The sequence below is a fragment of the Gymnoscopelus microlampas genome, assembly GCF_963454915.1.
Source record: "Gymnoscopelus microlampas genome assembly, chromosome: 7".
In the NCBI taxonomy this organism is placed as follows: Eukaryota; Metazoa; Chordata; class Actinopteri; order Myctophiformes; family Myctophidae; genus Gymnoscopelus; species Gymnoscopelus microlampas.
In genome coordinates this window covers 17060907-17132995 of record NC_139944.1, presented here as the reverse complement: position 1 = coordinate 17132995, position 72089 = coordinate 17060907, and the positions used below count along the sequence as shown (strand labels likewise).

Below are 72089 nucleotides of genomic sequence, written 5' to 3'. Positions count from 1 at the left end.
TCCGAATAGAAGTGTATTCATTCCGAATACAACTGTCCATATAACAGCAGCCATTGTAACAGCAGCCATTGACTCCAATGTATCCCATCGAAGTGCATTTGGCCACCCAGTACAACGAATCTGTTGGCTGGAATCGCAGGAAGGAGAAAATGACGTTGGCGACCTTTCCTTAAATTTAGTTTCCTTGCTCTGCTGTATTGCCTAATGGCCGCTGGTCAGCGCTGTCACGCGTGCTGGTGATGACGAGCCAGGGGGCGGTGCTGACGTGCGACGTGCATTTTGACATGATGCATACCCGCCCCTTTACAACCAACCCCCAGTCTCACATCCGAACCAATGCTTATAAAGACCGTCGCGTTTCACCAACAACAGCCGAATTTATACCCGAGATATAAAATTAGTAAATTGAAAATTCCTAAAACACGGGCGTTGCTTTTTCTAACTCTGTTTGCACCACATCCGTCCAGTTTGGCTTCTTTTTTAGCTACTATTCCAGCAAGAAGGGAAGGAGACATAAAGTCACATTCAGGTCATTCATTCACAACAATGGCAGCACACGATTTTAATTTCTTGCTGGCGACCGATTCCTACAAGGTGAGTGAGTGGAGCGACCCGCATGCACTGTCTCTACGCCTCTTTGACATTTACATCCGTTAATGTACCATGTTTCTGAATGGCGAGAAAGAGAGAAAGAGAGAGAAAGAGAGGATCTGTTTACACAAATAGGGTCGTTGTATCGTTGTTTACTTCAGACTTGGAACAATTCCTCTACGTTGTGATGGACAGAAGGCATAGTTGTGCGAGAAATTGCATTATGCCAAGTATATTGTCTCTTATTTCTTGTCGAATAGGTGAATGTGCAGTCAGAAATCACTAGCCTTGGATCAAGACTATCATAGATGTATTTGTTTTCATTGATTTTGACATTTGCAGCTCTATACGAAAGTTAAAGTCAGACTCGATAACATACATCTATGATAGTCTTTATCCAAGGCTAAGGAAGGACTGTATTTCAGTTTCATATTCAGTTAACACGCAGACACAGTGTCGCATTTGGTGAGTCAGGCAGAGCAAGAAAGCCCCCACAAAAGTCTGCAAATTGCTGCATGTTTGTTGTTCTTCTCCAGCCAGGCAACATTATTTGAAGTGAATTTTCAATTCAGTCAACTTCAGTTGCCTTTGTTAATGTCAGCTGACCATACTGTAGTGTACAGTAGCCCACACACGGCACACAGTATACAAATATGACATTTTGCCCTCTCTTGTTTGGGGTCAAAGTAGCCTTGGATGAAGACTATCATAGATGCATTTAATCGAGTCTTGACTTTTACTTTCGTATCTATGCAAATGTCACAAGCGATAAAAAATACATCTTGATCCAAGTCTAGGGTCAAAGCATCGTACAGTAGCATATATCGTAACATGTCTGTATGTTACGTCAAGCTTATTTGGAATGTAGCATAAGCATTTGCATCATACTTGGTTGAGTCCACTTCCATGAGCAGAGGGGTGACATTTTGCCCGCACATGTTCAAGTCTTCCCTCACCTTGACTGGCTTTTTACATTGCAACATAGCAGATAAAGTTACTTGTTAAATTGATCACACTGCTTCGTGCAGTATAAATGTCAAACCATTTAGTTTGATATTTTGTATCATCTTGTTTAGTGTGAGTTTCTATGTTTCTGTAGCAAGCCTATAGCTAACGTAGGTCAGTTTTAGTTTCACTTCATGCCAAACAGAAACTGTAGCCTGAACTGTTTCTGAAGTCATTTGTGAGCCTCAGCCTACCCCAGTGATTGTGGACACGGGCTTATAGTGGGTAGATGGCAGCTCAGTGACTTTAAATGTCAGATGTCACAGTTAGATGCCACACATCTGGTAAAATGCCAAAGGTCTTCTTGATGATGACCGGCCTGGCTGTTATATTGGCACCAGGACTAGCTAACCCCTGAAAAAGGGGGGGGGGGGTAAAGGCTGTCATCATAATGACATAATGTATATAGTAGGCCTATGGTGTAAGGATTTGCATGCGCCAAACTGAACAAACACCGATGGGGTTATCATCTTTAGTGTGTGTGTGTGTGTGTGTGTGTGTGTGTGTGTGTGTGTGTGTGTGTGTGGCACTGGCACCCCACCTTGATTTTGAGAGATAATAGCGTTTGGATGTGCTATGGGAATCTCAAGATGCACAAGACATATAGTGAGATTCTTAGTAGGGTTGCAACTATCGGTTATTTTCTTAGTAATTATTATTCTATTTACTTTTTCGAATAATCGAGAATCACAATCTGGGGGAAGTGGGTAATTAAATACATTTTAATCAGCCCGAAAAACTTGAATAGATTGTTTTTATTAACAAATTGAATAGTCTGATTAACTATTGAAAGTAATCGGATATCGGACAAAATGCTCCTGGATTTGCCATTCAAGTCCTGCACCTGCACAAAACGATCAAGAAGACCTCAGCTCAGTTTCCCCTCATCTTTGTCTTTTTCTTTTCTTTTTTCTCAGTTGGGCTGGTGTCAGGCGCCTCACAAGCGGAGCCGAGTCTCTTCGTCGTCCCGTCATGCCCAGCAGTGGTGGCGCAGTCGGCGCTCTGTGGTGTGTGCCCTCCGTGGCCGCGAGTTCCGGCCTCAGCAGCAGCACGAGTTGTGCCTCCAGCAGAGTCTGCGGGGCTTCGCTGCGGGCAGACTCCCCGGCATCCTCAAGGAGAGGGAGTTCTCGCTGGGGAGGCTCAACAAAGTGTTTGCCTCACAGTGGCTCAACCACCGGCATGTGGTCTGTGGGACCAAATGCAATACGGTGAGGAGTAGGACTGGGCATTTAATCAGAAACTTATCGAAACCGACATTTTGGAACCAATAGTCGACTAAATTTTGCTCATTTAGGTTAATTGATTAATCGAGAAGCATTGTTTATTTATTTTATTTTATTTGGGGGGGGGGGGGGTATATATTTGTTTATTTCTTATATCAATGAATCAAAATTGAAAAAAATCTAAAATCATAATCCACTAAATGGATTAGTCTGATTAACCACTTAAGCCCTTAATTTTTTTTGAAAATAGCCGATCTACAATCTCACAACGTATCATGATGTGACACACTGTGACCTGGCTATTTTCAAGCAGATTTCTTTTTACATTTTTGAAATTTATTGAACATCATCTAACACAATGTCTTCCCTTCCCATGTCTACAGCTTTTCTTTGCAGATGTCCTGACGGGGGATATAACATGCATTCCCATGCTGAAGGACCGAGAGTCCCGCGGTGGAGCCTCTGGACATGTGGGCGCGACGGCAGGAGGTCATTTCCTCACCACAGGGGGCACTCGCTCCAGGCTGGACCAGCAGGGCTGTGGGATCCATGCCATTGAGCTCAACCCCTCCAGAACACTACTGGCCACGGGAGGAGACAACCCCAACAGTCTGGCTGTCTACAGGCTGCCCACACTGGACCCTGTGTGTGTAGGGGATGTAAGTTTAAATCTGTTGAGATGGACCTTTAGCTTTTTGTCCTTTTTCCAGAGGTTTCAATACCAGCTCATAAATGTTAATCTGTTGTGTTGACTTTTATATAGCTCTCTGGATTGGCAATTATATATTTAAGTTAGCTGCATTTCTCTGCACAGCAATTTTAAGCGGTTAAATTCAGGTCAACAAAAAAGATCTCGAATTCCAGTTGGAGTTGTTTAGTTACCGGCAAAGATGTTTTTGTCGGAGGAGATCGCGTTTTGAATGCAAGGAATAATTTCACTTCTACAAAACTAGTATCATTCAGAGGGGAACGTAATTGTAGCTAGCCCAGTGAAAGCAATGCTGAGTGGAGCGTAATTGGCTTTTGCTGTCCCAGGCTCACCAGAGAATAATATGCTGACATAGGTTGGTCTGTGGGATTCTAAGTTTATATTTTAGAAAGTGAGGTCACACAAAACTGGGGAGAATTGTGATTGTATCCGTGCGTGTGTGTGTGTATAATATAACTTGACACAGGCCAAGCAGTAATGATGGCATCGACACTGATACTAAACTGCAGTTAATTTCTGGGTCAGTGGGAGAGTTAAAGCGTGAAAGTTGAGGGAAGGTGGAAAATGTAGCTTATTGTCTCATTAGTAATGGATTAGGGGAGTATTCCTGTGTCGTCTAATTGTGGCATATGAGTGTAATAATCTTGCTTTCACCATAGATACGAACTCCTCTCCTTTTGGTGAAACTTAAAATTTTTAGATGAAAATTGGTCACTGACAATATTCGTGTAAATCTTAGGATTTCAGGCGTGAGGTGGTCGTTTGAGTTTTATCGGTTTAGATGCAGAATTGGTTCATTTTAACTGAATTTTACTTTTTTACTAATTTGCATCCCTGTTTCACATTGTCTCTTCTTTCAGGAAGGCCACAATGACTGGATCTTCTCTATTGCGTGGATCAGTGACAGTATGGCTGTGTCAGGTAAGTAACTTGAAATAGATTGACCCTCTGGCATCAAGACGGATTTAGTCTAAAGATACTTTGTTGTGATAGAGTCTGTGATGGAATGGAATTTTTATTACTGGGGTGAAAAAACATGTATCCTGGCGGGTTTCAGCACTACTAGATAGACCACAGGAATAATAAATGATCATAACAATACTGCATTTCATTTCTAAATTTCCCACTAACCTCTGTAGCCAAGTTCTTTGTCTTCCATGTTGTTATCTTGACTTTATAAGTGCAGTTATTTCCATTCAGCAGCAAGGGGAAACAAAATCCATGATGGCAGAGAGGGTCGCTTGTAAAGCTTTGAATGCGATCATGTTAAACGTTTTGCTCACGCAGCAGATTTGTTTTTCTTCTCACAAATGCAGCATATTGCCTTATCCAAATTTCACCCACTGCCTCACGTCGCCTGTCACAAAGCCAGAATGTGCTTGAATAGACGAGGTATCATTTGGCTTAGAAACTAGTTCAACTAGCATCAACTGTATAGGCATTTTACCACAAAGAAGTAGCACTTGCAATCTCCCAAGTGTTTATGCTTCTGTCTTTTTTGGCTTTCTTGTGTGTGTGATATATTCAATTTAAATATTATCTGCAGATATCAAGTACTCAGCTGAGAAATAATTAATGTTCGGACACACACAAAAGAAGCGCCTTGAGCGCCCCAGTAGTTCGCCTGGTAGAGTATATACCATATCTAAGTCCTTACTGCAGCCGGGCTGGGTTTGAATCCAAACCAAGGCCCTTTGCTGCATGTCATTCCCCTCTTGAAATGATAATAAAAAGAAAACCCCCCTTAGCCACAGACTGGCATCCCTCCTCCTCACGTGAAGATAAAGTACGTTATAACAGCAGTTGGAATGATTTTCTAGATTATAATCTGGTGTCTTGTGTGTGTGATCTAGGGTCCAGGGATGGCTCCATGGGCCTGTGGGAGGTGACGGATGAGGTACTGAGCAAGGCTGAGCAGAGTCAGAGTGAGGAGGGAGTTCCCTGCTACTCCCATATCTCGCACCGTGCCCTCAAGGACATCCCCAAGGAGTACACCAACCCATACAACTGTAAGGTCCGTGCTCTGGCCTTCAACAACAACCACAAGGTGAGGCTTCATGCCTGATTTATACTTGGTTGCACATCGTGTCGCGCAAACGAAAATGGCAAATGTACAAGCTCACAATGCGTTGCAGCGTGACGCTTTGTGCGCTTGTAGATGAGGCGGCATCTTCTAATTTACGTTTCCTGTCACATGATGGACTAGCGGTATGCATTGTGATCCACATGACAGTCCAAGTTTCTTTTGCCATTTTCAGCATCCTCTGGTGGACAGACTGACATTCAATACATTCGTAATACGTTTCTGTAAATGGCTCAACCAATACTGTCCTCAGTCATTCTTAACAACTAGTGGAATTAATAGAAACCTCCCATATTTTGTTCCTTGTCAGGAGCTTGGTGCGGTTTCTTTGGATGGCTATTTCCATCTCTGGAAGGCTGAGCTGAACCTGTGCAAGGTATGTCAGCACAGCATTTCAACATTCGACCCATGTGTAAAAGTGTTATCTCATTATTCATATGCACTAATCTATGCACTAACTCTTTACATTGTTTCGTCCATAGCTGCTGTCCACCAAGCTGCCTCACTGCAAAGAGAATGTGTGTCTGGCTTATGGACAGGACTGGTCGGTTTATGCAGTGGGCTCACAAGCCCACGTCTCCTTCCTCGATCCACGGCAGCCCACCCAAAATATTAAGTCAGTCAACTCCAGAGAGAGGGGCAGCGGTGAGTATTCTACAGGTATACACTAGAACGTTCATCTGATACTGTATTTTAAATCACAACTGGCTTAGACAGATAGACTTTGATTTCCAAGAGAAATTCAGTTGTCATCAATCATAGTCTGTAATTGTTCATGATCAATCTCACATTTAATCACATTGAAATTCCTGTAAATATTGTTTTCTCAAAATGCAGCCTGAACTACAATGGCTACAAGAGACCTGGGCATGCAGCATGTGTGCACGTTCATAGATTATAGTCTGGCCCTAGTGAATATGTTGGCACTTAATCACCAGCATTTTTTCCTCTAAATGTAAAAGTACATTTTTGTCTACTTCTGTGATATTTAAATTGATATAAAACGTTTTTTCGTCCCCATAAGGGCTTTCTAAAAGGGTTTTAAATTGAACGCCTTCAGCATTACATTTTTCTCATCCATCGAGATACCATTTCCTTGACTGTGACTTGGTCAGTTTGTTTACACAACCATGCAGAAAGCCCCAAAAAGTATACCGGCCGGTTGGAGAGCGCAAAAGAGAGAAAACGCAAGTAATTGCATAAAAATAATATCAAAATAATGATCCATTTCACCGTACAACATGCAGGTCCACGAGCCCACATTGAGCTTGTTGACAAAACAAGTCATATCCTGGAGATCCCGGTCCCTTTGAAAATGGTGGATAGTGACAATATATAGTGTTGCATGTTTTTATTGTTTGTTGGGTGGCAGGCTGAACCAGACTTGCCCTTGTCTGGTTAATTTTGTTGGCCCCCCCAGGGCGCTCCGTGACCCGGACACACTGCTGCTTAGATTAAAACAGCGTTGTTTCATCTCACAAAAAATGGGAAATAAGTACAAAGATTGGTTCAGAGCTCATAGTCTACACTACAGGTTAAGTAAATAAAGCACTTCTTCTCATGAAGGTCTAAATTTGTTCTGAGTACAAATAAGCTGTTGTAAAGTAAAGTTTAGCAGCATCAATTTGGGCTGAAGTCTGGCATGGCCAGTACTTATTTGGGTGTGTCTGCTCACCTGCCACATACTCCGCCCGCCACAACTTCAACTAGTAGACTAGCAGGGTACCCAGACGTGCTATGATGTCAGTACCAGTTGTCAAGAGTACATGGAGGCCAGTCTACTGTGTGTAGCATGTAGCTGTGACTTACCAACTTGAGTTTGGGGAGCTTATCGCCAAATTTGGGCCTATCTGTCCAGATATACAGACAATGTAAACTTTTCTTAGATACAGTACAAGAGGAAATCGTTTCCCTGAGTAGATCATGACCACCATGTTTTTCCTGTCTTGCATTGCCGGGTAAATTTCTGAGGCCGAAAATATTTTAAGTACCCATTTTGATGTGAATGTCTGTGATCAGAAACTTTTATGTAACAACAACTCCTTCATAGCTGTTCAAGCTGAAGCTCAAGGTCCAGCATGGGTTGAAAGATGCGAACAGCATCTCGGGTTAAACGGCGAGATGCTGGAATCTATTGTTCATTTTGGACTATACCTAGTGTCCATGAATAAATTATCACAATTTGTCTTCCCACTGTGGCACTCTGTAGCTCTGTGGAGAAGGAAAAGGAGTAGATCACATTAACTATTGGGTCGACTCTTAACAATTTGCTGGCAGACAATTTCATCTTGGCATATTTTGAAAATGTTGGGCCAAGGTCTATACCTTTACCTCTGTTTTTCTGTGTGTCCAGGGATCCGCTCTGTCAGCTTCTATGAACACATAGTGACAGTGGGGACAGGCCAAGGCTCCCTACTCTTCTATGACATCCGAGCCCATAGATTCCTGGAGAACCCTTTAAGTCCATCCGGCGGGTACAGGCAACGTCCAGGAGAGGGCATCCTCAAGCTCACTACAGGCAAGGGCTGGCTGGTATGTAGAACTTCTTCCTTGGTATCACATGAGAACATTTATGAGAAAACGGCACTGGCGGTACAAATAACTCACAAGAATAGTATAAAAACTCCTAGTCAATAATTATCTGCTTTCATTACAATGTGTGCGAATTATCAAAGCCTGATATAAATGTAGGTTGTATTCAGGAAAGCAGAGGTAATGTGCAAACATGGTGTGATCGATTCATTTTACCCTGGTATTTTTCTTTTGCTCTTTCAATCCCTTTCCCCCTTCCCTCCAATCCACTCCCCTGCCTTTCAGAATCACGATGAGACGTGGAGGAGTTACTTCTCAGACATCCACTCCTTCCCCAACGCGGTGTACACTCACTGTTATGATGACTCCGGTACCAAGCTGTTCGTAGCCGGCGGGCCGCTCTGCTCCGGCCTGCATGGCAACTACGCAGGACTCTGGAGCTAGCCTTGTCTCACTGCCACTGCTTCTTTTTTTCTCACTTGGCTTCGACTTCATCGTTTGTGTATTTTGACTGTCGTTTCATCTCTCCTGCGTCAATTCCCCAGTCGTGGACTCAGGAGCATGATATCGCACCCACCCCGCCACCCCACCTGATCACAGATATCAGCATTGTTTCTCTTGTCCTTGTACACATTAAGCCCTTTGTTTCCCTCACCGCCGCTGTTCGTTTCCTCTGTATAGTTGTATAGATAATTAACCAGTGCAGCTAAGAAGCTGCACGATCTGCCACTGAGAAACTACAAAGACAGTTTCTAGAACACAGAAAAATAAAGTTAATACTTTTTTGGGGGTTCAACAATTATGCTGAGCTTGCAGGGACTGAACTATGGTTGTTGTTTTTCCTTTGTGTGTGAGGGTTTTCCTGCAGATTTCATGATGACTGACATTGTGTCTTTGTTATAAACATATGTAAACCTCACCTGACAGTTCCCCTTTAATTTCTCTCACCGTAATGGACGGCAAAACGAGAAAGGGAAAACGAGAGAGGAGGAGGATTGAACAGACAGTTGATTTGTTTTGAAGGACTCAATGGGAGTGCAGTAAGACCCCTCCTGTAAGACTCATGATCATTGGCTGTAATGTGCTATGCTGGTCATGAAGAGCGACTGCAGAGAACTTCTCCAATCAGAAGCAAGGCGAGGAGGAAGGCCTACCCAATCAAAAGGCGACCGTGTGTTCTTTTTTTTCTCACTGAAACCATGTAAAAGAGTAACTACTTAGGTTTGCTGAATGCAATGTAGGTATTCTGATGCGAATAATCCTGACAAATGTATATTTTATTTTCTTGATTCTGATTGTGTGATTTGATTAACTTACCCCATGTTGGATATTATTCATATTAGATTTATTATTTATTTTCCCCTCTTATTGTGGCCCTCAACTTCACTAATGGATGCATTGCCTCCATGTCCTTTGATGTCTTTGTTCTTGACTCTGACTCATAGGACTTGTTTATTTCTGTTTATTCCAAGCTTGGGTCTTGGCTCAAGTCCTTGACATTTGTGATTGTTAAGCATTGCCAGAGAAGTTCTGTTTTCATGTAATATATCAAGGATAAGAACTAACATTGTGGCCTTTGGGTAATGGGTTGAATACCCAAAGTCTTCCTCAATTCATTGACCCCTTCTTCTACGTAATTAAATCCGAGTCACCTTGCCCGCTAAATCTTCTGCAATTTTCAGACGGATACAAGGGAGGTGAACTTTTGGGCTCCACCTTGGAGCTGGTTTCCATTGCAAGTACTGGTGTTTGTTCTTAACAATTTCCTCCCATTTGTATCAAGGGTGTTGAGTGGTAGAGCCAGTGTCCTGGGGGTTGGCAGAGGTGTGATAGACCTGAGTTGTTGTTTTGCCTTCCTCAAGTCTTTCTGTGAAAGGCTGCCACAGGCTAACATAGTTTTGCTTTTCTACATGGAACTTTTATCCACTGTTTTAACAACAATGCTAGATCGAAAAGAAAAGCCCATTAACAACCACCAATTTGAACAAATTACCATCAATTTTAGGGTGTATTTTATATATAAATGTGTATGTATATGTATGTGTAATAATGCATAGGGACAGATGCATACATTTTTATGTATATGTTTGAGGAAGTGTGTGGACTGACCTTGTGTTCGGTAGTGCCCTCTTTTTTATACACGCCTCATGAATGTTTTTACAAAATTACTGAGTATGAGGATATTGTATAATACCAACATCCGACAACAAACCTATTAAAAAAAAGAAGGTAAAAAAAAGAAATGTTAATAATGATAAAATAAAGTATATTGATGTAACATTTCTCCATTGTTTTTGTGCACATCGTTAAACCCCACTTGAAAGATGATTAGCCTAATTTAAGTCTATTGTACGCTATGTCGCGCGATGGTGTCGCACGCCGAGAATAGCAGATCTAATAGCTCACTGATCTAACATGCATACAACGAGCTTGGATTGGCTATTCTCGGCGTGAGACCTCAGCGCTGAGCGCGCACTAAATAAGTAGAACCTGGACGCCGTACTAGTACGGCAGCGTCGCTTGCCAACACGAACAGATCTGCAAGGCAAGCTGTTAGTTACAACAGCTTGTAGACGGTCTACTTCTACGCCATTACATCTCTGAGGCAAATGTACTTTTACTTCATGCAATTATTTGAGAACTTAAGTTACTAGTTACTAGCAGATATAACATAGGCCTACATTAACCTCTTCAGACCTATTTTATATGCTTTTTTATGTTCCACATAGCGTCGAAATCGACTGATGAACAAAGGACTTCTGTTAGTCTGACCTATTATTATTGAATTTTGGAACATAAGACAAGACACAAGAAAGGAATGTCCAGCTGAATATATATTATTCAGTTAACAGAGCACACTGCACACCTGTCCAATATTAAATACTTGCATATATAATAGCTGATAAATGAGAAAGGAGAAAATGAGGACAGAATTATTACAGACAAGTGCTCTGAGTTCACTTGTCATATTAGTGCAGTGTCATTTTGTTCCACAGGATGGCAGTCTAACCACAACGGAAGCCACATGGACCACTATCAGCATAGACACATTACAGGAGACCAGTGGTTCTTAAAGTGCGTTCCAGGAGGTCCCCCAGCTAAACGACGAATAGAAAGCAACCAAATGGACCTTTACGGGTCTGTAACGTTACGTTGAGAGTTATGGGGTCCTCTAGGCTAGTAAGGCTACTAACCATTTCATCCATTGAAAACGCGCATGTCGTGTAGGGGATGATTATAGTATACCTCCGAAAAAAAACACCACTGGCCCTAATGCATATCAAACTGGGGGGTCCTTGAAATTAACAAGTCAGAGTACTACTGTCTTATGTTATGCCCCGTTTAGACGACAACGGTCCCTCGAGAAAACGACAAATACATATTAATTTGACATGAAGATGTTTAAGAACCACTGGTTTAAACAACAATTAGGAAACAAGCCCAAATAAGCAGCTACACTTTAGAAACAAGCCCCCCAAAAAACGCAACATGCCTGACTGACCTGATGCAAGGCTTTGGCTCAGATTCTCATGTTTTATTTGGCCTGTTTCCTTGGACTGTGTCTGAGATTGTGAAACGTTGTTCAGGAAACTGAGGAAGGTGGGGGCAGTGTAGTGTAGCAGCAGCCAACCTGTTGTTGCCACTTCTGGTCAGCCTGTCTTATGTGCTATTTAAAATAAAAATAAAGAAATGAAAAGAAATGTTTAACGTTTTTGAAACATTTTAACACAAATCTTCTATAATGGGGGTACCTGGCACAACGTATTTTCAGATTGGTTTGTTGATTCAATACTTTAACAGTTGCAAAAGTACAGTGGTGCGATTACACAAAAGGTGCTATTGAAAACGATAACTCAAAAAGCCCTGAGGGCTTATTTACATTGTGGCCAGTCCAGCAGATGGGGGTCAGAGCCTCCGAGGCCAAATAAATATGAATTTGGGTCCTTGACATGAAAAGAGAACCACTGGGTTAGACGACAAATAAGCAGCTACACACACACTGGCACAGTCACACACACACACACACACACACACACACACACACACACACACACACACACACACACACACACACACACACACACACACACACACACACACACACACACACACTGTGCAGGGCTGCCAACATTGGACTGACAGAATCCAGGAGATTTTGGGGTGTGTGGTTTGGGATAATTGGTCAAGTATTTAGTCAACATTTTGCACAGTCCAATGCTCTAGAATGTGTTTTTGGAGGATAATATTAGAAATCACTGAAGTTCAAACCCCCTAGAGCAGTGATAGGCAACAGGCAGCCCCGTGGGCCAGAACTGGCCTTCTGGCCCCGACAAATTGTTTTGTAAATAATTTACAATAGCTGACTGGCAGTCCAGGTAGGGTATGGACAGCAATAGCTTTGAATAGATGAAATCAGGTATGAACAACAAATAGTTCTATTTCCATTCTTTGAATGTTATGTTTTCACTCACTGTCAACTTCCCTCTTGGGACGTTTGGATGAAAAACCCCTCTCACGTGCCTTTCCATTCTAAGAGACCTTGAACCATGAAAGAGCTCTTGTTTGAAAAGGAGTACTCTATGTCTCTAGTTAAAATGTTCACTAAATATCCTTGAAACATTCAAGGATGCACATTCAAGGCTGCACAAAAAGGATTACATAAGCACGTCTGTGTGCACCTGTAACATTTGATTCCACATGCTTTTCTATCAATTGTTATACCACATCTTTATGTAGTAACTTTTATAACAATACAGTTAACCCATTTGCCAACCCCTGCCCTAGAGTTTCTCTGGTACAATGTTACCATCATTTGATATTCAATTAACTGTAGCCGCCCTCACCTCATTACTTAAAAGTGAATATCTCTGTATGATTGCATACACTGACCACACAGCCCAAGTGGGGGGTTTGGGGGTCCTCCCCCCCATGTAATTTCCTGTGTTCTGGTGAATTTTGGGCGTTTGATACCAAATCCAGGAGAAATGACAATCCAGGAGTTCAGAAAGAGACTCCTGCAGAATCCAGGAGGGTTGGCAGCCCTGAGCCATGCACGCACGCACGCACGCACGCACGCACGCACGCACACACACACACACACACACACACACACACACACACACACACACACACACACACACACACACACACACACACAGACTTGGCAACACTGGCTGGAGCAAAGGTCTCCAACAGTGGGAGCTCCGTTCCGCTATCAGATTGAAGACTTCCGGTTCTTGAGCTATCAGATATAAGGTTCCGGTTGCCTTCAAAATAAGATTATAATAATTAATGTATTTTAAAAGACACATTTATTTAAAAATACATTTATGATGTATGTCTTTTTAAATGGAATACTAGAGCACTTCTAAGTGCCAGGTTGTTTCAGATTTAAATTGGCTATTGATCCCCATTAAATGTGCACTTACCACAGTTTCTGATCCTGTTTTGCACTTTAACTGGATATTGTGTTAATTTGTGTGTGTTAGATATATGTATCGTTTTTGTATTGTTTGTCCATTGTTGTAATAATGCTTCCTCTACACCAGGTCACTCTTGGGAAATTACTATTATTATAATATTGCTTATTTGCATAAAAAAATACATTTATGATGTATGTCTTTTTAAATGGAATACTAGAGCACTTCTAAGTGCCAGGTTGTTTCAGATTTAAATTGGCTATTGATCCCCATTAAATGTGCACTTACCACAGTTTCTGATCCTGTTTTGCACTTTAACTGGATATTGTGTTAATTTGTGTGTGTTAGATATATGTATCGTTTTTGTATTGTTTGTCCATTGTTGTAATAAAGCTTCCTCTACACCAGGTCACTCTTGGGAAATTACTATTATTATAATATTGCTTATTTGCATAAGCAAATAAACAATAATAAAAGCAACAACAATTATGCTACAAATAATAATAGGGGAGGCAGCCTAGAGATCATTTCTACCAAGTTCCATGAAAATCTGCCACTCTGTTCTGGAGTTATTTTCTTTTCAACAGACTCACACACAGGAGTAGAGTTATATATGTGCTTGTCATAGTTAGAAACAATTGCTGGCTTGCTCACTAAGAGTCAAATAAAGTCAAATGATGGTGATAGGTATTACTATAGCTAATTTAATAGACTGTGTTAAATATGAATGCATGTTTATCCAATGTATTTAGGAGCAAGTGAATTCATGTCTACTGGTGACTAGTATTTAGGTCCAAGATTTGTCTTGCACCCCACATGGGTTTCATTTCCAAGTGGGTCCTGATCTGATCTGATTTAAATGGGAGAACTGCAGTATATTTGACACAAACCCAGTTTGATCAAAATAGTGTATAACGTTTTGTAAGTGACAATAACAGAATCAATTTTTGTTTTAACATTCACAATTAAAAATATATATAAATAATGAATGGAAATACACTTTAAAGTGCATACTTTTAGTGGCATGTCTATTGCATCATGTGTACCAGTTTAATATCAATCAGGCAATGGATGTGGAGCCATTTCAAAATGTGCGACATTTTCAAAGAGAACTCTGGAACTAATCTGAACAAGAATCAAGAGGGATTTATGTGTCACTTACTCAATACAGGTGCAAGCAGTGAAATGTTTCAGTTTCTACAAAGACTGTGCTAACACAACCAAAAAAAATATGTTTTCATAAGTAGGCTAACACTACTGATGTAATGATGTAGAAATAAGAAGTAGAAATAATAGATAACAGAAATTAAATTAAAGTACAGATGGAATGAGCAGGTATGATAAACCTCTTAAGACACGTATGATAATCTGTAGTAGCAGTGCCAAATGTGCAAAAACAGAAGGCATACAGATATACTACGTTAAAATCACATGTCTATGCACATTGTGCAAGTACGTGTCAATTGGTCACCTGGTAGTACCAGGTGACACTTTGCCAACTTGGACTGTGCGTGACTGCGTGTGGGACTGGGACTGTTTTAAAATAGTGAAAAAAATATCCGATCTACAAACTCACAATGCAATTTTCAATTTAGGCATTTAGCAGACACTCGAAATCCAGAGCGATTTACACTAAACAAGGACAACACTAGGTAATATTTCAAATGCATAGAAATAGTAATCTATTCGTCTGTCCGCTTCTTTTTACTCTAGAGCAGTGGTTGTCAACCAGTGGTCCGGGGACCACCAGTGGTCCTTGAGGGGGTACCAGGGGGTCTCCAGCAAAATGTGTTAACATAGTGTCACAATCATTTTATCCACTTAGCTTTGACTATTCAAAAATAGCAGATATACAAGCTCATAAAGATCTGCTATTTTTGAAAAATCTTGAAAATGTGTGCAGAGCCTTGAATATATATATGTATTTAAAGCGAACATTTTTAACTCATATCTGTACTTCCCTGGCACAACATTTTCCGATGGGGGTCCGCGGCCAAATGTATATCAATTTAGGGGTCCTTGGCATGAAAAAGGTTGAAAACCACTGCTCTAGACTCTAAAGCAGTGGTTTTCAACCTTTTTCATGCCAAGGACTAGAGTCTAGAGGGTACACTTATTCTGAAGAGATCGTCCACCGGAAGTCATATATTTGATACGCTATAGTTAGAGTGTGGCGTTGTAGAGGGGGTCTCCCCGAACGCGTGAGTATGTCAGAAGTGTTGGCACACGTGTCCGTCTCCGGTCCAGTGTCCAATTGGTATAGGCTATGCACTGTAAACGGCACTTTTCTGACCTCTGACATCACTGGACGGTCCGCCACACTTTTTTTTACACCTGTGCCGCTTAGCGGAGAGTGTGGCGTTGTAGAGGGGGTCTCCCCGAACGCGTGAGTATGTCACAAGTGTTGGCACACGTGTCCGTCTCCGGTCCAGTGTCCAATTGGTATAGGCTATGCACTGTAAACGGCACTTTTCTGACCTCTGACCTCACTGGACGGTCCGCCACACTTTTTTTTACACCTGTGCCGCTTAGCGGAGAGTGTGGCGTTGTAGAGGGGGTCTCCCCGAATGCGTGAGTATGTCACAAGTGTTGGCACACGTGTCCGTCTCCGGTCCAGTGTCCAATTGGTATAGGCTATGCACTGTAAACGGCACTTTTCTGACCTCTGACCTCACTGGACGGTCCGCCACACTTTTTTTTACACCTGTGCCGCTTAGCGGAGAGTGTGGCGTTGTAGAGGGGGTCTCCCTGAACGCGTGAGTATGTCACAAGTGTTGGCACACGTGTCCGTCTCCGGTCCAGTGTCCAATTGGTATAGGCTATGCACTCCTTTGAACAGCATTTATCCATTTATCCATTTAGAACGTTTTTGTTACACAGAAACATAATATGTGTTGTATAGCTTCATTTAAATGCTTAATTTATAGTTTTAATGTGTAAATAAACAGTTTTTCAATGGTTTTCAATGGTTTCTTTTTACTCTAGAGGGTACTCTTATTCTGAAGAGATCGTCAACCGGACGTCTTATTTCTGCTCCGTTATTTCTGCTCACGGAACACAGCTGCTATAGTTGATGACGGAACACAGCTGCTATAGTTGACGGACTACGTCTGATAGCGGAGCACAGCTTGTTGGATGGAGCGTGGGTCCAGTAGGTTATTGTACTCGATAAAATGTTCAGTAAATTCAGGTCCCATCTGGTAAGCCTCAAATATAAAGTGTCCAAATGCACTGAAGATGAACTGTTTGGGCTCTTTAAAGGACAGATGGTTTCCAAAAGCTTTCCATCGTTGTCAGAGGAGGGACAGGTCTACCGTGGACGCAGGCTGCTGGAAGCAATGCTGGAGCCTGAAATAAAGTTACACAGAACAGGTATGTGACGTTCAGAATCACAATCAACTTTATTGTCACAAGGTTTACAGATGTAAAACAGTGGGTGAAATTTGTTTTTTGTGCAAGTGCTATCGTTTTGTTATTTCCATGAAAAGAGAGAGGGGAGATGAAAAACTGCAGTCACGGGGGGGCAAGGGGAGAGAGATCAACAAAACAACAATTTATCTGCATAATTACATTAGGGCTGTCAAAGTTAACTCGATTAATCGCAATTAACTCACCGTTATGTTAATCACGATTAATTATTGTAATCACAATTAATCGTATATTTATTTATTTTAGCCATTTGGCCAACCCCTATAGTTTAGGACACAGCTCTCTCTCTGTCTGTGAGCATGCTCCCTATGTTGTACTGTGTTGTGGATTTCCATGGTCATTGTTGTTAGAGTAGGTACTAATGTTGTTAACTTACCCCACAACACAACTCATTAGGCATTACATTTATTTATTCAGCTACTTTGAATAGGGAGCTATAAATGCTACTAGTAGATTGGAATGTAACAGGGAGGCTACAATATCCTGTGCTCAATTTATGTTTGTTTTATTTAGTAGAATCCTGTCATTTAGTGTTAAAGATAGGGTAAGTGATATATATATTTATTTATTTTTGTTAAAAAGGTTAAAGTACTATATTATTATAGTAATCATTGCTACAGAGCGTTTGTTCGGTCACAGGGGTCTCTCCAGCTCTTTAGTAAACAGAACATAGTACATTTTCAGGTAGGTGACAAAATTTAAGCCAATCAGGAGAGAGCACTGAAAATGCATTTTCTGTTTAATAAAGAGCTGGAGAGACATGGGAGACTCCTTTTACTGAACAAACACTCTATAACAATTAGTACTATCCGAATAGAGCTATTTAAACAAACTTATTTAAACAAAAGTAAATCACTTGGATTTGAAATTAGAAAGTGTGTATAATCCCATTGCAACTTCAAACTCCATTTTAGCCATGTTAAACTCATTTAAAAAACGCGTTCTTTTTTCATTTATTTTTTATTTTAAGTATTTGTTTTCCATTACATTTACAATGTAGCCTATATAAAATAATAAAAGTATATAAGTGAAAGTGGATAAGTCTGTACCAATGAAAGAGCTGATGACTGCTTTGGATCCATTTGAATACAGGTTGCACCATTTAACTGGTTAAAATGGTGCATTCAACAGACTTGAGGCCTACTGTATCAATCTGAAGAAAGAAGTAGTGAGAGATGCTTTTAAAATTACAACATTATTACTTGTTAACACAACGCATGTTATTTCTAATCATTTTGTGGTTTCTTTATCTCCCCTCATTCTCCATCCCAGATGTCTTTCCTTCCCAACTACCAGTGAAGAAACATATTTCTGACCAGTGTGGGAGAAAGTTCAGCGGAAATGGTCTTCTCAAACGTCACCAGAGAATTCATACAGGAGAAAAGCCCTACCCCTGTGACCAGTGCGTGAAAACCTTCAGGTACAGCAGTCATCTCAAACAGCACAAGAGAATTCATACAGGAGAAAAGCCCTACCCCTGTGACCAGTGTGGGAGCAGGTTCAGCCATAAAAGTACTCTCAAAGAGCACCAGAGAATTCATACAGGAGAAAAGCCCTACCACTGTGAGCAGTGTGGGAGCACGTTCAGCCGAAAAGGTCATCTCAAAGAGCACCAGAGAATTCATACAGGAGAAAAGCCCTACCACTGTGAGCAGTGTGGGAGCACGTTCAGCCAGAGAAATGGTCTCAGAGATCACCAGAGAATTCACACAGGAGAAAAGCCCTACCCCTGTGACCAGTGTGGGAGCACGTTCAGCCAAAAAGGTCATCTCAAACAGCACATTCAGATAATTCATATAGGAGAAAAGCCCTACCACTGTGACCAGTGTGGGAGCACGTTCAGCCGAAAAGGTACTCTCAAGGAGCACCAGAGAATTCATACAGGAGAAAAGCCCTACCACTGTGAGCAGTGTGGGAGCACGTTCAGCCATAAAAGTACTCTCAAACAGCACATTCAGATAATTCATACAGGAGAAAAGCCCTACCACTGTGACCACTGTGAGAAATGGTTCAGCACTGTCACTGGCCTCAGATCTCACGAGAAGATTCATTCAGAAAACTACTACTGCTGTGGCCAGTGTGAGAAATGGTTCAGCAGACATCACAGTTCCTTAAAGAAGCACATTCAAGCTATTCACACTTGAATGAAGGGTTCTAAGAAGGGTTTTAACCCATATGATACTTTTAAAGAAATGAACCACTAGAGACTTCACATTGGAGGGAAGCTCTTCTATTGTGAATTGTTTGGTAACAGTTTTCAATGGAGACAAATGTTAGTCTCTCCATGTGCTCTGAGCTAGACCGGTTGGCTGATATATCGGCTGTTATTTGACTTTTTTGACAACATCAGTGTCAGCAATTATTCAGCCAATGTGTTGCAATTTAATCACTTTCCACCTATCATCCCTAATTTAGGCTTGTCGTTATAGGCAAAAATGATCAAACGTTTTCAAAATTGTTCAAAAATAGCAGAGCTACAAGCTCACAAGTCACAACAACCCGTTGCAATGCGAAACATGAACTTTTCAATCTGTTTTTGTTTTTTTTGGTTAAATAAAATAAAGTTCAGTTTAATGTGTTTATTTTGCATCTACCAATAAGCAACTTATGTTCATTTAATTATTATTTTTCTCATATGTCATATTATGTCACGTAGAAACATTGATTATTATTTTTTATCTTTTTTGTGATAATAAAATGTTGCACTTTCTGACGAAATATCCATCCAGTGGTGTGGGACTCTCGTCTCCAAAACCAGGATCGGCATCAGACACAAACATCTGACATCACCCAGAACTTGTGCCTGTTTCCCCCCGAAAATCTACAAGCTCACTTCATCAACGTGTTTTTATGACTACCAGGGATGGTGTTATACAGGGGACTTCAATGTTTTTCATGCCAAGGACCCCTTAACTGAGAGAGAGATGAGACAGGGACCCCTCACTACATTGTATACAATTGTGTGTGTTTTTAACCCTTTTCATAGATTTCAGAGATGGCTTCATAGACTATCCAGTCGCTCTGGAATAAGAGCGTCTGCTAAATGCCTAAACTGTAAACTGTAAACTATCAGCATTGTTTTTATTTTGTTTATTTCAGACATTTAACCACTTAAACCCTCAATACTTAGTAAACTTGACCTTTGGCTCTGTGCTTGGTTTGCTCCTTGTAGAATCTACAGTAGCCTACACCAAACCTCCCTAAAAATATCTGATCTACAAGCTCACAAGGCGTCGTGAGCTTGTAGATCTACTATTTTCGGCTATTGTTCCACAGAATCTCGATGCTAGCGTTCAAGTGTTTGAAGAACAGAAGAGTAGCTGTTGTTTGTTTTTTTTGTTACTTTTCGGTCAATTTATTAATTTGATTATTAAGTAGCCTTGTAATAAGCGGGATAAATGACCGGTGACGCGTCAATTCTCCCTTGCATAAGGGTCAGAATTGTTTCCAAGTTGAAAAATGTTCAAACATTTTCCAAAATTTGAGAGAATAGCAGATCTACAAGTTCACAATGCTGATGCACCGCTTTTAGATTCACTATAGACCAATTATTTGTTTACTAACATTGAGACTGGACGCACAGGTGATTATTTCACGCAATCAATTCTCGACCTGTTGTTTCGGGGTGCGCTGGTTTCAGCACACCCCAACCCCCTCTTGTGTGTTGGCTAGTGAGGCGCGTCCTAGCGAGACCTGATAGAATGGGTTTCATTAAGAGCATACTGGTTGCACGCATACTGGTTCTTATCAGTGTGACGTCGTCTGTTAAGGGGTCTATTTATAACGTTATTAAATATGTCAGTATTATTACTGACATACTCTCCTTCAAAACCGCTCTAAAAGAGTAGGCCTACCTACAGGTGGGCCAATTCGAAACTGCCCCTCCCCAACTGTTTACTGTATATATATATTTTTTGTTTTGAAACTGTATATCTGTTTGTCAATAAATGTCTCTATGAATTGAGTACAAAGGACCCCAATGGAAACAAGCTTTCTTGGGTTTTAAATCCTCAAAATGACCTTGTATTGAACTGTACTTTCCTGTGCTTTTTTTTTTGCAAACTGCTAATAAAGTATTCAATCAATCAAACATGTATATTTTAAGTTATTTGTCATTGTTGTTGACAAAGCCAATCAAAAATGTAATTTGTATGTTCCAAAACACAATTTAAATTGTTAATCGCAGTTATTTGTGTGACAATTAATCCTCAACTAAAATGTCATGATCATGACAGCCCTGGGATCCACATAATAAACGATAAGAAAGTTGACTGTGGATTTTTCATCAATCAAGCGAACATATTCGCTTATTATAAACGACTTTGGGCTTGCTTTTCTGTAAATTTGCTTGTAAATATTGGTAGTTGCGGGTTGCGTATTTTTGGCCTTGTTTCTTGCTTATTTGGGCTTATTCCTAATGTTGTTTAAAAACGAGTGGTTCTCAAATATTTTCAAGTCATGGACCCCCAAATGAATTAATGTCTGCAGACCCCCTGACAATATTTTATGCCAGGGACCCCCATTCAAGATTTGTGTTGTTAAAATGTTTCAAAAAAATATTCCACATTTTCCAAATTGTCTTCAATATTGTTGGGGGTTTTGTTGAAAATAGCAGATCTACAAGCTCACAACATGACACGTTGTGAGCTTGTAGGTCGGCTATTTTCATATAGCCAATGTATAACGTTTAAGGGCGAAGGGCTCGCTTCTTTTGGGCTTGTTTCTCTCCTGGTGGCAACGCTGGTCAGTCACACAACAGCTTGCAGATCTGCTCCTCTGTCGGCAAGCGACGCCGCGCCGTAACGTCACACATCATCAACCCGCGGTGGTGGACGGTGGGTGTCACGCCAGGTCACGTGACCAAGCCTGTCTACACTCCGCTCAGTGCTGCTGCTGGCCCGACTGAAGCGTGTTAGCAGGTAATAACGATCAGAGGGGGGATGAGAAAAAGACAACAAATGTCGTTTGTGTTCGTCAAACTTGTGCTTATTTTATGTTAAGTTTAATGGAGATCGTCGACGTGGTGGTGGGATTAAACCGTGATCGTTGTTTTTTTGCGCCTATATACACAACAAGGACATAGACTAGAGAGGGTCTTTTTTTTCCTGTAGCGGGGTGTTGTGGGCTGGTTTGTTCCCCCGACATAAGTCATGTCGGTCGGGATGAGGAGGAGGCTGGCTGTTGTTGAGGCCATTTTCACCACAAAATTGATTACCAAAAATATATATATAATCTTTGAGCTGGATGGTGTTTTGTCATCTGTTTGCACCGGGTGGGTGACATCATAACCAAGATTATTTTTTGTCTTTTAAAAATAATAAATAGCAGACCTACAAGCTCACAACGCGTCGCATCGCGACGCGTTGTGAACTTGTAGGTCGGCTATTTTCAAATAGCCGTAGCCCGGTCGCTTCTTTTTGGCTTGTTTTCATCGATCGAGCGGGTTGCTTATATCTCTCGCAGAACCTGGCAACACTGGTGAAAACTGATATTATTTGTTACTCGCAAAAAAAAAAGAGTTAGAGCCACTTATCCAGCTCTGTTGACTATCGTCAAGATTGAGTTAGCATAGTTTAGCTTCCTCCTCCTCCAGATTCACCCACCATTGTGTGTGTGTCCGTGTTACAGCGGAGCGTTAGCATGCATGGCTAGCAGGCTTATATGTTGACGCTTACCGTAAATAATGCCGTCGACATGTACAGCAAGCCTCAGTATATAAGCCTGCTAGCCATGCATGCTAACGCTCCGCTGTCAACACGGACACATTGTCGGCATTGTGTTGTGTGCGTGCGTGTCGCCATGTAGTACAGCGGAGCGTTAGCAACATGCTAAGCTAACACGGGCTATTGTGTGGTCGCCGTGTAACCTAACTCTATCCGTGTGACAACATTAGCCTGCTAGCATGCTGGAGCGTTAGCGGCATGCTAATGTTGACGCTAATGCTATAGACGGAGAGGAGGACGGTGTTGCCAGGCCTGCTTAATACAAGAGACTTTGGGCTTATGTCTATGTAAATATCGTTGGTTGCGGCTTTTTTTGGTCTTGTTTCTAAAGTGTAGTTGCTTATTTGGGCTTGTTTCCTAATGTTGTTTAAACCAATGGTTTTCAAATATGTTCAAATCAAGGACCCTCAAATTAATCAAAGTATGTCTGCAGACCCCATCTGAAAACATTTATTTGTGTTAAAATGTTTTCAAAATATTCCACTTTTTTGGAAAATCGCAGATCTACAAGCTCACTGTTGTGAGCTTGTAGATCAGCTATTTTCAAATAGCCAATGTATATAGGTTTAAAGTGTGACATAGTCGCTTCTTTTGGGCTTGTCTTTCATATACCTGATTGCTTGTTTCTCTCGCAAAACCTGGCAACACTGGAGGAGGACAAAGAGCTCCCACACAGACACATACACAGTCCAAACAACAACAGCAGCAGCACGGGGATTCCATTTGTTTATGGCTGTATAATGCCGAACTGTTGTCGAACAGTCGCATTGCCACACTTGTTAAAGAAAGGCATAAACACATTATTAAAGCCCAGCGTTTAGTTGGGGTTCAAAACAAACTGTTGGGGCTGTTGTTTATAATCATTAACACACCGCTTTATAACGGTTTATAAAATGACCCGGACAACCAGAGAGCGAACTGATTTGAGTTAAGACACGCGCTGCTTTAGGTAGTTTCCCCTCTTATTATGCTAAACTGATGAATAATAATCTTATTAAATGTATTAAAGCCACCCGTTTGACTCCTTGTGGTTTTGTGACAGAGACGGGAGTCCATGCAATGTATTTATTTTTTCAAACACAAAATTATATGGACTAAATATTGTCCACGTTATTAGTATTTTCACCCAAAGCGATTTTGCTTGCTGTGTTGTTGTTTTTTGCTTTAGCTTTGTTCACTCCATCAGCCAATGGCAGCAGTGTATTAACAAACGTCATTCATCCACTACTGGGAGCTGCATTGCTATTGTTCTGAGGCATTAAACCAGTGGGTCAGTGGGGATATCTGCCCTTAATAACAATAGCTTTATTCTAGTAATGGCTCCCATCAGCACACTGTGCACATTCCATTTGTAATACAGGACAATGCATAGATGCCTTTGTACACGGTATGATATTCAGTGTTCATTTAACCACTTAAACCCCATATGGGTAACCGGAGTCCCTCAGGGCTCAATACTAGTGTCATTTCTGTTATTGTGGGGGACGCTTTTGCTGAAAATAGCCGTTCGACAATCTCAGAAGCTTGTCGATCTGCTATTTTCAGCGAAAGCTTTCCTCACAATACGGATGCTGGTGTTTAAGTGGTTATAGTACAAAATCAAAAAATGTAAACAAATTGGTACTACGTTTTTATAGTCACAAGAATTACAAATGGATGGATGCATTAAAACATAGGCTTTTATGTTAGAGGCAGATCTAATAGCTGCTGCTGTTTGACAGTCTGTGAAGTGTTTATAACATTAAATACTGAACAGTTTGAATATTTGCATAGTACAGGCTACGCTAACTCATTACATTTGTGTATTTAATGTCCATGTTCATACTCTGCATAACTTAGAATTTTGTAACGTTTCACACCAGACTAAATTTAACTATAGTATTAGTATAGTATTGGTACTATTTAACGCTATAGATTTGCTTTATTTCACCATCACACTGTGTGGTGTGCTCTGAGAGGCCCATAGAGTGTAAGAGGACACTGGGTCACTCTCCCCTTTCTTGACCTAGATTTTCCTCAAAGCAGTTACATCACCAGCCCTATAGTGTGTGTATGTATGTATGTATGTATGTATGTACTATGGATGTGTGTGTGTGTGTGTGAGTGGATGAATGAGAGAGGCTCCATAAGGAGGAGTGTAATTTGTTTGCGTATTTCAGCCTAACTGTTTAAGGAGAGATGCGTCAAGTCTGTTACACACACTGGCGTGTATGTCAGGGGAGGTAAAGTGCCAGAACTCCAGATAGCGAGAAGGAATTGAGTTGGCGAGAACACTAAAAGAATTGAGTATGTTGATGGTCATTATGTATGTGGAGATTGAGAATTGAGTATGTTCATGGTTATAATTTATCCATGTGGAGAAGTTATTTGTTTCTCTTAACTCTTCCTCCTGTCATTTCTTGTTTGTCTTTTTCAGATTTTTCTATTTTGTACATACAGAGTTTTGTATATACTGTATATGATGAGCTCACTGGGCGGCGAAAAGGCCCGGGGCTCTCGGGAAAAGACGCTGCCCACTGCCACACACACCTCGCAACCACAGAAACAGATACAGGTGAGACTGAGAACACAAGGAATACACACAAACAGAAAAGGGGTGGTGTCACTCACAACACACATGATAACCATAGCAGTTAGGAGACCAGTGTGAGGCATTCTTGTTGTACAGCACACCTGCTTGTAGAGGAAATCTGCCTCATCAGCGCCGGATTGCTTTGCTGAGTGCACGGACGCATACTTTTGATATCAGGGTTGACTCATGGCCTTGGTTAACACTTAATAGAAGTAGTTCTTGTTTGCCACACTGTCAGCCTGGCGTTCAAAGCTTTTTAAAAATGGCACAAATAGCCACTCTACAAGCTCACAGGTGTGATGCGTTGTGAATTTGTATATAGCCAATAGCAATTTTTAATTTGACAGTGTGTATAATCTGTGTATACTATTAGGGCTTAAATGGTCAAGTTAATTTGCGTAAATGAAACACTCCCCTTTTTCTCCTAAACTCTTTGTTGTTCCTCTCACTTGTTTATTTACTTTTGCCATCCGCTTTGGCTTGTGTATGCTTTTGTATGACAGGCTACTGCCGAGCAGATTCGACTTGCCCAGATGATTTATGACAAGAGCGATGCAGACTTTGAGGACAAAGTCAACCAGGTGAGGAACACTCAACATACCAACGTCCTCCCAGGACACACGGCTTATTGTCTGGGCACAAAGCTGAGTCAGGGTGTGGGGCTCTTTTGTTAACTCCCATGTCTGTACAGATGCATGGTTATGGGATGGTATGTTTGAGGCTTTGACTGTGCACACATGATGCTTAATAGGTCACACTTTTCCTCTTCGTGTGTGTGTGTGTGTGTGTGTGTGTGTGTGTGTGTGTGTGTGTGTGTGTGTGTGTGTGTGTGTGTGTGTGTGTGTGTGTGTGTGTGTGTGTGTGTGTGTGTGTGTGTGTGCGCGCGCGCTCTGCTCTCTCCCAGCTGATGGAGGTGACGGGGAAGAACCAGGATGAATGCATGGTAGCGCTCCATGACTGCAGTGAGGATGTCAACAGAGCCATCAACTTCCTCCTGGAGAGCACCTCGGACACGGTAAGCCTCCGGAAGCCTCTTGTGACCAACAATGCAAAATAGTTTTATGTATCCATCATTTTCTATCTACAATGTGAAAGAGCTCTTATCTTATTTTGATGTTCTGAAAACATGTCTTTTGATGGCCAGTTAGGGAATAGAAGACGTCTATGATAAGTGAAAATGAAAATCTTTGATGCAGAAAGTAAATTCTGGACCATGATCTGTACAAATTTCCATTCACCTGTGAGCCACAATTTGCACAATTCTAGGTTAGGAGCAGAGCTGCTGACTTTAATAAAGTAGTACCTGACCACAGGGAGCATATTCCCTTGATTATGAATCAAACAGAATGCCATGGCTATCTGGCTATCCAACATAAGGTGTCATGATGTAAGCTGATGCAATGTGTTGCATGCCTTTTTTTGTTCTATCTCCTCACTCCCAAACACTCATAAGCCATATGAACACCAGACGATGTCCAGAAAATCAGACAGGACACTGCCTGGAGTTGCCCTTTCACACATGCAGCATACAACAGGGGAATGTCTGTGGCAGATGTGTTCTCACATACTGGAAATACTGCCTAGGAATTTAATTATTTGACATGCATAAATCCAGCTACGAACAATAAATGCTCATAATACTAAAATGTTTATAATGAGGGTTCAAAAGGGGAATGCAGAAGGAGAGTATGTTTTACTCAAAAAAAATAAAAATCAAGACATTAACAGTATTGAAAAATGCTACAATCCAGTATTAGTCTAGATACTCTGTAGCCTAGTATGTGAAGCTTGCAACTACTAATAAGTAAAAAATATATTCACAGATTCTAATTCTGTGATCAGCAGCAGCTCTAAAGCAAAAATTACACCTTTCCTAGCATAGTATGATGGATAACAAGCTACAACCCAATTTTAATTTCAGATGGTCCCAGCACACTGGTCTCACAGCCGGCTGCATAGAAACCATTTGTCCAGCTCAGAGGACGGCTCATTTTGAACTGTACTAATGATAAAAAGTGCGGAATGAATGAACTGCTTGGTCCGCTGATGTATGAACTGCTTCAACCGTTTTGACCACTAATATAGTGGATATTGATGCTGTAAGCCCATAACGTGGAGTCTAGTCAATCTCCCAGGCTTCACCCTTAACAAGAGTGACAATTAAGGGATGAAGTGAAGGATTACATTGTTCATCTGTGAAATGGTTGCACTTGAATTGTCAGTCGACATATTTAGAACCTGACTACAATGCCATGTTGGTTGACTCACTGTGACTGGCATGTCTGGAAAAGTGATCAATTTGAAGGTACAAGAGATGGCTCACTAAAGTCAATGTCATGATTGATTTATTACTCAATAGACTATTCAGTATTAGGCCTAGGTTTTGAAGTTTCAAAAGGATTAAATGGCGGAACCAAAAAAAAAACTGTCACGGTATTGTTTTCATTCCCCCACGGTTAAATTCCAAAATGTTTGGTCAGGTGAAAGGTGATCATCTTTTTGAGCGATTGACTCATTGGTTATCTCAACCTGTTGGCTTGTTTTTTTGAGGAGGGTATTTTGGACATGGATGCTTAGTGGGAAGGGGATCTGGTTGAGTGATGCTTGAGTCACCCTGGGCAAGACCTGGGATGTTGGTTGTCTAGGAAGTTGACAACCGGAAATGGTTGAATTTGGCGGAAGTACCGCCCAAGGAAATGACGTTGATGCTTTACAAATCTGTTAACATTCTCCGTGAATGAAACGAGTGTTGTGATTGGTCAAAAAATATAGTTTCCGGGGGAAACGGAAATCCTGTCCACTCAGGACTTCCTAGACACTCGCTGCTTTAGGTCGTGACCAGGCTCTTCTTTTCGCAAATGAGTGAGGCTGGGACCGAGGTTATGCTTGAGTGGGAAAGGGAATTGGTCCATTGGAAATTAACACTCCTCTGCCCACTGTAGTACATTGGATTGGGGTGTGTTGGTGGATGACTGTAGTTTACTAGTTTGTAGATTGTCTACTTATGTTGAGTAGACAGTCTACTGAATAATGTTTTTTTCAAATTTTATCCAGACTGTTGCAATTTAGCACAGACGACTCCATGCTATATAAAAGGGTACTTATTGCTGAAACGGCAGATTAAAGGGCAAATATAAATGGAATTCATGCAATAAATTTGCCAAGTCACTCTTGCCCTAGTCTCGCGTAGCCAGACGATCAGAGAGTTCCGCCTACTTATATGTTTGAACTCTAAATTCAAAGAATGCTCTTGGGTGCCGGAAAAAACAATGGCAACCGGCCTACGTGCACTGCTTTGAAAACCAATCCTGATGCCATCCTATATGAAGGACTGGCCTAAAGTCATTGCATTGGTTCTGCAAAGCTGTACATTTTTTTAGAATTGTTTCCACATAGTTTTAGCGCCTTCACTGAATTGAGCTGTCACCATGTGTATCAGTAGGTAGAGATCTCTGATCCTCTGGCTACGTGAGACTTTTCTTGTCCTATTGCCCTCCAGCACTATGCCAGTTAGTGGAAAAAATACCAGGGCATCTTTGTGCTTGTTAAAACTGTGCAAGAGACCAATGTCACATTGGCCACTAAACATCCAGCAAAAACTTGGGTGGTGTTCAACTTGGATGTCATGTGTCCTTTGTGAGAATCTGATCATTTGTGAAGAGTGAGGAAGACCAGCCAAGCCAACACAGATGGCAAGGAGTGTGGCAAGGGAGCTTGCCAGCCTGTCAGTTACCCGTTGTTGTTGTTGTTTTGGCTTCGTGGAAGTCCCAAAATAGCGAGTTGTGCGTAGTTTGCCCTGTATAGTCACTGCTGTGGCTATATGTAATCCCGGTGGCAGCGTAATCTGCCACTGCAGTGATGGTTATGAACCACAGAAATGTTGTGTTGTTATGCCATAGGCGTGTTGAGAACGTCAGTGGGATGGCATGGCCGTAATAGCTGCTTGATTATTATCAACAACGCTATGCTATTTCTGATACAATATGTTTTTTTTTTCTGAGACAAAATAAAAATTGATGGCGGTGGTTGAGCTGCTGTTGTTGCTGCCTCCGCCAAGAAGGAGGTAATGTTATCACCCGTTCTGTCTGTCCATCTGTCTTTCTGTCAGCACGATATCTCAAGCAGTTATGAACGGATTTGCACAAAACAAAGAACCGATTAACCTTTTCTCACCGAATGTGTGGCAGTGGATGCGGCCTGTCACAAAATCCACATAACTTCTTAACAGATGAACATAACCCCACTACACAATGAAAATGTCATGGGCCCACGAGGAACCGATTATCTGGTCACATGCAGACACCCCAATTGAAAGGTGCTGAGGCTCAATTATGCACACCTCTATGATGTCTTGTTTTCTCTTTTTGACTTTTGGAGCAACAGAATAAACCATGCAACCTACATTGATTCAAATCTTTTTCATCTGATGGAGCTTGACTTGAGGTTTTCAGTTTCTGTGAGTGATGTTCACAAACCTCTTATGCTCTCTCTCTCTCTCTCTCTCTCTCTCTCTCTCTCTCCATCTTCTCCCGCCCTCCCTGTTTGCTATTCATTGATTTCTAGACCTCATGGGAGACAGTTGGGAAGAAGAAGCCCTTGGTGAAGGATGGACCATCGGAGAGCAAGGAGAACAAGGAGAACCGGGAGAAAAAAGGAGAGAGGGAGGGAAGCAAGGCCCGCGGCTCTAACAATCGCAGGGGCAAGGTGCCCAGCCGGAGCCGACCAGGTACGATACACAACCGATAAGCTCTGAATCTGTCAGTGATGCATCACAGCCACCGTGTCTGGCTGGCTTTCAATAAACCTGGTTTGTTGCTCATGGTAGTTCCTCCTCATGTGCATGTTCTGATTTATGTATACTGTACATGTGTGTTCAGCGCGCCCAGAAGAGAATGGCGTGGAGGTCACACCGGTGGACAGAGGTGCAGAGCGAGGCCGGAGGGGCAGAGGTGGACGAGGTGAGTGGACGGGATATTTATGTCTTATTCTGCCCTGTGGGAGAACCAAGACTTGAGTTGTGGTTGACTGTGTGTGTTTGTGTGTGTGTGTGTGTGTGTGTGTGTGTGTTCAGGATCTGGAGGTCGAGGGAGGGGCAGAGCAGCAGCCGGGAGCAGGTTCTCTGCCCAGGGAATGGGGTACGTCACTGAAACAGAAAGACATACACTCACCACTGATTCATATCTGGATTGATGATGATATAATCATTTGTGTCATGATGTCATATTGCAATCTAAAAGCCTGAATGTTGATTTAACTCTGAAAGTATACAAATGCAACCAAATCGACCCGCAAGGGTCTGTCTGAGGATTCTACTGTGTGGTATTCTCCGCTTAGAACTATAAAAATGTGGTATTTTTAGATTTGTTTTACCTTTAAAACAATCTCTGTACACTACATCTATCATCTCTTTCTCTGTTTTGACATTCTTGCCCAGATTGCTAGCTAGCCTGGACCTCGCATGTTAACACATTTTAGATTGGAATACCCACACGTCATAGTGATCGTGACTATCTCTGCTGTCGGGCAGAAACCAGCTAACTCCAAAATTTTCATTTTTCAGGAGATGAATAAAATCTTTTTTTTTTCAGGAAATGAAGAAAACCTTATATTTTTAAAGCAAAGCAATACTGCCAGATACTTGCTAGGGTGTGCCCGAATCAGGATTTATCTAGTCGACTCAAAGTCGGGGGTTTAATGCGACTCGTCGACGAGTCGTTTTTACATAGCATTATATATTGGAGGCTACAATTGCAAGTGTTTCAGATACTTTCAGTGTTGATTCAGAGCACATTACATATTGAAATGCAACAGAGCCATATGAATATTTTTTGAACATTTTAAAGGCAATGAATCTGTTAATTACATGACGGCAGACTGCTTATTTTAATTGACAACAATCCTGTGTAGGACAACATACAGTTCGGAGCACAATGCTACTGTATCAAAGAGTTATGTTGCAGATCCAGTATTCGCTGGTGCAAGACAAAAAAAATAACTGAAGGGAAAAGACTGAGATGTACCTGATAATTGCACAGTCAACTTTTCATCAGAGCTACAGCTGTGTGGACGTCTCTTTACCGCAGCGTTACCTTAGCCAGCATGAGATAATTAACCGGTCCACTCACCTAATGCTGCGGAGGTTCAAAGAGTTTAACACACTTCCAAACGGTGTACATTGTTTAAGTCACAGGTAAAAATAAATATGGACTTTAGCCAAAATCTTGCGTTTAATCCACGTGATTTCTTATTTTCTTATTTATTTCTGAAAAGCATCATAGTAGCTTAGCAGCAACAGAAGAAGTATTTCCTCTCAAAACAGCAGAAATAAGAGTCTCCCGTAATATGATGAGTCAACTGGTTTTATTTCTAAGTCTACCTACATGAAGTAAATGGACTAAATTAGAAGTACATGACACACCAGAGCTCCGCACCGTATAGCCTACTAGTAACTGACGCTACAAAGATAATTGACCAAAAAAACAGGCTGCTCAAATCAAATAATTTGTGTCGATGGAGGGGGTCTCGACTGACTAATCGACTCGTCGACTGAGGGTGACAGCCCTAATACTTGCATGTATCATTATATTATCACCATCCAAATCCAGCTCAAGTGGAGTTAGGAGATTTTGTCCATCATTGATAAGAACAGCTGACAATGGATCTCCAAGCTCACAATGCATCACAACGCGTGAATTAATGCCCTGATGATTCATGACTCTTCTTATATAGGCCTACAATAATAAGCAGGACTGCTTATTATGAAATGCTATATGAACTAGTTTATTGTCACATTGCTCTCCTCATGAAACACTACATATACATAGATTTTAGAAATAGAATTAATTGTTTTCATAGCATTAGCATCCGTGCTAAGTTTGATAAACAGGTACACTGCATAGTTACTTTTAACAGACTACGGGGGAAAAAACCCTACCTCTTTAAAGTTTGTTTTCTTCCGCTCTGAGTCTGCAGCAGCCCTGTGTAGCAGGGGAGAGGGTTGCAGTTAGCTGATTTGGTCGACAGTTTGAGGATCCAATGGAGTTGGGATGTTTTTTAACCAACCCACAGACGTGAAGAGTGTTCACTAGCGTTGATTTATGAAAAAAAAAGAAGCTGAAAATGGAGTTGGCTGGTTTCTGCCCGACCGCGACGATATAGTGGCAAATCACACTTTCTCAAATCGTACTTTCTCAGAACTTGACTGACATTGTGCACCTGCCTCCCAGCATGTGCACTTAAGCCCCTCTAAATGATCCAGAATGCCGCAGCACGCTTGGTCTTCAACCAGCCAAAAATTTCACATGTCTCCCCCCTTCTCTGCTCCCTCCATTGGCTCCTAGTTACTGCCCGCACAGAGTACAAAACACTGATGTTGGCCTACAAAGCAACCAAAGGTATGGCACCCCCATACCTTCAAAGCCTGATCCAACCCTACAACCCCTCCCGATCACTCAGATCAGCTAACACAGGGAAGCTGTGCAGATTCACTCCCAATTTTCTTCCGTAATCTGAAGACTCACCTCTTCAGACTCCACCTCAGACCGTAGCACTTGACAACCATGCAGTCTTATGCAAAGGTTAAAATGTTATTTCGATAGCATGTTATTTAGACATATGCTAGGTTCACTTGTTTACCTGGCATCCTATAGTTTCAATGTACAGATTATTATTATTATTCATTATTATTTGTATTGTTTAGACTGATGCTAGGTTCTTGGTTTACCTATGATCCTAGATTACTGAGACACTACACTTTTTCTCTGCATTTGATGTATGTGTTGCTTACTGTAAGTCACTCTGGATAAAGAGCGTCTGCTAAATGCCTTAAAGGAGTAACCATAACTCAAAAAACCTATTTACTATCAATTACACACCCCATGAAGCCTTGAATTCACGGAGATTCTTTTAGTTTTGTCGCATTTCTGAGCCAATAATTTGATGACCGGTGGAGTCTCCGATAGGAGTCTCTTACTGACTGATATTGGCGACAAAACAAAGGAATCTCCATGAATTCAAGGCTTCATGCGGTGTGTAGTTGATAGAAAATAAGTAATGTTTTGGGGGAACTACTCCTTAAGTGTGTAATGTTAATGAAATTTCTTAAATACGATCTCACAGCTGTATGCTGTGCATATTGTTAGGTGATATGGTCACCATGTGTCTTTAACCTTCTATTCTGTTTTAACTATCCAGATTTTATTGTACTGTAGATCAATGACACTATTTTGCATTACATTACACTATTTTAGACCGTTAAGCAGCTCACACAGCCCACCGGAACGCATGATGACTATTTTGTAACTTTTCTTGCTTATGGATTCTGTATGATGCTCAGACTCTAGAAATCCGACGACAATATATTTTTTTCTGTTCTGCCCATACAGCCCCTGTAGACCACATGGATCACCATACTAGTTCATTCATATCTCCTTTGTTTAAAAACCCACTAACCTGCTATTTATTTAGGAACCGGATTCACTTATTGGTCCATCACACATTTAATTTCTGTCTCCCACATGGCCCTCACATCTCATGCATCTCTCTGACTCTCCGCTCCTCTCCAGAACCTTCAACCCAGCAGACTACACCGCAGAGGGCGGAACGGGGACCACACAAACTGAGGTCTGGGAAACGGATGCCAACAACGGCACAGATGCAACAGGTTGGCACCGCCGAGTAGCAACTGAAATGCACAGTAAAATACTTAAGTGTTCATTACTGTGTGTAGATTCGAACAGACTGTGGCCGATTTGGACGCCTAGCACCATATACTGTATGTGCTACTGTATGGGTGTTATTTGACCTTGGACCGTCTCCTGGTTGTGTCCTAGTTCCCTGGAGGAATACTTTGGAAGACTGGTCCGCTGAGGAGTGGAGCGAGGACGTCAGTGTGAGTTCAACGAGGGGGTTGGTTTAGTTTAGGCTTAGTTAAGAGAACAGTGGAGGTTAGCATAGATCTGTGTGCATATAATTGATATGCGTGTGTGTGTGTGTGTGTGTGTGTGTGTGTGTGTGTGTGTGTGTATATACAGTACTCTTCCACAAGCTACTCTTCTACTTCCGGCGTGGACGTTTTTTTTAAAAGCCTTTTTTTCTTTTTTAAGCCTTTCCGTACTGGAAATTATTACATATGTCCGTGGTACACTCTGTATACAGTATAAGATTATGTTGGACAAACGGGGCTTCTTATCTCTTACTCCGTGGGGTTACCTCCGTGGTCAATGCGAGAACTGGCTTTTAAAACCATATCAAGTTCCGACTCTCGAGCATAAAGCTTTGTCCAATGGATGAAGATCAAAATGGACGAGTTGAGTTTAATTATGTATTTGAGCGCAGATTGTGGGATCTAATCTCTCTGAGACAACATGAGAATAGATTCTACCGAGATCGTACTGGAAACCACTTAATGCAAAACAACAGTGTTTTTCGTATCAATCGAGTGGTGTGTGTGTGCTTTATGCCAGAATGCATGTCTGGATAGAGCAAATATGGAGTGAATGTGAACATTTTGCAAGTTGTACCTGTACGAGTCAGTGACAATTAAAACCTTGCGATAGAGAGATGGATGGATATATAATTACAAATTTCTGCCTTTAAATATATTTACTTATTTTTAATGGCCACTAACTATTGTATACTAAAAGTGTGATTTGTTCCTGTGTCTTTTCAGCTCTCTGAGACCAAAGTGTTCACTTCATCATGTGCGCCTGCTGCTGAGAACCACATCACTCCCGGGCAAAGGTAACAAATGTCTAAAATGGACTGTCATACGACAGTGTCCTGTGCTGAAAATAGCAGATTTACAAGCTCATGATGTGAGCGTGTAGATCAGCCTTTTCTGTATAAATTCCCATAAATGAAGCTTGTAACTAGCTTGTACAGTACATTACACAAGCCACTATCTCTCCAGATACTGTCTAGAGGTTTGCATGGAAATGAAATTGAAGCCAGAGCCCATCCCATAACTGAGACTTTCAGACCCTAGTACCCAACTGAGCACGATTGCACTGCCAAATTTGATGTTACATTTTACAAATCTCCCTTTTTGAAATGTATGCTTGCTTTGGTTAGTTTGCGGTAGATGCCTGACCCGCCCGCCTCGGTCTTCCTCAAAAGATACACTTGTTGAGCACGCACAGATGGTTTCTCAAAGGCAGAGTTTTACAGTTGTATAATTGTAGGCTGTGATCTATTTGGTCTAGACTAGAATTCTAGACTGCAATTAGCATTGCAGTTGGCAGATCCGGTCTAGAGTGGATACAGAAAACGTGCGTACGTTTGTCTGTGTGCAAATTACTGGATACAGTAGACGGGCCTTAGACCGGATCTGAGAAATTAACAGTAAATGGAAGATGCAGTAGGCAGGCTCTAGACCGGATCTGAGCACTGAACCATAAATAGAAAGTTTTAAATTAGGCTTCCCCAGGTACTGTGATAAGCCTCGTGACACAAGGTTAACTTCATTTAGAGACCAATTTCTTCTCATTAAAATGTATTTTTAATAATACTAAAACAGAACCCTACAATGTACACGCAAAAACAGTTTTGAGGCCGATACTAATATAATATTCACATTTCCTAATGTTGAAATTGCACTCGGAATATAATCTCTCTCTGCCGGAAAAAAACTGATCATAGTGATGCATTTATATCTTGTAGATCCATCTTTCATATATCTCGTTGTGTGGAGAAGCATTTCTGTGGATTGAGTTTATTTGACTGTTTGTGGTTTCCCCACCAGCCTGGACCTGGCCTCTTTGCTGCAGAAGCCTGTGGGTGGAGGAAGAGAGACAGCCTCATCCTCCACCTCTCAGGGTCTGGTCTTCACCAACTCCCACCACCATCAGCCATCGCAGCAAACTCCTCCCAACCGCAACGGCACTGGCAGCACAAGCTATGCACACGCTGCCCTGGTAAAGACCGTTTTAGTCATGCACTCTGCCACTGGCTGTTACTTCAATCCATCCTGATGTTATGTATTTTCCAGATTTCTTCATCTGACTTGTATAACGTTGTCCCTTATCTATTTCGTTTCTCCTCCCTTTGTGTGCTAGTCGTCTGTGCTGGGTGCAGGTTTTGGGGACCTTGGCCAGTCTAAGAGGAGTCAGCCTAATATCGCCGGAGCTCAGATCCTGGAGCAGCTAAAGGGACCCGGCCTGGGCCCTTTGCCCTCGTCCCAGGCCGCCCCTCCTGCCAGCACGCAGGGAGGCAGCTCCTCCATTAGCAGGCTGCCAGGCCTGGGAGCCTCCATACCTCCGCCCGCCGCCTCCAGCTGGGACATGAAGACTTCAGAACCCAGCGTCTCCCCGCTGTCTTCACAGTTCAGCCGTATGTGTTTGATTCTGCTTGTGTTTTAGCCGTGTAGGGCTATCCTGATCGTGAAATTTTACCTGACGATTAATTGTCATACAAATAATTGTGATTATCGATATTAATTGGGTTTTTGACATTTAACATTTGAACTTATAAATCAAAGTTACATTTCTGTTTGCCCTTTAGGCTTCGTAAAAACTATTCTACTATTCTATTCTAAACAAACATTGCATAGTGTAGATTTGACAAATAACTGACAAAAAAAAAAAGATTATATATATAAATCTACAAAGAAATGACAATGACCGGTACCAGTAATCAAAATAAAGAATGTAGTATGGCCAAAACGGGCTATGCATTTAATACTATTCTTGAAAAATCTGGCGATTATGTAATATTGTGCCAGGCCAAGAGCCATGTCCTGTATGTCTGTGTCAATGAACTCCATGACTGTGTGTGCCTTCATTCGTCCAGGTGAGTTTAGTCTGCAGCCAGAGCCTTCTCTGGTGCTGAGCCAGCTGGTCCAGAGGCACGCTGGACCCTCTCTGCCCATGGTGCGCCAACCCAGCCCCCCAACGCAACAGCCACTGCAACAACAAACAAGCCCTACGTCAGCCTCTTCTGTCCTCCAGGCCGGCACAGTGGGTGGCTCTCTGATGGCTGCTGGCAGTGCAAAGCCTCCTGCCCCCACTGCAGGGCTGGACCCTCAGGGCAGCAGCACGCAGCAGCAGCAGCAGCAAAGGGCACAGCTCAAAGGCCAGAAACGAAGGATACCTCCTACATCTAAGGTAAGGTCTGACACTTGACAGACAAGAGGGCTTTTGACAAGTGGTTTTCAGGTTTTGGCCAAAACCAGAAAACAACCGCATGTGTGCCCTATGATGCCCTAGTTAAAACATACACACCTGAACTTACCCATGGGAATCAATAAAGGTCTTTCTTATCTTATCGGGCCTGTATGTTCCCTTCATTGTGTTCCAATCAGGAGCAGCTGGATCGTGTGCATTCACCACCTAGTGGTAAAAGGGGTATAACTGTGAAATCATTATCAAAACAATTTGACATTTTGTTGTACACCAGCTCAGTTAGCAGCTGGGACCAAAAGGTATTTAGATGGCTCTAGGCCGGTTGGAAGAAAGCACAACCAGGTTTTTAAATGATTCAGGTCTTCAAATGTTCAAAGTTTATAAACGAAGGACACCGCTAATTGGCCTAATCACACGGGCCATGTTTTAGCATCTGGGGGAGGCTTTTTTCATGAGCCTGACAATATTTTTGCTCATTGCCTTTGTGTTGCTGGGCACCGTGGGCTTTTGGAGCAGTAACCTGAATGCCCCGACTGGGGGAACAAAATTTAACTCAAATATCTTTTCCCCCATTGTCCAATCAGTCTGATAGAGCCCCAATATTGATTAAAACCCACAAAAGCGGTAATAAAAGCTACATGATGCCCCCCCCCCCCCCCCCCCCTCCGTCAGATCCCTTCCACGGCGGTGGAGATGCCCGGCTCCGCCGACATCCCCGGTCTCAACCTCCAGTTCGGAGCGCTGGACTTTGGCTCGGAATCGCCGTTGCCAGATTTCGGCACGACGGACAACTGTGGCAGTGGGCCGTCCAGGGAGTCGACGCCGGCCCCCGCCCCAGCACCCTCACCTGCACAGGGACCAGGAGGAGCGCAGAGCCAGAACAGCCTGTACTCCAAACCTATCAGGTACTGAACCATCCTCCCAATTATGCGTTTCACCCCTGTTGCTCCGACGTCCGACGTCCATTCTTTTTTCCCGGAAACTGCATTTTCAGGACGCTCCTGCACCCCTAGACCAGGTGTCCTGACTTTCCCAACGGGTTTGGAAAGCCCATCTGAAAGGGACTTTTTTTTCAGACCTTGGAAGCAGCATTGCTTGTTTTCACATCTTATAAGGCAGGATTTTTCATCACAGTAAAATCCTCAACGTTGTTTATCCATTTGTAACTCAGAGTGCAAAGATTTATCAAATGTACCCAATCGTACACACAATTTTTACTGTGTATATCATGTATTCACACTAGCTGCCTAGAGGGCAGCTAGTGTGGGCGGTGGCAAGGGCGCTATTGATATCCATTATGAATATTGAGTCCCAGAGACGTGCACTTGTGTTTCCTACCCCACCTGTCAGCTCCGCTGCCGGGCACGGTAGCTGCTTTGAGTCACCTGGAGCTCACGCTGCTGGACCACAACTTAAGGCACATTTAAGGCTTATTAGCAATGGATCCTTTTAAGAAAATGCAGCTCCATGAGTAATATAGCTCATACAATAATTATATACATTGTATGTTTAATATTATTGTTTTGTTAGGCAGAGGAGGAGGAGGGATGCTGGTGGTAGTCCGGTGTGTGTGTGTGTGTGGGTGGCTGATAGCGGGGCATAACGAGGCTCGGACGAGCAGCTCTGCCTTTGTGTACAGTCGTGATTGGACAGCTAATAAAAAGCGGTCCATGTCATAAGTGCATAAAATGAAACTACTTTCAACTTTTTTAAGCGCTCCGTATGGCCAGAAGAGGCCACATCAGGTCATTTTAATACAAAACGATGGTGGCAAATCTTTTTAAAATGCGCTTGATGTGAACGCTACCTTTGACATTTAGGCTCACTTATGTATAACGTGTTCCCACAGTGAGTCAAGGGGCAGCCCTCTCTCCGTCCCCCTGCCTCTGCCCCTCTCCTCGTCAGAACCAGTCTACCCATCTTCCTCGGTGGCCCTGTCCAGCCACACCCCTTCCTCACTGGGCACGGCCAACCCCGCCTCTTCTTCGACCACCTCCTCCTCCTCTTCTGTCCCTTCCTCCTCCTCACCTTTCTCTTCTGTGGGTGGGGGCTACGACGGGGGCATGCCCCCCCACTCGCGGCTGGCGTTCTCGCAGAGCAAAGAGGCCTCCGGGCCAGTCATGGTGAGTTGATTATGCTCCACATATGGTAGCATATCCACACCTATAAGAACAGATAATTGAACCAAGCCCTTGTAAAAATCACACCAGGCACTCTTGCTAACTTGTTGTCTGGAGAGCCTTGCCTCAGAAGAGACTTAATGTCCAAGAGGACTTGAATACATTTTCTGTTGTAATTTATAACATTTCCATTTGTTCCTTCTAATATAGTGTATGTGCTAATTTTGTAAAACATGTTGCTAAAACACTTTAAGACAACTTTGAAGTGGAAAAACTGTTGCATGTGATATGAATGGGACAGTTTTTTTTACTTCAGACACTGAACTGTTTGTTGTTTCACTAGAATGGTCTGAATGGAGTGAGGACCTCTGCTGCACTAGACGGTAAGTTATCTGACATCTACTATTCACTGTAAAGCTACCATCAGTGATGTCTAGTCACAACTACATTTTGGATTACTCCGAGACGAAATGAAAGAAAAAACTCCCACGCACAGTCTTCAAATGTAACTAAAAAGATTTAATGAGAATAACAACGTTTCGGTCTGTTAGACCTTCATCGGGTTAGCTTTGATGTCTTCACAAAAGCTAACCTGATGAAGGCCTAACAGATCGAAACGTTGTTATTCCCATGAAATCTTTTTAATTGCATTTGAAGACTGTGTTTGTGCTTTTTTTTTCTTTCAGTGCGTTGTGGCCCTCGTTTGGTCCTCTCCTACGCACCTGTCCCTTTTGTGGGTGTGCAAAAGACTTGCTTTTTATAGATTACTCTGAGATAAAAACACATTACTATTTTTTGCACAGAAAGGTTTTTCACATTTACGCCTCGTTACCATGAACTTTCTGAGATATGCAGTAGTCCCTCTACTGTTAATAATTTTACAGATGAATCCAAATGATGATCCTTTTATTAATGTAAAGTGCAAATGAGTACCCTGAAACGCAAAAATACAAATAAATAAAATATTGTTATATATATATGAATTGAATGAAATGGTGTCTTTTGCGTGTTTTTGGTACACAAAGCACTGCAGTCTCTCTGAAATCCATAAATAAAGTTTTAAAAAAATCAACGTACTTGAGGCAAATGCCGTATGGGGAGAAAAGGGAGGTTCGCACACATCAGAGATCACAGAGGTTCCCATAGAAATGAATGAACTAAATGGAATTGCGGACAGAACACACAGGCGAATAGAAATTATTGAGGCATTATTTTAACCCATTAAACCGAGAAAGCATCTGTGTCATTTTAGATTTTTTGCATTGGCTATTCAAAAGTAGCAGATATACAAGCTCACAGCGCGTCACTTTGTTACTCTGCTATTTTTGAACATTTTTGTAAAATCTGCGTGTGAGAAGTGCGAGAACTTCTGATTTAGAAAGCATTTTGTAGAATCGGCCCCCTGGGATTATCTAATGATTATCTTTCTCTCTCCACTCGTAAGCAGCTTCATCAGCATCCTCCACACCGAAGCCAGAGTCTCCTCCGTCTCTGAGTATGAGCACCAACAGCGTCCCCCAGGCCCCCTCCTCCCACCTGTCGGCTCCTCTGCCCTCACACAGCTCCAGCACACTCTCCAGCCTGGCCACAGACCTGCCCTCTGCCAGCCAGCTGAACACACTCAACAGGTGACAGACTGGCACTCATCCTGCGCTACGAATAGCTTTGACCTCCAGCTGAAATGGACCTTCTAAAAGCTGAGATGTGTAGGCAGTGGTGGACAGTAACTAAGTACATTTCCTTGAGTACTGTACTCGAATACATACATTTGGATGACTGTTTTTAGTGTTTTTTGCAAGCTGATGACTTTCACTTCGCTACGTTAGAAATATTGTACTTTTGCTGCTACTAATGCTACTACTTTTCTAGGAAGGGAATCTTAGGACACAAACTTACAAAAATATATAATGAATTAACTATAAACCTATTTAATAGCCTATCTACAAGCACACGCTTCACTATTTCTTAAAGGGTCTACACCATGAATTAAAAAAAAATAAAAATATTTAATATCATATTGTTTATGTCCCTCAAACGTTTTTCAAAAGGTTTGAGCCTAAATCAAGCCTCATATACTCATTCCAACTAACTTCTCTCTGGCTTATAAAGCACTTTCACCTGCAATACCACATTGTCCTGTTTGGCACGGGGCGCTATTGAGCCATTTTGTGTGCATGTTATCTCCTGGTTTTGTGTGGAAAAAGTAAAAAAAAAAAAAAAAGAAAAAAAATGTTTTAAAAAAAGTTTTTTTTTTTTTTTTTTGGTTGGAACTGAAAAACGGAAGGAATTGTTCCCTGACGTGACGTAGGCAGGGGGAACAAATCTGACGGACTGTTTTCAGACCAATTTACATTTAGCCTATGAAAGCCTGCATGCTCGAAGTCGGGTACTTTTTGGAACAGAAGAGAGGTGGAGGAGACCAAAAACACACAAAAATTAAGAAAAAGTTAAAATTCATGGTGTAGACCCTTTAACATTTTAAGTAAATGTATTTTTGGAAATGTTCTAAATTGCAATACAGCAATGCATTGCAAAATAAAATGTACTTCATGATTTGTACTTTTGAATACTTAAGTATTTACTTGAGTATATATTTTGTTCACCATTGTGTGTAGGTGAAACTGATCATTGTTGTTTTCATTTCCTTGCCTCTTACCTCCCCTCTCTCTCTCTCCCCCCTCCTTCTCCCCTGTAGCCACGCCAGCAGTCATTCCTCAGTGTCAGCTCTGGGCTCCAGCTCTCTCACTGTAAGTTGATGTCTCTCTGCCACAAATAAACACATTTTATTTATTCATTATTTTCGCACCGTCTGAGTCCTTTGAATGTGTGCATGTACAGTACCTCAGTCGTGAGCACACTCTCAAAGCACAAAGCTACTTACAGTAGCTCTACTGTTGATATATTTCATTCCATCTGTGGGCCGACTTGCGATAATATGCAATAGCGCAATATTTCCACAATATTGCAATATTTTTGCAAAGTCACAATATAAAATATTTGAACAAAGCAAGTTTTAGGGCTGGCCGATATAACTTCAAATCAATACAAGTAATTCAAACTTTTGCCACGATTACATTGTAAAAATAGCCGATCTACAAGCTCACTACGGGTTGCAGCGCGTCATGTTGTGAGCTTGTAGATTTGCTATATTCACTATTTTGTATGCCACCATTGTACAACAAAGTATAATACAGGTTTAAGTGGTTAATCAGACTAATCGATTTAGTATATACGAAAAAAATAAGACCTTGCTCCTCGATTATTCGATTATAAGTCTGTTATTGGTTCTAAATGTTGGTTTTGATATATTTTCAGTTAATTGCCCAGCCCTTACCCCCCACTATCCTTTCTCCCCAGTACACCAGTGTGGAGAGCAGTGGTGTGAGCTCTCTGGCGCCCTCCTCTGCCTCGTACACCTCATCGCAAGCCTCAGCGCCCCAATCGCATCACTCCTCCCACAGCAGCAGCAGTAGCATCAGTCACCTGGCCAACATGGCCAACATGGCCAACATGACCAACATGACCCACAACATGAACCACATGGCCCACAACATGGCCCACAACATGGGGGTCAACATGAGCAGTACTGTCAGCAGCATGTCTGGGACCAGTGGACTCCACTCTGCTGCAGCCAGCAGTACAGCGCTGGGGCTCAGCTCCAATGGAGCTACCGCCAACAACCACCTCTCTGCACCCAGGACCACACAGCTTCTGTCATCCTCCACCAGTACGTATATGCACGCACACACACAGACTCACACACAGTTTCACTCTCACCCAGGACTACACGGCTACTCTCACAGGTCACAGAGCAACAAAAGACTTTCATCTTGTGAGTGCGGTTGTTCTTTTGATGTTTAGCTTGGACTCTGCAACCGACAGAGTTTAATGACAGTGTTATACATATGGTGGTGGTTGATGGTGGTTGTGTTGTCTCTGTGGTGACAGGTAAAGCCCCTCCCAACCTGTCCCAGGGCGTTCCTCCTCTCTTGCCCAACCAGTACATCATGGGACCAGGGGGGTTGCTGCCTGCATATCCAGTGAGTATCTATGAGGAGAATTGCGCACCTTCCACCGTCCTCTTAAGGGACATGACAGCAAACACCCACTGAAGCCTTTCAGTGATATCTATTCCAAGTGTTCACAGAATAAAGGCCATTCTATTCTTGGTATAACTAGGTCCATGCGCTCTATACTGTATATATTTTTTCATGCTGCGTTATTTTAACAAACTGCAGCCTTGATCAAAACAAAAACATTCCACAACACTAAATGCCTGCTTTAGTGTACTATCAATGTATTAAGATTAACAACACAACACGCTGGTGTCAACAACACCAGCCAAGATTCACAGCAGCGTAGCGCCACAACAGGAGGAGGCGGTGATCCAAACTCACTGGGATAAAGCTAATGTATGCATTTAGTAGTGTAAAATAATTCGCAGATGGCGTCATTAGATATGGTCTGCAACTCCTTATCGTCTTGTGGCGATAATATCGTTATAGCGGTCAAGCATAATTCGCACATGACACAATGGAATTCACTCCATACAGAAAACTATCCTGAACGATTCATGTGCTGCTTTTGTTGTTTTAAATGGCTTTGTGGTCAGATAAAGACCCAGCCTATCTGGTTCTGGTTTGCCCATCTGTATTTACCATTTGTGTTTGTGGAAATGACCACAATGAATGAAACCAGTCCTTCTGTGTTTCACAGCAAATCTATGGCTACGAGGACCTCCACATGCTTCAGTCCAGACTGCAAATGGTGAGCCTTCAAACGCACCGTAGTGAAGTTGGATCCTCAATGATAAGCCATTGGTTGGATGCTGGACTCTGATCTTCTCCTGTTCTTTCAGCCCTCTTTGCAGGATTACTATGGAATCGCATTCCCTGGCCCCGCAGCTCTCTCTGGTAGAGATGGTGGCCTAGCCAATAACCCATACTCAGGTAATCCTCTCCAGTCCTTTTGTTGTCCTGATGCTGTAAATTCACGTGGCCTCACTCTAGGCCTGTCACAATTATTACATACTAGACTGGCTTACTCGGGCACCGCACAAGTCCAGAATAATGCAAGTTGGGAATGCATGCCCCACCTGGGTACCTGTTGTCAGAGTACTCACTATCTGTTGTGCAGAGGCACAAACGTCACGCAAATATCTGCCAATCCGTGAAGCCAACGGGCCGGGTTGGCATCAGGGCAGCCGATGCATACACCCCCCCCCCCCCCCCCCCAAACACACAGAGATTTGGTGCGTCCTCCACAGACCCGCAGACAGACACAGATATTTGTGGTTTTTCAGTTCATGGGAACCGTTGTTCCGTCAGAATTCCCACTCGGCACTGCACAGTGCTCACCCCCGGGTCATCTGGGACACATGCCAAGTTTAAAGTCAGACGGTGCCCGAGTTATGCCCCAGATATTCATGCATGCATATAGTATAGTACATACACACATAGGTTTCTGCAATTTAATTATTTATACAGTAGATAATAGCCTAGCCAATTATTATTATGAACTGACCACAATAGTTTTGCATAATGTTCAAATTGTTTCCATTCATCTGTATAAAAACAACTGCATGAAACTAAGAGATGTTATGTTTCCATCATTACTTCCACATTCTTAGCTTTGACCATAGAGGTGCTTTCTATAATGACATCATCACATTGTGCCCAGATACAATCAACATGTTAGTTAGATTCCGATCAAGGAAAACCAACTAGTGAGAAGCATGACTGGCTGTGGATTGGCTTATTTTTATTATGGTGCCTGTCATTGTCTGAATTTCTTTGTAAACGTCAGTAATAGACTTTGTATATTCACATTATCATATCTGCACTGTGCAATTTCTTTTTACAAAACTTGAAAGGAAACAGAACATTTAGTTTATTTCTAATGTTCAATGCCAATAAATGGCTCTTCTTCATAAGGTATATGTGTATTAGAAAACTATGATTAGGCTTATACTGTAATAATGGCATAAAATGGACAGAAAAACTAAACTTTTATGATGTGACAGCCCTACTCCCCTCCTCTCTCTTAGGTGAAGTCACAAAGTTCGGCAGGAATGACTCCACCTCCCCAGCACCCCCCACCAGCCTTTCAGCCCCTCAGCCCCCCCAGGGCCAGAACCAAGGTCAGAACCAAGCCCAGCCTCAGCCTCCCCAGGCCCAGCCACAGCCCCAGGGTCAACCGCAGCACCACAGCAGTCAGCAGGCCTTCCTGCCTCCAGGCTACAGCTACACAGGACTGCCCTACTACCCTGGAGTGCCTGGTGCCGTGCCCAGTGCTGCTGCCTTCCAGTATGGCCATACCATGTTCGTACCTCCTGGGGGGCCAGGGCCAGCCTCGGCCAAGCAGCACAGCATGGGCCTGGGTCTGGGAAACCCCTCCGCCAGCCCCTTCCAACAGCAGACACAACAGCAGCCCAGCGGCTATGGCCAGCACACCTTCAGCTCAGGTCAGTCTGAGCTGTCACTTGGTGCAAATGACATCAAATACACATTCAAGTCTTATTGTTTACATGCAGAGCATCCACAGAGACCCAGCAATTTGCCAATGAGCAGGCAGTTATTTCCAGAAACGGAAAACACACAATGAATACCATATTTTTTCAGTTTGTTTTGTCACTCCTATTACATTTATTTTATGAGCAATATTCTCCCACATTTTATTTGCAGTGCATTCCTCCAAAATGTTGGACATTCTGTTAATACATTTCAGCTTCACAGAATAACACTGTTCTTGAACTGGTGGGGAGCTCTGAATTCCACCTTTCCATTGGATCCTTTAAGATGTGCATCAAATGCAGAATTGCATAAATACTGTCTTATCTAATCTTAACCATGGGGATTTGAATGAATGTATTTAACCACTAACATGTAGTATCATCAACATGTGTGTATTCAATAGGTATTGTATATAAAAGTTGTGTGTGAATGTCTTGCTGTCCTAGGGTACGAGGAGCTGACCGCAGGGCAAGGAGTGGACTACAGTAAAGGCTATAGCAACTCCTCACAGGCACAGGCCAAATCTGCTGCTACTGGCCCTGGGAAAGGTACTGGTCCCTTCACAAATATCACTGTCTCATATCGTCGCTGTCGGGCAAAAACCTCATATCTCCATATTTCAGCTTTTTACGCCCCCGTCCCCCCGTCACTTCATGCCCTACTCCGTCGTACAAGAGTGTCAAGCAGAAGTAGTGAAAATATCAGATCTGCAAGCTCACTCAGCTTGCAGATCTGATATTTTTTACAGATCTGCTAAAAGTACGTTCCATTTCCTGAAAAGTAACGGCTCCGACAGTGACGATATTGTAGCTGGAAGAGGCCCACCATGTACTAACACTGGCTCCTGCTCTCAGGTGTGTCAGTGACCTCCAGTAACTCCGGTGTGCCAGACATCAGTGGAAGTGTTTACAATAAGACCCAGGTGAGGCATTCGTTAACACATTTTACCATTTGAGTTACAAATACAAAATATCACTATTAGATGATGTCATAGATGTTAAGGGACCACCTCAAAGTTAGGTTATTCTTGTGTGTAATGGTAAGTATATACAAAAATAGTCCCTCCCTGATTTATTCATGGCAAGAGAATTTGAAGGTGGGTTTATTACCTGACAGTTTGAAATTGAATGGGTGAATCTGATAAAAAATACATAAATAAATGTAGTAATGTAACTGCAGTAATGTAAATACATTACACTGCGCATGTTTAGCGCATTGTAATCAATGCGCTAAACATGCAATATCACAATGTTGACAATGTTGTTCACTGGGTTCAAGATGGGATCTTTTTCCATTCTGTCAGTCCCTCTGGCCTCCAAACGGTTTCATAATTCAATCATTATTTGTCATCAGTCTGATGTCAGTTTGTCCTCTGTCCTCTCGTCCTGCACACAGTCCTTTGATAAGCAGGGTTTCCATGCGGGGACCCCCCCTCCCTTCAGCCTGCCCTCAGCGCTGGGGGGCCCAGGACCTCTCAACCCTGGAGGAGCTCCAGGGGGCTACGCCCCCGCCCCCTTCCTCCACATCCTGCCTCACCAGCAACCACACTCACAGCTGCTGCACCACCATCTGGCCCAGGATGGACAGGTACTGCACACACATGTTTGTAACCCTGCCTTGACCCCAGGAAGAATCCTCTCCACTACGGTGTAGACAGGGATCCTTAATGAACAATAAACAGCATTTCTATACTTTAATTTATTTATGTTTATATTTAGATAGAGATAGAGAGAGATAGATATATATATATATCTATCTATCTCTATATCCATTCAATGTGAGGAGTGGAACATCAACATTTTAACCCAAAGCCTACAGCCAAAAATAGCTGATTTACAAGCTCATTCTACTATACTTTTGTGGACATTTGACCCTCACAAGTATAGTAATACAAGTACACACAATAATCTGTACTTGTATTTGCAACAGATGCTGTTTTGTAAATGAGTTACATTTATTAAGGTAATTTATGCATGTGTCATTTAGGCCAGTTGTTGCCAAAACCCAGGATTGCCAGAAGTTGGCGTTGTGACCAATGCCAATAGAACAATTATTTGTTTACTAACATTGAGACTGGATGCACAGGTGATTGTTTCACGCAATCAATTCCCAACCTGTTGTTTTGGGGTGCGCTGGTTTCAGCACACCCCAACCCCATGTTGGCTAGTGAGGCGAGTCCTAGCGAGACCTGACAGAATGGGTTTCATTGTGTACATACTGGCTGCGCGCATACTGGTTCTCATCAGTGTGACATCGTCTGTTAAGGGGTCTATAGATAGGTTTGTTCATTTGAAATCCCCAGGCCAACTAGAAAAACTTTCTCAGTGAAAGTAAACGAGTTAACAATCAAGGACAGTATATAGGGCAGTAGTGGTTAATGACTGTACACCATGGTGGTGCTGAAGAAGAACATGCTCTGCAGAAACGCTGACAAACAAAGGCTTTCAAATGTAAAACAGTGGCTCGCTAACTTAACAGTTTGTCCATGTCCAGGGGGGTCCGAGCCAACGTGGCCAGTCCAGCAGCATGCAGCAGAAGAGCCAGGTCAACAAGTCCAGCTATGGCAACTCCCCCTACTGGGCTAACTGAGATGGCAAGGTGGTCCGTTGAGGTGTATGTGCACGGATGGATGGCCATACACACACGCATACCACACCTGCCCCTTCTGACTGACCAGATCATTGAGGGACAAACCATTTTACAGCACCAAGCTATAACACACACTACCCCCCCTCCCCCCCTTTGCTCTATATATCCCCCTTTTCAAATTTATGGCTGTTGTATGTAAAATATATTTATGTATGTATTTATACAGTATATATGTATTGGTAGGACATGAAATGTGGTTTTCTGCATTTGTTTTTTATTTTGAAGGATGTTTTATTTCAGAATGCTAAATCATGGAGAATTAACGAAGTTTGATGGTGAATATACTTGAACACGAACAAGCATCATGTGACGTCGATAACGTTTTGTTTTTGTATGCATACATGAACCCTGAGAATGATGTTCATAAAGGCTGCGCATCATTTTCAAGGCAAAGCCTTTTTTTTGTTTTTTAATTTTAGGAATAAACATTTTGTAACTTTGGTCTCCCCCATCTGTGAATTCTTATATTGAGGGTGACTTGAGTTTATAGCTTGACCGTTTATTTTGCCCCGTATCCCTCCATGTGTCTCCCACATTAATATTTGGCTGTAATGATCAGCCAGGCCTTGGATTTGATGTCATTTTAACATTGGTTTAATCCTTGTTGTCCTGCAAATTAAAAGTTCTGAACAGTTCTGAGTGGTCTACTGTTTTTGTATATTTATTTTGTTATGCCACACATGAATGCAGGTTTTTATAATCTTAGATTAACCACTTATATATGCCTTGTCCTACACTGGATAGCATAAATGGCCAGTTTACAAGCTCATAACACTTCACATCATGGTGTGGTTTAAAGCTTGTAGATCTGCTGTTTTTGTCATTTTGGAAAACATGCCTAAAATAGGCAATAGAACTATTAACAGTTTTTGTCAGATACTGATCAGACAAAAACTGTTCACTTTTTAAAAGCAGAATGAAACCATATAGTAGGGCTGCATAGCACAACATATCAGACCAATTGTTACTTTTTTGATTTTGGGCCAGTACCCCTATCCAATATCCAGGGACCTATTACACGAAAGGAGAATTAAATAAGCCTGGAACATACTTCATTGTGAAAATAGCCGATCTACAATCTCACAACCTTTAATGGTTTGTGAGCTTGTAGATCGTCTACTTTCACTAGTTTTGAGGAGATGTACAATTTCTTCATTGGTAAATGGTTTGTGAACGAGTGATCTTAGTGTTAGTGAAACAGGGGCTTGGTTCATGACGGAAGGCAAGAGTTTATGATCTTCAACAGACAATATCAGCCTGGACAAAGCTATAGCACTATAGGTAGTGTTGCAGCCTATTAGTCCGAAGGTTGAGTTCAAATCCTGTTAATGGCAATAGGTTGAGATGTCCAATCAAACCATTCTGTTTCCATTTCTCTCTCTCATCAATCTATTCCGTTTCCATGTCTCTCTCTCTCTTCAATCTATTCCGTTAACATGTCTCTCTCGCTCTCTCTTCAATCTATTCTGTTTCCATGTCTCTCTCTCTCTCTCTGCCTCTCTCATCATCATGTAGATTGGCTACTTTCACTGGTTTCTGTTCCGAGGAGATATACAATTTCTCTATCGGTAGATGGTTAAGGAACCATTGATCTAGAGTAGTTAGCAAAACAGAGGCCTGGTCCGTCAGGGACGGAATAACTCAGAAATGTCAACAGACACTGCCAGGGCTATCGTATCTCTAGCTCAATGAGAAGAAAGGCAGCCTTGTAGTCTGGTCACCGGTTCGATCCCCGTCCCCGACGATGTGTTGAGGCGATCATGATTTGGCATTGGTAGTATTGTATTTCTTGAGGTTAGGGGAAGGCATAGTTTCACTGAGGTTAGGGTTATGGGTTTAAAATGCTCATTTGTTAATTGCATGGTCTTCTTTCTCTCAAGTTCAGTCTTCTATGTTTCTATGGCTTATTGTGCATATTACTTATCATTGCTTCTTTCTTTCTTCTCTCTGCAATCCCTGGCCCCGTATTATCGCTGCTTGCAGCTATATTTTGTCTTTGTTTTTCAAAATGTCAGTCATCTTTTAATCTACCTTTTTCATCAAAACAAATAAGTCACGTGACCATGTGTTAAATCACATGGTCTTTGTCCTTCAAAGTAAAAGTTGTAGTCTAACATGTAAGCAATAGGATCTACAGACAGTCATTACACCACATGTAATGACTGTATGATGTTGTTTTTAATGCCTTTTCTATCTTTTTTTTTTTTTAGACCAAAGCAACGGCTCACAAAAGTATGTTGCAAGACTACCAAACCTTTCTGGGACATAAAACCGTAAACCCCTTACAACTATATACGTGTGGTGTGGAAGCTCCACCAGCAGGGGTCATTCACTTTCCCCTTCTGCCTCCAAACTTCACAGCACCTTAGTAGTTTTACTGAGGTGCTGTCAACCTTTTTCTTCCACATCAGGATTTAAAGGACGACTTCACCCATTTTCAACCTGTCTTCATATAATTGTTCCTCAATAATGCTCATGATAGTATGGCACCATTTTTGTCAACTCAATCTGTCTCAGAGGAGGGCTGTGGACAGTTCAGAAACCTGTCTACCAGTGACATCATTGATGGGGAATCCAAGATAATAGAAACTACAGGCTTTCTATTCCTGTTAGCACGCTATAATGGAAACCATTGTTCTCGCGTTAATAAAAACAAATATATACAATTTTAAATATTGAAGGAAAAAAATCCTTTCTGTTGAATTGATAATCGGCTGATTCTTTGACCAGATCCGAGAGCCGCTATGAGAAGTAAGTAAAACCGACATGTAAGGCTTAGGCTGTAAAAACAAACTAAGCTGATGAGTTGTCTGATACTTATCTAAGAGTTAATGTCGCTCGGGCTCACTGATGAACTCCCTTAGCCATGATGTCAGTCCTGATGAACTATTAGGACTATGATGTTGGTCCTGGACGTTTCGGTTATCTCCATATATGGAGTTCCAGGAGGGGTTCTCTGATGTCAGAGCTAGGTATCTCCATGTATAGCCGTCTAGGAGAGATTCTATGATGTGTTGGAGATTTCAGCTATTTAAACAACAGACAAATTGTGCAATGAAATAATTTGTTGTGCGTCCGTTCCGTTGTATTGGTGAAATTAAGTGCAGACAAGACTGTTAAACCAGTGGTGTGTTGTAGTGCTGTTGTATTGGGTCACATTAAGAACCTTTCACTCCCATAGAGGTATAATATAATGCTCACTCCGCTATACAGCTCCGAGATGAGGTCCCATGCCGAGGTCTCCCAGAATCGGTTGAACGGTCGCAAAGGGTCCGCTGTTTACCCTTTTCGCCACATCGTATCCAAAAACGAATGGTAGATTTCATTTATTTGATTGTACTGTAAGTTATATGAAAAATAAAAAATCTTGCTACAACCACTTACAAGGGTTGAAAGGCTGGACTTTTTACTGTCTCTCTCTGTGTGTGTGTGTATGTATGCGTGCATGTGCGTGCATGTGTGCATGTGCGTGTGTACGCATGTGCAAGTGCGTGAGTGTGTATGTTGATGCTAAATTGTCTAAATCATGGTTCTCAAAGTGGTGTCCGGGGACCCCCAGGGGTCCTTGAGGGGGTTCCAGGGGGTCCCCAATCCCCATCTAAATGAGTTATTTCAGCATCAAGATCAACTTGACTACTTTTATCCTAAATATGTTGTAGCCGTGATTTGAACCTCGGTCTCCCACGTGGGAAGCCAACATCTTAACCGCTAGACTAAAGAGTATTTTCTATACTCCGGGGGGAATAGGCTGTATTGACAGCAGCCATATTGTGAATACATTCACAGGTGTTACCAAAGATACTAAGGCTCTGTTCCATTTAGTGTAGCACAGTGGTTCTCAGATTTTTCAATTTCCACGACCCCCATAACTCTGAGAGTGTACAACACTCTCAGAGTTACACACTCGTAAGGGGCCATTTGGAAACCCCTAAGGAACCATGAGGGTCCCTGGACCCACATCTTAGAGCCACTTGGTGCAGCAGGCCATATATGTTAGTGCACGGTGGATTTGTAGTGTAGCAGAGTGTTTCCAGTGAGCCAACATGCACAATATCAACACCCTGACCTCTGTTTATACACGATGCAACATGTTGTGAGCTTGTAGATCTGCTATTTTCTAAATAATCTTGGAAGAAATTGGGAAAAGTTTGCAATAAAAAATAAAACACACATCCTTGTATTGGGGTCCCTGGCATTAAATCATCATCATCATCATCATCATCTTCGTCGGCACAGTCAGATAATAGTTTGGGCAGTGGTGTAGTAACTAAGTAACTAAGTACATTTACTCAAGTACTGTACTTAAGTACACTTTTGAGGATTTTTTTTACTTTGCTGGAGTAGTCTATTTCCCATTTTCAGTACTTTTACTTTTACTCCACTACATCTCAGAGGCAAATATTGTACTTTTACTCCACTACAATTATTTGAAAACATTAGTTACTAGTTACTTTGCAGATATAAATATATTGCATTGTAAAACATATACATTAACCACATCAGCCCTATTTTATACCTAGGCTATTTGAAAATAGCAGATCTACAAGCTCACAACGCGTCGCGATGCAACATGTTGTGAGCTTGTAGATCTGCTATTTTCAAATATTTTAGTACTTTTACTTTTGGTACTTTATGTACATTTTGATGCCAACACCTTTGTACTTTTACTCAAGTAACATTTTGAACACAGGCCTTTTACTTATAACAGAGTATTTTTATATTGTGGTATTGCCACTTTTAAGTAAAATATCTGAGTACTTCTTCCACCACTGTCAGAGAATAGTTTGGGTAATATTTCATACATGTGAATCTAAATGTAGTTTTTTCTTCCTACCTTGACCATCTTAATGGAGATAAGATGCCTTTTCCAGCAGCACTTGGCAAAACTTCTGTTCAGACGCCATCTAGTGTCCATCAGCAGACACTACATGTGTCTGACTATGGCTGCTATAAACCACCTCTCACACCTTTTCATGTCAAACAAGGACCCCCAAATTAATGTAGGCCTATGCATTTGGCCACGGACCCCCATCTGAAATTATGTTGTGCCAGGGACCCCCAGGGACCCCCAGAAGAGAAGATTTATGTTAAGAAATTAAACATTTTTAAACGTTTCCCACACATTTTCCAGATTCTTCAAAACATTTCTAAAATATCAGTGGCGCACTGTGAGCTTGTATATCTGATATTTATATGGATAAAGTGTGTGTGTGTGTGTGTGTGTGTGTGTGTGTGTGTGTGTGTGTGTGTGTGTGTGTGTGTGTGTGTGTGTGTGTGTGTGTGTGCGTGTGTGTGCACGTGCGTGCGTGCGTGTGTGTGTGTGTGTGTGTGTGTGTGTGGGTGTGCCCGTGTGCGTTTGTGCATGCGTGCGTGCGTGCGTGTGTGCGCGTTTGTGGCTTTTTGACTCCATACCGGCAGTGGTTGAAAAAGTACTCACATTTTTTACTTATTAAGTATCAATACTGCAATGTAGAAATACTCTGTAAGTGCGGAATTCAACATTTACCAGTAGTAAATATACTTAAGTACTTAAAGTAATTAAGTATTTACATTTTGCAGAATGTCCCATTTCACAAGTTTCAAAAATGTATGAATGCTTTGAAAATAGCAGATCTAAGCTCACAACGCATCGCTTTGCTACTCGTTGTGAGCTTGTAGATCGGCTATTTTCATAGGGCTGCAGTGGTTAATGTATGTTTTGTAATAATAATAAAAATGTACAAAGTAACTATAACTAATGTTTTCAAATAATTGTAGTGGAGTAAAAGTACAATATTTGACTCTGAGATGTAGTGGAGTAATAGTAAAAGTATTTGAAATTGGAAATACTCAAGTAAAGCACAAACACCTCAAAATTGTGCTTAAGTACAGTACTTGAGTAAATGTACTTAGTTACTTTACACCACTGCATCCTCCACACAGCAGTAGATTATTTAGCGTTGATTACTTGAAAGCAGTCGGATCAATTCACTCTGCAGGAAGAAGATCCGGTTGGAAAACGGAAACGGAAATGATAAGTCCACGTACTCGTTCAACATACCGGATCCAGTAGGCGGGGCTCTAAACCGGATGTGAATGCGGGTTTAAATTGGACGCAGGTCCACCACGGCTGGTTCTAACAGTTTTGTTTGTAACGTGGTGCTGCTCTGTAGAAGAAGGTAAAACTGATGTTTGATTTATATCAACATGACACGTTTTTATCCACCAATATTTAACACCATTATTATTTAAGCATTCGAGGTGTGCTAGGACTGTGAATTATTATGACACCAAAATATAAATATGAAATATTGTGTTTTATAACCGAGGGAAAAAATGCATCAAACTAGTCATTTTGATCAGTCAGATTTTTACCTCATTGATATGCAAATAATCAAAATTGAGAAAAAAAAACTACAATAGTCTTGATTCAAGGCTATTGCAACAAACATTTGTTCCAAATGATCACAACTAAATGTCACCTAAAGTTTAAACCTGGCTTAAACCACACTCACTGTGTGGGGGTTTGTAGATTTAACCCCACCATACAAACATTACATTCATGTGGGTTTATAATCTATTTAGGCCTTGGATCCAGACTGGTCAGGGATTTTATTTATGGTGATCGAGTCTGATGTTTGTTGGTAGTTTTAAACGGCTCGTAAATCCCCATAAATGAGCCCAATCCAACACATAAAGCGTTTAAACCCAAAGACACGGATGTTACCCGTCCATACGGGTCAGGTTTGTTCCGTAATATTACTTAATGTTGAATAAAGACGTGTTTTAATCACGCGTGTGTCTGAACGCCGTTCTATTTCCACATTCACTTGGAGTGTAATACCTGCGGTCACCTGCTGCGCCACTTTCCTAAATAGTGTGGTTTTCTGTGTTTTAAGGCTCGTGCGTCTACATGTCTGTATTCTTTGTAAATATAAAGTTATTATCTTCAAGCCACATATGTTATCCGTACATACGGGATCTTGGTGTTCTCTTGATATTCAGTATAGTGTAATAAAGATGAATAAAGAAGTGTTTTAATCCCGTCTGTGGATGAACATCATTGTATTTCCTGGATTACATGGGGTGTAATACCGGCGTTCACCTGCTGCATCAGCGCCACTTACACCCATTGAATGATATACAGTGATGTTCTGACAGACCAGATTAAAGCATTTATTAATTGAATAATACGGAATATTGCTGAACACAAAGGGTCCATATGGTGGGATAACATCTGTAGCTTTGGGATAAACACTTTATATTTAGAGTAATATACATGTATCAAGATGTTTGAGACTTTAACATGGAACTAACTACAAACACTATTTTTTGGAGTAAAACGTGTTGAAAGTCTATTCTCGGAGGTGGGAAGCCTCTCAGCACCCCACCTTCTCTGTAAAATACACTTTTTTGATCAGAAAAGAAAATATTTCACCGGAATGCAAAAATCTGTAGAGGGCGCAGTGGAGCAACCAAAAACATTTTTTTCTTCCGGTGAAATATTATGTTCTGGCCAAAAAGTGTATTTTACAGAGAAGGTGGGGTGCTGAGAGGCTTCCCACCTCCGAGAACAGACTTTCAACAACACAAAACGGCCTTTGTTTAGGTGTGTAGTGAAATGTTTTTGTTTATTTTCACTACTGTTGGAGCCCTCGCAGGACAGTGGAATTCCTTAGCGCCTGGCAGGGCGTTAGAGAGAACTCACTAACGCTCTGGACCAGGGCTACGAGGTCTTCAACTGTAGTAAAAAATAAACAAAACCACTTCGCTACTCGCCAAAACAAAGACTGTTTTGTGTTGCTGAAAGTCTATTCTCGGAGGTGGGAAGCCTCTCAGCACCCCACCTTCTCTGAAACAATACACTTTTTGACCAGAAAGGAAAATACTTCACCTGAAGGCAAAATCTGGTCAATAGAAAAATGCCATTGACCAGATCTGTAGAGGGCGCAGTAGAGCAACCAAAAACGTTTTTTTTTCTTCCGGAGCAATATTTTCTTTTCTGGCCAAAAAGTGTATTTTACAGAGAAGGTGGGGTGCTGACATTTCATACTTTTCATAAAATATCTAGAACAAACAAATGTTAAAGCCTAAGATAGGAGAGATAACGGCGCTACATTGTAACAGGAGATTACGATAACAATAATGATGAGTCTTGATCCAAGGCTAAGGTGAAACTATAATCTCGTCTCTTTTGGGAGGAAACCTCATTATGTCCAAAACCTTTTCAGGATTAAAAAATGGCAAAAGTAGCAGATCTACAAGCTCAAAACGTGTCGCTTTGCGCCACGTTTCGAACTTGTAGATCTGCTACTGTTGATGCTTTATGCGACGCTGTAGTATAGCTCAAGTAGGACGAGAGATTTTTGCCCGACAGTTTCGATCATATGCTTAACACTAGCCTAAAAAACTTAAAGGTAGGGTAAGTGATTTACTTTGGTTAAAATAAGTGTTAAATAGCTCTCTATTCTGGTAGTTCTCATTGCTATAGAGTGTTTGTTCAGTAACAATATTAAATAGCTCTATATTGTGATAGTACTCATTGCTATAGAGTGTTTGTTCAGTAAAAGGAGTCTCCCATGTCTCTCCAGCTCTTTATTAAACAGAAATGCATTTTCAGTGCCCTCTCCTGATTGGCTTACATTGTGTCACCTACCTGAACATGTACTATATTGTGTTTATTAAAGAGCTGGAGAGACCCCTGTGACCGAACAAACGCTCTGTAGCAATGATTATATCAGAATATAATACTTTAACCTTTTAAAAAAATACCAAAATATAACTTACCCTACCTTTAAGGAATATATATACATGTCTTTTTTTTGTTTTTTGTTTTACAATCTTAATATTATATTCTACAATATATTAAATGTAATATTGGTGTATATCTGTGTCTTGCAGGTTAATCATGTGGTGACCTTCTGCAGAGTGGACTAAATCTACTTCATACAGTGAGTTAAAAACGCTGAGTCATGGCTTCTAGCTATGACTCAGCGTTTGACTCGCTGTATGAGTTCTTCTGTGAAGGTCCTGGATGGATGGCGTCATCAGGAGATAGCTGGTAATAGAGTGTCTGTAACTCGGGACAAGGGGCAGGAAGATGGAACTTCGACGCAGCAACGAGCCCTGAGAGCTGAAACGTATAACGGTGCCAACGAACGCTCTCCGTTGGAGATACAAGGCGTACGGTGCTCGGGACGTGGTGCCATACAACCTACGCGGCTCTATTAATACCAGCTATCTTCAACCACGCGGCGGGAGACCCCACACGGTACGTACCTGGATCACACCTGAACACTATAAACTATAGGGCTGTGTCACCATTAAGACCGGGAACGCATCTGTGTCAAATGGCAGATATACAAGCTCATAGTGCCGCGCTATGAGCTTGTAGATCTGCTATTTATTGGAAAAATCTTGAATTTGTGCAAATCATTGAATTTATATATTTTTTAACTAACATTCTTAACTAAAATCTTTGCTTCTGGAACAAAATATTTCGAGAAGGGGGTCTGCGGGGTCTGAGGATTTCTACATTTGTAGAATCCCCCCAGAAGCAAAGATTTGAGTTACAAATGTTTGCTTAAAAAAAAATATATATATTCAAAGATTTGCACACATTTTCACGATTTCTTTCGGAAAAAAATTGCAGATCTACAAGCTCATAGCGCGGCACTCGGTGCCGCGCTATGAGCTTGTAGATCTGCAAATTTTTTTATAGCCTATTAAGAAATCTAAAAATGACACGGATACGTTCCCGGTCTTACAGGGTTAAAGGAGAATTCCAGTCATTTCAGATGTTTGCTTTGATGTGACGCTAATCACTCACCAACATACAAAGGGCAGTTGAATTTGTCCAGAGAAGCCCCTGTTGTCCATTGTGGAGACCCCTTCCCCCTGGCTTAATGGAGTAATGTGTATAAATGAAAATCGCCTATTTTAGCACCTCCAAAGTTCGTTTTTTTCCACTAATCCTCATTTTGCAGTGTACTGACACTTAAAGGTAGGGTAAGTGATTTGCTTTGGTTAAAATAAATGTTAAATAGCTCTATATTCTGATAGTACTCATTGCTATAGACCAATTATTTGTTTACTAACATTGAGCCTGGACGCACAGGTGATTGTTTCACGCAATCAATTCCCAACCTGTTTCGGGGTGCACTGGTTTCAGTACACCCCAACCGCCTCTTGTGTGTGTTGGCTAGTGAGACGCGTCCTAACGAGACCTGATATAATGGGTTTCGTTGCGCGCATACTGGCTGCACGCAGCCAGTATGACGTCGTCTTTTAAGGGGTCTATAGAGTGTTTGTTCAGTATTAGGAGTCTCCTTGTCTCTCCAGCTCTTTATTAAACAGAAAATGCATTTTCGTTTCAGTTTCAGTTTCATTTCCAATTTTATCCAACCAGGACAGAGAACTCAATCAGGATACAGATTAAAAAAGTGAAATAGGAAGTGATGACACTTAGAAATGAGCAGACAAAATTTGAACTGGAACACTATACAAATTAAGCTTAAAAATGGGTACTTTCTCCTGATTGGCTGAGATTTTGACACCTACGGAAAAATGTATTTTCTGTTTATTAAAGAGCTGGAGAGACATGGAGACTCCTGTTACTGAACAAACACTCTATAGCAATGATTACTATCAGAATATAGTATTCTAACCTTTAAAAAAAATACTTTTTGTTTTAACCAAAAAATATCACTTACCCTACCTTTAAACATGCACTGAATGTCCCTTATGAGCTGCCGTTCATGCAGAACGGCGTGAAGCTTGTCCTCGGTGTTGCCAGATTCTGTGAGAGAAACAAGCAACCAGCTTGTTTGATAAGGGAGCCGTGTCAAGGGCGCGTGTCTGAAAAAATGAATATCAAATGTCCAAATACTGAATCAAGCAACTTAAAAACGGTCTGGGGGGCTCACAAAAGCCTGAGTAGACGATAAAATGACCCAAAGTTTTTTTGAAAATGAAATATCCCTTTAACTCCGAGTGTACAAATGGAAACAAATTACGGGTCCATTTGGTTCCATCTGTACACTCTTAATTAGTATCATTTGTAACACCTGTGAAGGAAAGTACGGAAGAGGCCCAATCCTTGGTCAAATGCATTTTCATTTGGGGTCCTTGATATGAAAACCTTTGAGAGCCACTGTTTAGTTGTTTCTAAAACTGCATTAAATGCTAAGCATTGTGTATTTACTTGAAAATGGTGTTTGATACAGGAATAGTGGGCACGTCTTTGTTAAATTGGCTATTTTTGTTTCTCAAATGTTAAACAAATTAAGAATTTGCTAAATGGTCTTCAGTGATGTAAAGTAGCCTATACATGATGTGAACATGTGTACTGTACATCATTATCAGACCTAAACGTACCCTTCAACGTATTGTTTTATGCCCACAGTGGCTGTATTAGGCCTTATTCACATCGGGTCACGTGACGTCTATTTACTTCCTGGTTTCCATTAGGAGGGGATCAGTCTATTTTCTCCATTGACTTACATGCATTCTGCTCATCAGACACAAGCCAACTAACGTCTTATTTCGAAATGTAAAGTTATTCTAATACTGTGTGCTGTATTATCTTGTTTTCTTGATGATGTTATTGTTCTTTTACATCTTACCATTTGGAAATTGACTTTAATAGATAGATTGAGAATGCTAGCAATGTTACCTGCCTGTGTAGAACACATAGGCTTATTTTAGCATTTCCTTTTTATACCAATATATATACTCACCATACAGTGGTGTAAAGTAACCAAGTACATTTACTCAAGTACTGTACTTATGTATGATTTCTTAGGTATTTTTGCTTTACTTGAGTATTCACAATTTCCAGTACTTTTACTTCTACTCCACTGCATCTCAGAGGCAAATATTGTACTTTTCACTCAACTATTGCATTGTGAGCTTGTAGATCTGCTATTTTCTTAAGATTTTTTTATACATTTGAAAACTGGGACATTCTACATATGTACATAATGCGTACTTTCTACTTTGGTACCTTAAGTAGCCTACATTAACATTTTGATACCAATACCTTTTACTCAAGTAAATTCTGAATTTCTGACTTTCACTTGTAGCATATGTGTGTATGAATGTATGTATGGTCAGAAATTCAGAATGTACTTGAGTAAAAGGTATTGGTATCAAAATGTTAATGTAGGCCACTTAAAGGTGTAGTGAAATGAAAAATATGTTTTTCACACTTTTAGAGCATATCCGTGGTCATCATATGGGCATACCTAACAATAGATGCAAAAAAAAAAAAAAAAAAAATTGTATATTTTTAGATCTAAAGTCCCTAAAAAGCCAATCTTAATTACTTCCTGTAAACGAAAACGTGCTGCGTGATGACATAACGCAGCCTTCATGAATATAAATGAATCTTGATTACATGCACCTGTTTGATTCCCATAGCTGCACGTTCTTCAAACACAGCTGATTTTAATTACAGAGATACTCCGTTTTGAATCTCATTGAAGATGAGTGTATTACTCATTTTAAACTTCATCTGCACACTAAAATATGTATCTGAAAACATTATAGGTTAGAAATAAGCCAGGTAGTAGCAAACGTGCTTCACTGGCCGTCTCTCTCTCACTTGTAAACAAACACTAGCCGTGTTACCCACGGCTGAAGTGATTGAGATCCAACGTCCCATAGCCTGAAGGGATGGGACCTTCTGATTGGTTTAGAGTCGTTGAGCCGACGTTTCAGGCTGAACCTTCAAAATAAAATGACCGAAAATGTCACTTCACTTCGTCTTTAAGGTACCAAAGTAGAATTATTAAGTAATTATTATGTAGAATGTCCCAGTTTTCAAATGTATAAAAAAACTTCTGAAAATAGCAGATCTACAAGCTCACAATGCAATAGTGGAGTGAAAAGTACAATATTTGCCTCTGAGATGCAGTGGAGTAGAAGTAAAAGTACTGGAAATTGTAAATACTCCAGTAAAGTAAAACTTGAGTAAATGTACTTGGTTACTTTACACCACTGTATGGTGATGTTTTCTACACAGGCAGGTAACATTGCTAGCATTCTCAATCTATCTATTAAAGTCAATTTCCAAATGGTAAGATGTAAAAGAACAATAACATCATCAAGAAAACAAGATAATAATACAGCACACTGTATTAGAATAACTTTACCTTTCGAAATAAGACGTTAGTTGGCTTGTGTCTGATGAGCAGAATGCATGTAAGTCAATGGAGAAAATAGACTGATCCCCTCCTAATGGAAACCAGGACGTAAACAGACGTCACGTGACCCGATGTGAATAAGGCCTATATTGTCGAATGTGAGGAAATTAAATGGCCAATTACACATTGAAGTGCCCACTTTTCCCAGGTGCCCACTCTTCCGGTTACATAATCGCAAATTATTTGAGGTAATTGCAATTATTTTGCATAAAATCGTCATAGTTTCCAGTTCATAAAATGGAAGAAATGGCCGATCTACAAGCTCACACCGTGCCGTGATCGCGACACGTTGTGAGCTTGTAGATCGCTTTTTTTTTTACATTAGAAAGTCAAGTCAGGTAATATGGCATTCATTTAAGTTATTTGTCATATCTGCCCTGTTTACGAAGTTTAAAAGCCAGCCAAAAATATATTATTTATGTTCAATGCCAAACAAACACAATTGAATCATTAATTGCAATTATTTGTGACAATTAATGAAGTAAAATGTCATAATGGTGACACAGCCTGTCAGTGACTAGGTTATGACATGTCACTATGGCTTCCAAAATGTCACCCTGTAGGGCCGGCACAACTCAACCTTTTGTTTTCTTTTTCTTGTGTCTTTACAGAACATGAAGTTGACAAGAAGAAGACGTCTGTAGATGGCAGGAAGGTAGGAACCTTTTGATTTCTGCTGCTGCTTGTTAAGGGGGCTACATGCTACATGCTACCATACCATGTATGTCGTCATTCGCGTCGTCTATCGTATAGTTTCACGTCATTTGCGTTGCCACAAATGACAAATGTCTGTCCAAATCACATTTATGTGATTTATTTATCGTTTCACGTAATTGTTCGGCTAAAGCTTTGGTCACGCCGGTCCACATCACATACGACCATATGTGGTCGTAACTTCTCCTCTTTTCCTCTATTCTTTGCTTTAATAAAGCAATAACAAAATTATTTGTTTTTATTCACTCTTGTGTCTGAGTTATTTGATCGATTTTTTATTTTTGTCTTTCTTTCTTTTCACAAACACATTTCTTTCTTCTTGCCTGTCTATTGCACTAGTTCTTCACTAGTGGTTTGTGTGTACAAATGTATGTGATGTGGAGCTATGTGATTTATGTCTGGTATCATTATGGTAGCATGTAGCCCCATTAACACTGTGTTTACATCCATCTGTGCTGTAGGTCTGTGCAAACTAATAGAGAAAGCAAATGATGTGCGTCGTGTCATTTGCTTCCTTTCTTAGTGTTTTTTTTTTCATTTGCTGCCGTTTGAGTCGTGGCTGCTGTTGAAGGTAAGTGCTAGTAGTGACACGGTCTATCATTGGTTGTCGGGCAGAAACCTTGTATCTCCATATTTAAACATTATTTTTTGTAAATACATTTCTTTACTTGGTCATACTACAGTGTCACACACTAAAGCAGTACAAACAGCTGATCTACAAGCTCACAAAGCAAAGATCATGATAATTACATTGGCTCCATTGGAACAGTTTATTTTTTGTGCCCATTAAGACCTGGAACTGTGTCATTTTTAGATTTGAGCTAAAAAGCATTATTTTACACTTTGGGCTATTCAAAAATCGTTAAAATGTGTGCAAATCTTTGAATATATATATATTTTTTAAAGCTAACATTTTTAACTCAAATCTTTGCTTCTGGGGGGTTCCTGGAACGAAATATTTTGATGGGGGTCCGCGGCCAAATACATATAATTTTGGGGGTCCTTGACATGAAAAAGATTGAGCACCACTGATATAGAAACATACGTTTTTCAGAAAACTGTTGAGATTTAGGAGACATGTAGAATCGGCTTCAGGTCTCGATGGGTTAAAAAGTAACAGTTTTGGACATAAAAGGTTTCTACCTGACCTCCATACTTTAACTTTCCCTCTTTTCTCTTTATTATTTGCTTTAATAAAGTTATTACTTTTTTTCCCCCTAGTGTGTCTTTGTGTGGTTTTTGTGTGTACAAATGTAACCAAATGGACCAGTCATTGGTCCATTTGGTTCCATTTGTAGCACTGACAGCATACGTATACTAGGCTGTTTATGTAATGACAGGGTACAGTATATGTAGGCTCACACTACGCTGTATAATATAGTGACAGGGTACAGTGTATGTATACTAGGTTGTATAATATAGTGACAGGGTATAGTATATGTGGCTCTTGGTCACATAGCAAACTCACATGGTTAAACCTATTTGCGCTTTATCTATTTTTGATAAAGTTAAAAATATAGCTTTTTTTTGCCCTGTCATAGTATCAAGTAAACCTTTTTTAGTTTTAACTGTAAAATTTGCACTATCAGCGTCATTCGCTTAGCGCCGCTTGCGTTGCGTCATTTAACGGGTGGCGGGCCAGCGGTTTGCGTCGTTTGCGTTCAATGCCCGTCATTCGTGAAGAATAAGTAAGAAGGGACTGGACCAGTGTTTTTTTTATTATTGGGTCACGGCCAGCGTTTTGATTTGATTTGCGTCGCGTCTCAGGATTTCACGTAACATCCGTGCAGGTAAGTCATCACGTCAGCCCACATCACATAAGTCCATGGTGTAGTGTAGTGTAGTGTAGTATGTGATGTGGATTGATGCGATGTATGTGTTGTCATTTCACAACACATGCGGGTAAAAATTACATTTGATTTCACGTCGCTTCCATCATATGCAGGTAAGTCTTCATCACGTCAGCCCACATCACATATGACCGTACAGGGGGGCCGTATGTGATGTGCATTGATGTGATGTATGTGTTGTGTTGTGTCATTTCACAACATATGCGGGTAAAACATCATCACGTTAGTCCACGTCACATATGAACATATGTGGAGGTATGTGATGCATGTCGTCCTTTACGTCGTGTGTCGTTTCGCGTAATTTAATTGGCGTTGTACCGTTTCAGGCTATTTGCGAGTAAAGCTTCATCACGTCAATCCACATCACATAATAATAATAATAATAATAATAATAATAATAATAATAATAATAATAATAATAATCACATTACTGGTCGTATGTGAATTACTGGTCGTATGTGATGTGGATTTATGTGATTTTGTGATTATTTCACGACATTTGCGGATAGCTCGTCATTCACATCGGTCGGCAATTTTTTCTTTTAGGCGAGGTACACGCCGTTGTTTACAGTAGGTCAGAACAGGGAGAGATGTAGGGCCATCATTCATATCATATGCATTTAATGACTTTGGTTATTCCTGATGCAACACAAGCAACAGGAATAACCAGTTGTATGTTGTGTATTAATGTTATTCATAGTGTTGTATGTTGTTTACTAATGTTATTCATAGTGTTGTATGTTGTGTACTAATGTCATTGATGCTGTTGCTGTATTGCTGACAAATATTGGCACAATTGATTTTGCGTTGCGTCATTTGCGTTAAAGCTTAATCACGCCAAATCACATCACATATGACCAGTATGTGATGTGAAGGTGTGTGTGACGGATGTCGGCATGTGCATCACGTATAGTTGCTCGTTATTTGTGCCGTCATTTGCGAGTAAAGCTTCATTACGTCAATCCACATCACATCATAATAATAATAATAATAATATAAACGATACATATGACCAGTATGTGATGTGGACTTCGTTTCACGTTGGTTGCGTACAATGCTCGTCATTTGGCAGGAGAATAATGAAGAAAATGGACTGATGCTGGACTGAGACTGATGCAGAGAACATGAAGCAAAGAATGCTGCTGCCATTGCGTCATATGCGCCTCGTATAATTTATGTCAATCGTACACAAATGATGTAAATTATACGAGTCTCTCTATCTCTCTCTGTCTCTATCCCTCATCTCTATCTCTCCCCCTGATAAGTATGTTGGTGAATGTAATGCACATTACAAAGTGCTTTGGTTAAAGGTACTATAGATAAATGCACCATTTAAATTGTAAACTTTGAATTGAACTCATTGAACTCATAGGCATCAGCTAGCAGCCACTGTGACACTGTGTAAGAGGCAGTTCAGTCACTGTAGACTGTATTACTCCTGGAAAATAAAATAAACATTAGTCATAACTGTGTGATTGCATTCTAAACATTACAGTCATAACTGATGTCATTCAAAATGTGTAAGCTCTATATTTAACAGCTACCAGGCATTGTGCCACTGCAGAGGTTCCCAAACCTTTTACTGTAGCTCAGGACCCAAACTAGTGAAGATAATAGATTTGCAAGCTCACAACGAGCATGTAAATCTATTTTCACAACCTCTTTTTTTGTTTGTTTCTAATTTATTGCTTAGATTTGTTGTTTTCACGAAATAGCATATGTTCTATTTTGCTTGTTTCTTATATGTGCTTTTAATTCATTTTAATTTTACTATTTGACCCCAAGAAAAATAGTCACTGTTTGAATCTGGATCTGGATCTGAAATTATCAATAAACAAGCAATGGCAAAAACACACTGGAATGTAAACATTTCAGTGTAAATATTTTCATAACGTTTTAGCTCGAGACCCAAAAGAGAAACGTGATGTCTCCCTGGGACCTAGTGAGAATAGCAGATCTACAAGCTCGGCTTGTAGATCTGCTATTTTCATTACTCTTATTTTAAATGGAATTTCTTTGATTTTTGTTTTTAAATGTATCGGGTTCTTTTGAAACATAAGGACGTTTTACTACTCTAAATATTTTATTTTATTCATGTAAAACAAATGTAGGATACTAAAAGGAAAGAGGAATATTTACTGACTGATCTCAAAAACAAATGAAAACTGGCAGAAATACAGACTCACTCCATAAAAACCTTAAGGAAAACTCCTCAGACAGAGACTAAGAACATATATTTTTATTTTATTTTTTCTATGTTCATCAAGTGCTCCAAGTGCTCAAAATGAAAAGTGCAGCAACACACATTTAGGTCGTAGGACCATCGTCAGTGCTATATCATCAGATGTAATCATTTGCAATTAAAGCTTCATCACGTCAGTCCACATCACATAATGACCGTAGTGTAGTGTAGTGTAGTGTAGTATGTGATGTGGATTTATGTGTTGTCATTTGTGGGTAAAGCTTCATTATTCATGCCGGTCAATAGGCGAGGCACTGACGATGGTCCTTTGACCCAAACGTTTGCTGCTGCACTTTTCACTTTTAGCACTTGGAGCTCTTTATGAGCATGAACAAATAAAACACTAATATATTTTTTTAGTCTCTGTCTAAGGGGTTTTTCTTAAGGTTTTTGTGGAGTGAGTCTTTTCTTCAACCGGTTTTCCTTTTGTATTAAGATGTTAACATGGCTACCCATTTATGGTCTGTAAATGATTAAATTATTACAATTTTTTTTTGAAATGTTCAGAGGAGTCAAGATTTTATTTCACACTGGTAAGTTCTGTGGACATTTTTGTTTTTTGATTAAAAAAATATGATCTATATATTGTTTACCCGATTAAAAGCATTATCAGGTTTTGATTAAAACAATGTCCACCGAGCTTTAAAAAAAGTGTTGAATAAAATATAGTTCCTCTAAAAATGATCTTAATTGTGAAAGTTAATTAAATGTTGCTCATGTACAGAGCGTTAACCGATAGGGTTATGTTTTCATCTGCCGTAGTTGTAGATCTTTGAAATGTGTAAATCAGTGGTTCTCAGCCTTATTCTGGATCTGACCACTTAACATGGCAGCCGTGTTAAGTGGTCAGATGGGTGGGCCTTTTCAGAGCATGCTTTAAAGACTAAGACCAATCAATCCATTGGAACTAACTTAGTATACTAAGTTATTTGGTATAACTTTTTTTTATATTAAATCTTAATGTTTTTGCCAATTATTTAGGTGGAGAACCACTGGTTTAAATTTCAACTAAATGCAAGTTGTATGTTAAACAAATGTTTACCCTACTTTATGGAATTGCTTTTCTTTCTTTTTTATTTACTTTATGAAATTTGTTTGAGCTTGTGAGCTTGTAGATCTTCACTCTTGTAGATTTTTATTATTTTCTCTTGATGGAATTTTTTATTTAGCATTTTCTTAAATTACATTTTGAATGTTTTTGATTATTTTTGTGACATTGATCTTGTAGATTGTCTATTTTCACTTTTTATAATGTTTTTTGGACATCAACAATATTCCAATATGTATTTAATACATTATGTTCAATGGACTGTAATCCACGGGCCAATCACCTGCTGGAAGCTTTGATTGAACACTTAATTAACAAGTTTGGGGGGTGGGGGTTTTATTTACTCATGACCAAAGAAAATGTGTCCACGACCCACTATTGAGTCCCGACCCATAACTTGGGAAACAGTGGACCAGGGTCCATTTGGTGCAGTTTGTTGCCTTAAATGTATGAGGTTCCTAAGAAAAATAAACTTTTTATTTCTGTAAATATATATTTTTTTAATTGTAGGAAACTAAAAGGAAAAAGAGGAATATTTAATGACTGTAGCTGGTCTCAAAAACAAAGCAAAACTGGCAGAAAAAAAGACTCCCTCCACAAACTCCTTAGAGGGAGACCAAGAAAATCTATTTTTGTTTTATTTGTTTCATGTTCATAAAGTGCTCCAAGTGTTCAAAGTGAAAAGTGCAGCAGCAAACATTTAGGTCATAGGACCATCGTCAGTGCTATATCATCAGATCTAATCATTTGCGGTTAAAGCTTCATCACGTCAGTCCACATCACATATGACCATAGTTTGTGTGGGGTGTAGTGTAGTGTAGTGTAGTATGTGATGTGGACTTATGTCTCGTATCATTTCGTATAATTTGATTTGCGTCTCGTCTTATCATTTCACGTCACTTAAGTCATGTGCAGGTAAGTCTTCATCACGTCAGTCCACATCACATATGACCATAGGCGCTGTATGTGATGTGGATTTATGTGTTGTCATTTGCGGGTAAAGCTTCATTATTCACGGCGGTCAGTAGGCGAGGCACTGACGATGGTCCTTTGACCCAAAAGTTTGCTGCTGCACTTTTCACTTAGCTCTTGGAGCACTTTATGAGCATGAACACATAAAATGCAAATATATTTTCTTAATCTCTGTCTAAGGAGTTTTCCTTAAAGTTTGTGTGGAGTGAAAACATGGATACCTATTTATGGCCTGTTCATGAATTTTCCATGGCCAGTCATTTGGGATCAATAAAAGTAGGAAAAAAGGCTGTTTTTCTAGTCCGGACTTGTCCTTTAACATGGCAGCCTTGTTAAGTGGATAAACTAAATTGGTAAATGGATGAACTGTGACGGGATAGATGAGGGAGGTCAGCAAGTTTTTTTTTGTGCAAATATTAATTTGAATATCTGTTAGTTTATTGTATCTTATCTGTATTTTGTTTTAGTTTTCTCTTTTATTGTTGTAATGTTAATTATTGACATGTATTTTGGGTTATTGTTTTCCTGTTTTCTTCTTGGTCGTCATGACTTCATAGGCTTGTCAAAATTACATAATAGCATTAGTCTTTGATGGATAATATCATTGGAAATTATGTAATATTTGCACAAAAAATATTTCAGTTGTAATGTATGTTTTGTTTTAACTTCCATTTACTGTATTTGAATGTGATGTTTTTTTTAAATGTATTTATTTGTTTATTTATTGCTTTCTTCTTTTTTTTATATAAAGGCGCTAAACATTACCGTATCTGATCTCAATAGGCTCATTATCTGTAACTGTACAGCTGTGCTGCTTCAGGAATTCTGTGACCAACAGCGTTAATGTTTGTATGTTTTGTAGTAATAATCAAAATCTACAAAGTAACTAAAGGTTTCAAATAATTGTAGTGGAGTAAAAGTACAATATTTGCCTCTGAGGTGTGGTGGAGTATAAGTAAAAGTACTGGAAATACTCCAGTAAAGTAAAAAATACCTCAGATGCTGGGTTCATTTGTTGACCTGGCATCCTATAGTTTCTATGTACATATTATTAATTTATTATACTGATGCTAGGTTTTTGGTTTACCTGTGATCCTAGTTTACTGAGACACTACACTGTCTCTGCATTCTATGTATGTGTTTACCTTGTTTATTGTGAGTCACTCTGGACAAAGAGTATAGATGAATATCTACATTGAAAATTGTGAAGTGACTTTACTGTTGAAATGTAAATGAGTGAATGTTACCATGTGATTTGTAAATAGCAACATAAAAACAAAGGCTCTGGTGTGGTTCTCCTGGTTTACCGGGATGGGGTTCAATTCCCTGCAGTGCCCTACTCATAGTGTTGTATTTACCATTTGATATGGTCTGTTTTATTCATGTACATAGTGTTGTATTTACCCTTTATGGTTTTATGTTTTATTCTTTATGTTCATTGTGTTGTATTTACCCTTACATGGTTTGTTTAATTCTTTGTTCATAGTGTTGTATTTACCCTTACATGTTTTTTTTCATTCTTTATGTTCATTGTGTAGGGTTGGGATCCTTCATTATCATTATAATTGTTGATGACCAAATGGACCATTACAGGTCTGTAACTCTTTAGTGTACAAATGGAACCAAATGGACCCGTTATGGTGGTCCTTGAAATGTAAATGTTTGAGGACCACTGGTATTGTAATGGTTTATCAGATGTGAAGTCCACACACCAGCTCTGACAGTGTGATGGATACGTTTCCAAATGCTAACGCACCTACAAGCGCTTAGCCTGTCTCAAAGTGGGGTCCGGGGACCCCCAGGGGTCCTTGGGGGGATTTCAGGGCTTTCCCAGCTAAAGTAGTTAAGGTAGCATCAGGCGGGAAGGAAGCACACAATGTGAGACGTCCGCCATGGATCATGTGACAGTGAAGACAGTGATTTGTGTTTGAAGCGGTAGGTATTGTCAATTATGTAGAGCAATTACAAATGGCACATGGAAGAATGCAAGACTTTTACCTCAATGTGGAAGAAGCACTTGTTTGAAAACCACATTTTCAGTGTGGTCTGTCTGGTGCGGTATGGCAAACGTCAGGGCTGCTGGGTCACCCGTCCTTGAACTGGCAACATAAAGCTGTCCGTGGCTGAAGACAGGGGAGTGTAGCCAGACTCCCACTCTTCTGAGGGTCTGCCCGTGGGACTTGTTGATGGTGGTGGCAAAAGCAGTGCGGATCGGAAACTGTCGTCTGGCCCAGTCAAAAGGGAACTGTCCAGCTTCAGGAAGGAACTTGATGCGAGGGATCAAGACTTCCTTTTGTGTGGCTGCGATTGTGCACAGCAGGAGCTTGTTGTTGAGGGACCTCTGGAAGAAGAGTTTGGTGCCATTGCACAGTCCGTCTTTAGGGCTGATGTTGCGGAGTAGCATCAAGAGCATTCCAGGCTTGAGGGTGATGATGTGGAGGGGAAATCCACTGGGGCAGAGGGTGTTGAGATATTCGATGGTGAAGCGCATAACATCTTGGTAGTCCACCAGGGTGTCAACACTGGTGAGCTTGGTAGCCATACCTGGCATCCAGGTCTCCATGATGTCATTGATGGTGTCCACCTCTTTGTTGGTAGGGGCAAGCAGTGATCTGCCGTGCAGCCAGTCAGTGCGTGCGTAGTTGGTAGGCAAGTCTGGAAACACTGTGTTGCAAAATTCTTTCATGGATGTGGCCTCCGCGACGTTGTTGCGATCTGTGTTAGGTTGAATGTGGAAACGCATGCTTTCAGGGATGGAGACAAAGTCGTTGGCATCATTTTGCTGTGCCATCGCCAAGGCTGAGGGTCCACGTGTCGAAGTCCTCCAGACGTGGGTCTCCATTGGCCTTGACGCGCATGTTTTCTCAAGCAGAAGACGTCGCCTGCCACGGGGTTGACGGTGTGGACGCGACCAATGGTGACTGCCTGTTTTTTTTCTGAGCTTCCATTTTTTGGTTTGTGGTAGGTAGGTGTATTTCTGAGGCATGTCAACATAGCGCGGCATGGTTGTAGGGTCGAAGTGTGGACCTGCGAGGGCTTTGTGTTTGTCATTGTTGTCGAAGAAAGCAGTCAACTCTGTGGCCCTCTCCTGCTGCACCACAGTCACAGCCGCTTCAGCAGATACCATTGCACGGTCAGGCCCTTTGGCAGGCAAATGTAGATAGGGGTGTGGGTGGAGAGAGTAGTACATGCAGGCGTTGCATGTTGGTGTGTATGTAGTGTGGTGTGCTGTTTGTGGAGGGGGAAGCAGTGTATTAGTTATTGGGCATGTGTGAAATGACTCTGCCGTCATGTGGAATGTGAAGTGCATGGAAGTGCAGAGGAGGGGCAACTGAGGAGCAGAGATAAGGGCAAAGAGGGCTGTGTGTTGCAGACAGAACATGCACACACAC

At 41.1% G+C, this 72089-nt stretch overlaps 3 protein-coding genes across 12 annotated transcripts in view; all 3 read left to right on the top strand.

Annotated features, from left to right (window-relative positions):
• Positions 1–10425, top strand: part of dcaf12 (DDB1 and CUL4 associated factor 12) — a 16613-nt gene extending 6188 nt beyond the window's left edge. The window contains exons 2-9 of one of the 2 annotated variants that reach the window (XM_084061204.1): positions 2514–2804; positions 3203–3478; positions 4389–4449; positions 5382–5575; positions 5922–5987; positions 6094–6256; positions 7965–8143; positions 8429–10425. In XM_084061204.1, coding sequence (XP_083917330.1) covers positions 2514–2804; positions 3203–3478; positions 4389–4449; positions 5382–5575; positions 5922–5987; positions 6094–6256; positions 7965–8143; positions 8429–8587 — 1389 coding nt within the window. In that variant the 3' untranslated portion in view covers positions 8588–10425. Of the gene's footprint in view, positions 1–2513; positions 2805–3202; positions 3479–4388; positions 4450–5381; positions 5576–5921; positions 5988–6093; positions 6272–7964; positions 8144–8428 lie in introns of both variants that reach the window. The other variant, XM_084061203.1, reaches the window with a different exon arrangement.
• Positions 10426–16679: 6254 nt separating this feature from the next.
• On the top strand, positions 16680–19504 carry LOC311049276 (uncharacterized protein). 2 transcript variants are annotated; one of them, XM_084062801.1, is made up of 3 exons: positions 16680–16935; positions 18265–18756; positions 18844–19504. In XM_084062801.1, the coding sequence occupies exons 1-3, from the start codon at positions 16737–16739 to the stop codon at positions 19134–19136; spliced, it is 984 nt and encodes a 327-aa protein (XP_083918927.1). In that variant the 5' UTR covers positions 16680–16736; the 3' UTR covers positions 19137–19504. The 2 variants fall into 2 exon arrangements, with proteins under 2 accessions (XP_083918927.1, XP_083918926.1); XM_084062800.1 differs by having other exon boundaries at positions 18265–19504.
• Positions 19505–21813: 2309 nt separating this feature from the next.
• ubap2a (ubiquitin associated protein 2a) lies at positions 21814–49322 on the top strand. Of its 8 annotated transcripts, none has more exons than XM_084063235.1 (28): positions 21814–21911; positions 25132–25269; positions 25791–25868; positions 26192–26302; positions 29851–30013; positions 30165–30245; positions 30359–30422; positions 32628–32681; positions 33852–33949; positions 34119–34177; positions 34958–35028; positions 36029–36200; positions 36342–36615; positions 37075–37388; positions 38079–38311; positions 39256–39529; positions 39870–39909; positions 40974–41154; positions 42222–42273; positions 42884–43253; positions 43475–43566; positions 44243–44293; positions 44385–44475; positions 45549–45989; positions 46485–46586; positions 46893–46960; positions 47434–47625; positions 48532–49322. In XM_084063235.1, the coding sequence occupies exons 2-28, from the start codon at positions 25174–25176 to the stop codon at positions 48625–48627; spliced, it is 3918 nt and encodes a 1305-aa protein (XP_083919361.1). In that variant the 5' UTR covers positions 21814–21911; positions 25132–25173; the 3' UTR covers positions 48628–49322. The 8 variants fall into 8 exon arrangements, with proteins under 8 accessions (XP_083919361.1, XP_083919362.1, XP_083919358.1 ...); XM_084063236.1 differs by having other exon boundaries at positions 40971–41154; positions 45573–45989; XM_084063232.1 differs by having other exon boundaries at positions 40971–41154.
• Positions 49323–72089: the final 22767 nt, after the last annotated feature.

Excerpts from the sequence above, each read along its gene's own strand:
- ubap2a (XM_084063232.1), top strand. The coding sequence starts at position 25,174 with ATGATGAGCTCACTGGGCGGCGAAAAGGCCCGGGGCTCTCGGGAAAAG. Across the intron at positions 30,246-30,358 it reads GAGGGGCAGAGGTGGACGAG|GATCTGGAGGTCGAGGGAGG; the intron begins GTGAGTGGACGG and ends GTGTGTGTTCAG. Across the intron at positions 32,682-33,851 it reads GGCCTACAAAGCAACCAAAG|AACCTTCAACCCAGCAGACT; the intron begins GTATGGCACCCC and ends GCTCCTCTCCAG.
- LOC311049276 (XM_084062800.1), top strand. The coding sequence starts at position 16,737 with ATGTTCAGTAAATTCAGGTCCCATCTGGTAAGCCTCAAATATAAAGTG. Across the intron at positions 16,936-18,264 it reads AATAAAGTTACACAGAACAG|ATGTCTTTCCTTCCCAACTA; the intron begins GTATGTGACGTT and ends TCTCCATCCCAG.